This window comes from Leopardus geoffroyi, chromosome B1 (assembly GCF_018350155.1).
Source record: "Leopardus geoffroyi isolate Oge1 chromosome B1, O.geoffroyi_Oge1_pat1.0, whole genome shotgun sequence".
In the NCBI taxonomy this organism is placed as follows: domain Eukaryota; kingdom Metazoa; phylum Chordata; class Mammalia; order Carnivora; family Felidae; genus Leopardus; species Leopardus geoffroyi.
The window spans coordinates 54,776,394-54,848,482 of NC_059327.1; the positions used below are offsets into that span (position 1 = coordinate 54,776,394).

The 72,089-nt window shown below is 42.6% G+C and overlaps 1 long non-coding RNA gene across 10 annotated transcripts; it reads left to right on the plus strand.

The window, feature by feature from the left end:
* Window positions 1–1,728: 1,728 nt before the first annotated feature.
* On the plus strand, window positions 1,729–26,163 carry LOC123590058. Of its 10 annotated transcripts, none has more exons than XR_006708590.1 (7): window positions 1,729–1,994; window positions 2,380–3,224; window positions 3,375–3,525; window positions 4,532–13,780; window positions 18,919–19,491; window positions 20,519–20,675; window positions 26,077–26,163. It is a non-coding gene; the product is annotated as an uncharacterized LOC123590058 (long non-coding RNA). The 10 variants fall into 10 exon arrangements; XR_006708592.1 differs by lacking the exon at window positions 1,729–1,994 and adding an exon at window positions 25,851–25,963 and having other exon boundaries at window positions 2,001–3,224; XR_006708587.1 differs by lacking the exon at window positions 1,729–1,994 and having other exon boundaries at window positions 2,001–3,224; window positions 4,532–12,196; window positions 12,575–13,780.
* The last annotated feature ends 45,926 nt before the right edge of the window (window positions 26,164–72,089 follow it).

Sequence of the window (72,089 nt, forward strand, 5' to 3'; positions counted from 1 at the left end):
TTTGGGCATCAAGGGATTCGGAGACAGCAGAGCCAGGGGCTCCCCACGTTCGTTCCTCCTCTAGCAGCCACTTGGCAGCCCTGAGAATCCCATGCTGCTCTGTAAATCTGGGTAAGGGGTGGGCGCTGGGTAGGGGGAATTAGAGCCCAGCGCCCGGTTGGGGCATAATGAGTGTGCCTGCTCTGGAGGAGAGGACAAGGCAGCAAGGCTGGCCTGGGGAAGCCACCGCTCTCTGTACCAAGAGTTGCTTGCCCTTTGGCTGTCAAATGAACTCAGAGTTACTCACGTCCAACCTATGGCAGGAGCTTTTCAGAGTCTGATTACTGCAGACTGGGCCCCCTTTTGGTGCAGGAGGCCCTCCCCTAGGCTTGGGCCTGGGCTCCTAGTTGCTATGGGGATGGTGGGGGGGGGCGGGGGGGGAGGAGCTGAGAGTCCACCACCACAGCAGAACTCAGGCCGGTGGCCAAGGGGCTCAATCTAAGTCAGGGAAGTTATGGGTGGTCCTCTGCTGCTCTTCCAGGACCTGGCCTGGGTTCTTCCATCAAGAAAACAGGAGTAGGGGTGCCCGACCGGTTCAGTCCATAGAGCAAGCAACTCTTGATCTCAACGTGGGGAGTTTGATCCGCACCTTGGGTGTACAGCTTACTTAATTAAAAAAAAAAAAAAAAAGTTTTTTTTTTTAAAGAGAAGTAATAAAATCTGCCTGCCCCTACTTCCAGAACATGAGAGAAAGAACTACTATTAGTGAGAGTCTATTAAGGGTCCAGCATTGTATAGGCGGTACATTGCTTGATCTTGACAAACCGTAAGAGGAGTATTTCCAAACCTTGTGTACCTGCAAGGACACTGAGGTGCAGAGAGGAGGGACGTGATCAGAGCCATAGGTCTGTGCATCCAAACAAATTTTAGGGATCCTTACTACCATCCTCTTGCTTCTAGCAACGTCCTGAGAGTTGATGACACACTGATAGGTCCTGCAGCCTGGGCTAGGTCTCTGGTTGACCTTGAAGAGAGAGATGAGCTGCTTTCCATGTGTCTCTAATATATATTCCTGGAGAGTGATGTAAGTGGTGGGAAATTGGTTCTAAGGACTTGAAGCCTTGGACACCATTTTAAGCTGTAGCACCTTTGTACCTATTCCCCCAAAATATTCATGAGAAAGTCAGTTACCAGGAATCTCCTACTCAGCCAGAAGGGTCCAAAGTCTACCCCACACTTCTCTTTCCCCATCACACCACGGTTGAGAAGATTTAAACTCAGATTCACTGGACCTGAGTTTCTGTTCATGCCACAAGCATCTGAACTGAGCCCAAATACTCCCCTTCAGCCTGGGGCTTTGAAGCCCAGGGAGACCTAGGAAGGAATTAACATGGTCCTAAACTTCCAAGTGCCACCTCGGACCTTTCTCCACCTGTCAGGGCCAGGCTTTGTCCAGCGAGCAGAGACCACTTGCCCCTAAATTGGGGGGAGGACTGAGTGTGGGCTCTGGAAACCCATGGTTCAACTCCTAGCAGTGAAACCCTGAGGGTTCCCACCACCCAAACATTCTTATTGGCACCCCTACTTCCCAGAACTTGTTCAGTAGTTGCTTCTTGGCGTAATGGACTTCCTTTTCATCCACAGAGAGGCTGTCTGGTGACTGCTCGCCTACACTCGAGAAAATGCCTTAGAGTTTGAATTTGAGGCATTTGCAGAAGGAAAGAGGGGACAGACAGAACAGGCAAAGCCAAAAAGCAAGGAGGGAGGGTGTAGAGGTCTGTGTGTGGCCGGGGGCAGGGGGAACAATTGTGATTTGAGACTCGCTTAGGGAAATTTTTGTTTCCTCTCCTACACAGGCACAGTCCTAGCCCAGATGCTCTCCATTGTCTTTTTACTTCCCTATTTTCTTTTTCCTTTAGTCTCCTGTGGCTGGGCCTGGGTGAGGAGAATTAGGGAGCCAGATGCCCACATTCTTCTCTTTTGGTCAGTACAGCTGCATGGGGCACAGACTCCAGGTGGGCGTTCAGGATGAATTGTTTTAAAGAGTCCCTAAAGCTATACTCACCCTTGTGGAGCCCCCTGTTCCCCTTGGGCATGGATGGGAAATTCAGGGGTATCAGGTGCATTTCCTCATTTTCTGGTTATTCTAAGACCTCTGGGCCCTAACTGCCCCTGGAGCACTGTTCCAAACCTGGAGGCGGCTAAATGAATGATCATTTAATAGAATAAAAAAAAAAAAAAAAACCCTATCAGGGTATATTAACTCACTTTATAGTCCTTGTGGTGGGAGAGGGAGAGACTATGGTGATTTCCTAAATGCCAGCTAGTTAAGTCCCTCTACCTCCTCCCTCTGGAGTTAAGAAAGCCTCCCTGCATCCATGTATTTCTCCTCTATCATAGTTTGCTACATTTTTTGCTGCTGCTCATGGCTGGCGGCACCACACTTGACCTTAGGAACGCCAAGTGGAAGAGCCTGACGATGAGACTGAGACTAGGTCGCCAATTTGAACTGAACTTGGTTTTTCCTCCTCCAACCAGAATGGCATGACTCAGGTATAAAATCTCCTCTCCTCTCAGAGACTCTGGCGGTCTGGAAACTATAAAAAGAAAAAACAAAATCAGTAAATTCAAGAGAGAAAATGAAAAGAGCAAGAAAACTGTAGGAAGAGAGGGAAAGAAAAAGGAAAATACTTGTACACAAAATTGGAAGGGTGTTTGGAACCCCGCCTCAATTTCTAACAACTGAAGCTAAGGCTTGTTGGTCTCCACTGGGTTCCTCCACTGGTCTCTCCAACCCAATTCCCTTGTTCAGGATCTGTGGGGTTCTTTGCCTGGGAAAGGCACATTCACGTGGTCTGGTCTATGGCAGGGCTTTACCTACTGGCGGTGGGTAGGGAAAGGTGGTGGTGGCAGCAGAGAGGGAGGTGAGAAAAGCCCTGGGAGGTGTGGCCGCCTCAGGTGGAGGCCCCTCCCCCACCCATACGGAGGGGCCCAGCATCCACCACTCCAGGGGAGCCTCTGGGCTCCAGGCCATCCTGGGTGACTTAAGCCAGAGTGATCTTATTACAGCCAGTAGTGACCAGAATGATTTCTTATGCCAAGAGCAGAAAGAAATGGGTCCAAATGAGAAAACCGGGACAGCTTGGGTTCTGCGAGATGGCTGCGAACTGGGGATTGCACCGATGATAAAGCCCATAGCTGCTTCTTTGGCATCCACTCCATGTCAGGCAAAGTCAAGCACACAGGTAGGCTCTGAGCTTCAGAGTTTGTAGTTGTGCAGGGCTGGAAGGCACTTATGGGTAACAATTAGACTATAATGCGCTTATGGGTTGGCAGAAAATGGGAGACATTCCTGGCGTACTTAAGAAGACTTACTACTCCCACTTCCTTCCCAGCGGTAGGTTTAAGGTAAGTCTCTCCTTTGCTGATGATGACCAACCCTGCCCCCAGAATCCATCAGGAGTTTGGACGCATCCACAGCTCCCAGAGAAGATCCCGCTTGACCTCCCTGTCAGAGGCAAGTGCTTAGTGCATTTCTGAGACCAGGTATACCTGGGTTGGGTCTTAGCTTCTAGACTGGAGCTGGCATCTTGGCCTCAGAGTTTATTTCTGCCTTTGCAAAACTGGGACATTTGCCCAATAAGGGGTTTGGAAGTGCCATTCCTAGCCCTGATGATCCTCATCATAGTGCATTTGTTTATTCGTCTTTAGAGAAAAGACGCAGTTTCTTTCTAGAAGCTCTAGAAATGTGACAAAACTTCCATCTCCCCTTCCCACGGCGAGGTATGGTTGCTGGGTTGATCACCTCCCTCCCCCCACTGGTTACTAGCAGCTCTGCAAAATTCCAAACCCTGACCTCTGCATCTCACCAGTGCAAGTTTGAGAACTTGCCCCCATGTACGTTCTCTGACCCTAGTTGGCAAGGTTTGATTTCTGCATTCTCGCTATTGCTCTTCACTTACTTCTATTACCCCCTCCAGCTGCACTTCAGGGAAGCCCACATTCTACGGACCCAAAGGATGGTCCCTCAAACAGGCCAGAACCTGTGCAAATATCCAGACCTGTGATGCCCATGGAGCACGGCCTCCTACTCACCTGTCTGTGGGCCAGTCCGCACATGCATGACTAGGCGTTCTGGGAGTGGGAGGATGTGAGGGCTAGCTGGCCACAGGGACTGAGAAGTAACACCTGCTTGATCCTTTGCTAGGATCTGGGACTCTCTCAATGCACAATGCTTTCCAGGGAGTCTTGAAGAGCTAGCCGGGCTCCCTTTGCATTTTTTTTTTTTTTTTCCACTAAAGAAAGTAAACATCTTGCATGTGTTTCCATAGTGGTTAGGCACTGATTATGGGAGACCGCCTTGCAGAAACTTGGCTGTTGTGGCCTGAGGACACTGGGACTGAGTAAGGCACTTGGGACTTTACGTAGGGAACAAAAAAAAGTTTAGTTTGCACCATCTGGGTAGGGTCTGGAACAAACAATTTGGGTGCCAGAAATGGGGGACACCTGGATTCCCCATCGCAAAAAGGGGAGCCTCTATGTCACCTTGCAGGTGAAAACTGAGGAGGCCACGGATCAGTGAGACCTGGACTGCTCCTGTCCAACCTGAGCAGCTGCCATCTGTCAGGACCCCTTCGAGGGCATGCAGTCAGCCAGCACCGCCATTCAACGCGGACCCAGAAAAATCTCTCAAACTCACAGACTTGGAGAGAGAGGAAGGTAGCCAGGCAACAGAATTGCGGAAAACATCCTCTAGGTCACATGAACTTTACTGTAGATCAGGAAGTTATCTAACAGCTGCCAAAACTCTTTCTGACTCCAAATGTTGACTGTTTCTCACACCTCACCATTGGGTATGGAGTCTGCTGCCTTGGGGGTTATTCAGATTTCCCATTCCTTCTCAGACTCCATCTACCCCCACCTGCCTGGTTGCATTTGGAGATGATTTCCTTTTTTCCATTCATGAGACCATGTGGCTTCCATACTTACCTAGGCTGGCAGTTTCTCCACTCACCCTGCAAATCTCTTGAGGAGGAAAAGCCCGGTTGAGGAAGGGTCAGAAAAAGGAAGCCAAGCCTGGAAGTGCAAGCATACATTATCATATTCTTCTCAGGGTGCCTTTAGTTCATTCCAGAAAAAAAGTGCAGCACAATAAGTAATTTTAATGGGCGACCTCCCTTTCTTCCACTAATTCCCAGTCCTGAGCAAGGTTCATGAGCAAGAACCTAGTCTTCTGTGGCCTTGAATGCCCCAAAGGGTCTGGTGGCGATATTGAGCACACAGTGGGAGCTGAGACAATAGATCCTGGTTGACAAAACGGACGCTTCAAAGGAAAAGGGGCAATTATTTGAGAGCAAACGTAAGCAAACGCGCGCACACACACACACGTGCGTGTATTCCGTGCCTTTTCAATTAATTCCAGGCTCATATATGAGACTACCTCGAGGATCTGCTCCCATTTCTCAGCCCAGCGTCCCAACACAAGCTGATTCCTCCTGGATAACAAGCACCTTGGCGTCGAGGGAGGCCGCTCCAGCTGACATTTGCAGACATGCGTTACTTCTGCCTCGTAGTGCTCCTTTCTTCACCCTCGACGGTCCAGAGCTGAGCTCACAAGACTGAGGCAGGCCCAGTCCAGATGACCAGGAGCAGAGACCTTCCTGGGCCAAAGCACAGAAAGGTCATCTCAGCGAATTTACTCGGGGTAAAGGGGCCACTTGGGCCGTGTCCGAGTACCTGCGATCATGGGTGGGACCAGGATGCTGAAGCTGTGCTCTTGTGCCCCCCCCCCCGCCCCACCCTTCTCGAATCTCTGGGTCAGCGGGGTGTAGATGTTGACATGCTTGAGCCCTGGGGCCTGACTACGGCTACTTAGAGGGGCCCTACTGTCACCCACCCAAGCGTAGTCATAGACCACGGTCATCGCCGTGCTCCGTTGGCGCTAATCTCCTCGGCTATTTGTGATGATCTGTAAGCGCAGAAACCAGCCGCGTGGTGCGCACCCCGGAAGCGCTTGCCGAGACCCGGAAGCAGCGGGGCCTCGCCCGCCGCTCCTCTGGCTCGAGAGCTCTCCACGACCCGCCCACCTTGGAGGTACCCCAGTTCGGGAAGCATCGCTCGCGCGAGAGCGGGCCCGGGTTCGCGCCACGATCGTGCCCCGTGGTAGAGTTTCCGGTCTATGGGTCTGTCGCTTACGGCGGGCCCAGGCCTCCCCGTTCCCCGAGTGGATTTAGGTCCCCCGTTAAGGTACCCGTTGTGTCCGGCCGTGGGTCGAGGGAGGCACAGAGAAGGAGGAATTTACAATCAGCCCGTGAGTGACTGATCAGCTCCCCAGAGATCGGAATGTAAATTTACTAGGGATCTTCGGTTGTGATTCACAATTCTGCAAGTAATAAAATGCCCACCCCTCCAATTTCCCGCCCTGTTGGCCTCTCCCCAGCGAGCCACCGTGGGCGCGAACCCGGGGAGTGCGGGAGGCCCCCGGCGCACCCCGCAGCTCGCGGAGGAGCCGGGCTCGCGGGCGCCGGGCGGGCCCCGTGACCCGCCGTCGTAAGAATGCTTCAGATCCAACCTGGGCTCGTTTCCGTGACGCAGGAAACATCTGGGGAGTTTGCGCCGGGCGTTTGGGAAAGTACTTACTTCCGAACTTGGCGCGAAGGTGTTCTAGGATACAGACAAACGCGGGCCTGAACGGGGGATGGGGCCCGGGACGGGTTGGCAACCCGGGCGGCAGTCGGGGTGCACACGGGGGAGCTAACTGGTGGCGAGCACTTGGGTGAAGGACGAATTAAACACTTAGAGCCGGGTCCGCTCGTTTGGGCCTCATTGTTTTAATGTCTGTAGTACTTAGGCACAGTTTGAGAAAGAATAATGTCTTTACTTTCAGAAAAAACATCAAAGACCAGGGCCTGCTCAATATGGAGCACATATGGTAGTCTCCGAAGGCCTTGCCTGCCAAAACATGTTTCTCAGTATTTTTCGCCTTTCCTTTTTCGATTCCACCCCCCCCCCCCACATCCTTTTTTTTTTTTTTTCTCCCCAAATGGGAGGGAGCCACGGGCTCGGGTTACTTGGGACGTCTAGCGTTCACAGGAGCAGTTGGCCGCTGCCCGAGGCGATCAATGAGGCCTTTCAGGAACTGAATGTAGCCCAGGACGGGAACCTTGAAGATGGGCCGGCTGAAGAAGCCAGGCTGGGGAGGCCGTGACTTGCCCAGGACCCAGAGCCAGCTGTAGCAGAGTGATGCATTGTCAGATTCAGAGGCTATAGGTCACTTTTGGCATTATACCTGAAAAGCACGTTTTCCTGTTACTGCTTCCTTAATTGGTCAGGTTACACTGGTTGAATCCCCAGGCCTTAGTACATGGGGCACTTAAATATTTACCGAATGAATATTGAATGAACTAAGTGAAGACAGTAGCCTGCAAACCACTCTCAGACCCTAGCCTAGACAAGACTTAGGTGCAAAGTTTCTCTGCATTAACTGCTACTATTATTGTGTAGACCACTATCCCTGGTTTTAAAATTATTTAGCAGAGAGAGGCAGGGGGCAGTGGCTAAAAGTTGGGGCAGTTTGCTTCGGGAACTTCTCCAGATGACATCTCAGAATGTCAGCGTTCATTAAAATGATCTAACTCAACTTCTGAATTTCTCTGAAGATGAACGGAGACCCAGAAAGGTAAAGTTATTTGCTCAGGGCACACAGCTGGGATGGAACAGGGGAAGTGCCCTCTTTCCCATGCCTAGTGCCCACGGGGCTCACTACCCCCACATTACCCTCAGTGGAAGGACAAGCTGGATAATTTCCTCTTTTAGCCTCTCCCATTAAATGGATCCCTATCATCACCTCTGAAAAATGATATTCTCCTTCAGCGAATTTACATGTAGCGTTAATATTAAAAGGAGGGGTAAATTCTTAGAGCCCCCATTTAAAAGAAGAAGCATGCTGTCGCCAGAACTTGCAGCTTTTTCTAATACAGTATTAATGATGGTGGGGGAAGGAAACACACTACACATGGACCTGATTACACATGAATCTTATCACATCATCCGGTGTTCTGATGACTTACATGACTCATACAGAGACCAGTAGGCAAATTACCTGACATGTAGTTCGAAAATCTGTACTTTGGACCTGGCTTTGTCATCAACCTGCTGCATATCTTGACCGATTTCGCTGGATCTATTTCTCTCCCTCATGTATATACAACGTACACACACACACACACACACACACACACACATGCATATATATGTGTATATGTACACACATGTGTGTATTATGTGTAGACAATATATAACAATATACACACATCTATTGATTTTTAATCTAGGTGGTCTGTTCATAAATCCAATTTCTGTTCTTACATTCTCTGATGCTATCATGTGTCAACATACAGTGAACCCCTTACCCGTACCAGATGGAAAAGCAACAGAGGATAGAACGCTGTTTATTCTTGTGTCAGGACTGAGTGAATGCTAACCTTGCAGAATGCTTTAGAGATGCGCCTGCCCCTTCCTTCATCCTGGAGCCCAGAGTGCTGATTTCCCCAGATTGCACAGCTGGAGAGCCCGGGGTAGCTTCTTAGTCGGGGCGCCTTACTCCCTGAAGAGAGTTAACTTCAAATATGGGGGTCCACCAGTTTCCATGACCGGTTTAGCTGAGTATGGATCAACTCTCTAGGATACTTCCTTCTACCACTCCATCATCCACATTCCTCACCCCACGTTCTCATTCAAACCAAGAATAATTTAGCCAAAATATAATAGTCTTGGGTTCAGAAGGGCAAATTTAAAGCAAAACTGGAAGTCAGTATGATTTTACTTGGGCAGTGCTCCTTTAAATATATCAGCTCTGTTGCATGGGACTTTGAGCCTTCAAGGGCCATTGGGACAAGGTGATGGTTCCTCTAATGAGAAGTATAGCAGCTAGTCTTACTTGTGTTTAGAGTTTGAATCCAACATAAGACAAAAACTCGAGTCAACTTTAATAACGAGGCAAAATAATAATTAGAGTAAAGCCAGTGTTCAGAATTCTATGCAACCGATCCTTTCCTGTCACACAACAAACTCCCAAATTATCAATGTTGGGTGTGCGTGGAGAGGCTAACAAATTACCCACCATTAAGTATAAGACAAAGCTGCTCTCGCTTGCTTTCGGGGAGCACCTTCTCAATGTGAGACAATGACTTGGGCAACTGTCTGCCACACTGAAAATGAAGTCTAGGGCACTTTCTCCCTCCTGCCTGCCTGGCCCTGGTTGACCTGGACTAGGCTGATGCTGCCTAGTTGGAATCCAAAGTGTCTCAAGGAACAGTTGTGATCTGTTTTCCCTGGGTGTGGAGAGGAACAGGCAGTTTTCAAGGCACTGAAACAGCCTTTTCTTCTATCACCTTCATGCTGGGGGGACCTTGATGACTTAGGGGCTAAAAGAACCCCACAGGGCACCATGTTTGAGGAATCTCCCTTTGCAAAGGCTTAAGCAGGTGGGAATAGGCTGTTCAACCCAGACAGCCAATCCAGGATGTTGTCCTAGGCATGCAGAGAAAGGATGGAACTGAAAATTCCGCCAACTGGAGGTAGATCTGTTGCCTCTTGTGTATAGTAGAAAGTGGTCTCCTGCCATTCCTCTTAAACATCAGCCTCAGGATCCTCTTTCGGACCTTTCCGTATATGAAAGCCACTCCCTAAGCACTACTTAATCGTCATACTTCCTTCGGTTGTTATGAGGATTAAATGAGAAAATCTGCTGAAAGTGCTTTTCACAGTGCCAGATACATAGCAAGTACTCAGTGCATGGTCGCAATTATTATTAACCGTTCTATGATTTCCTTTGAGGTTAATGACATATTTCTCTACAATTCAGACCTTTTCTTGGAACACTAGACCTGAATAGCCAGCTCCCTACTGGAGGTCACTCACGTGCAGGTGGACCTAGATTCGTAGAACCCACTCTGCTCAAAACAGATTGGATTTCTAGTCCCTGTTGTACACTACGAGTGGCTCTACCACCAATGAGGCCAGCCCTTGGCTATTACCAGTTCCTCCTAAATATCTCTCAGATCCACCCGCAACAACCTCCTGCCTTAGTAATGACAAATATTAAATTTTGTCTGCATCATTACATCATTTCTCCTCTGCCAGGGCATTCTCCAGTCTGTCCTCACAGCAGCTGGAGTGATCTTTATGTAATGCAATTTGATCGTGTCGTTTCCCTACTTTAAATCTTTTCTTCATTCCCTAGAGACATCAGGAAAATCCAAATGCCGAGTATAGGGCGCTCTTTATCCTCTCCTTTCTTCCCCCCCCCCGCCCCCCGCCCCCACTTTCCCATCACACATGCTAAGCCCTAGCTCTCTTGAACTACACCGAGTTTCTTTTGCCTTTGTGTCTTTGCACACATTGTCTTTCTGGCTGGTACACAGCTCCCTCCTTCATTAGATTCCTGCAGCTTGTCCTTCAAGATTCCGCCTGGCTGTTCTCTTCTTGGAAGCCTTCACCAAGCCTCAGGCTGATTACAGAGTTTTTATCCTACAAGATTGCAATTTCTCTTCTCCACTAGGTGTGAATTCCTTGAGGGCAGTGGAATAAATCTTGAATCTTTGTGGCCATAAGAACACAGTAGGTGTTTGCCACATATTTGCCGAATATAGGAAGGGCCCAGAATTAGAATAAATGACTGGTTCTATAGCCTCATATCATCATCAAATTTTGGGGAAAGTTATCTTTCGGAGCCTCAGTTTTCTTGTCCGTAAGGTGAGGACTAACGGTACCCCCTAATATTGTCAAGATTCAATGAAAAGTGAATGCAAGTCTTCTGTAAACTGTGTAGCACTGTACCTGAGGCATTGTTATAGTAAGTACAGACCCACACTTCCCATACATGTACACATTTTCATACATGCACTTAATATGTACCTATTATATGCATCCATGTGTCTGTGTTTGTGCACCTGCATGGTTACGTGGAAAAGCAGTTTCCCGACATACCTTTCTCTAGATCCCACCCTTTAAATTCATGATGAATAATAGGTAGATCAATACTTTTGGTAACTAGTCTAGGTTCTAGATAAAACATTTTGTAGCAGTATCCTCGAAATAGCAGTCATTCTGTGATTTCGTTATATCCAAACACACAAATACAAACTTAGTGCATATTTATAGAGCACTGAATGGGTAATAACAGCCAATTACTATTTTCACTATGACTATTATTGTACCTTCCTACTAAAATAACACTGAAGCACTTTCCCTCCAAAGGGAAAGGTTTTCTTTTCCTTTTCTTTTTTCTTTCCTTCTTTCTTTCTTTTTCTTTCTTTCTTTCTTTCTTTTTCTTTTTTTCTCTTCCTTCCTTCCTTCCTTCTTCCTTTTTCTTTTTTACATGGGTCACTTGGAGCAGTTATTGAAGGCATTGTTTCCCCCATTTTGCATGTGAACAAACCGAGGCACAGATTTGTTTCACAAAATGCCTCCTTTCCAATGTTGCAACCGAGTGGAGATCAGAACCCGAGGATGCCCTCTCTCCCGTCTTCTTTCTTTTTCCACGGGCCAGTGTAGGAAGTTTGCACAGAGTGATTGATACAAACGAGCCAGAGCTGACCAATGTGTAAACTGATCGGTGCTTATGTGTAACGCTTTGAATTGCCACAATTATTTCCGCACATTGGGCCTGCCTTAAATGTGGAATCCGCTATTCCAACATCAGTTCCCGGTTTTTTTTTTTGTTTTTTTTTTTTTAGTTCCCGGCAGGGTAATTGCCTCTCCTTCCGTAGCGCGCAGTTGCCAGCTGCCCGGCTGCCCTGGGAGCTTTGAAGTGGAAGGCGCACCACGGCTTTTCTAAACGCCGCTCATGCGCGCGCTGGAAAGGAGGGCGCTGGGTCATCCTCAACCTCATCCACCTCCCGATCCCGTTCTTCTTTAAAAAGCCAGGTGGCGCCAACTCTCAACCCCTGCTAGAGCTGGAGGATCTTCCTGCCGCGCGCAGGGGGGGAGGAGAGTTGGAAGAAGGGCACCACCTCAGGCCCGCTCTTTCGCTCTGCTCCCTCCGCTCTGCGCCCTCGGCTCTGCGGAAAGGGACACGTGCTTTTCTCTTCTTCCGCACCCCTCGCAGGATGACGGCAAGCCTAAAGGGAAACGAGGTGTCCTGTGTGCCACATGGAGCTCGGGGAACGGAAATAATTAAAGCCATGAGGTTTCCTGGCTCTACGCGGTGTTTACGGTGGGTTTTGATTTGGGGAAGGAGAGCGAGGAGAGGTTAAGGCCGGTTCCAATCTGCCAGCATCCTGTATCGGTCTGTGCAGCAGATGACGCGTGCGTCCGGGAGGGCTCGCGCCCCTCGGTGTGCGCGTAGCGGGGGGTGCAAGATCGTGTCTCTGGGTGTCGTGTGGGGTGGCCTACCTACTCCAAAGTAACAGAGTAGGTGCATGTTAATTTTTTAAAAAGTCGAAATCCTCCCAGCTGGGAAAGGAGGGCTCTAAGATTCCCTCGTATGACAGCGGAGGGTCTGAAGCTATTAAGGAAGGCACCCGTTTTAGTTTTCAAACCCCATTTTTATTCTTGCAATGTTTCCAGTCTTTGAACTACTGTCGTTTAACAGGAAGAAGGAAGAGACTCCATTATACAAGCATATCGACTTGATCTAAACCAAACATCGCTGAACAAAAATGTTGGTTGAAGCCTAGCAAGTAACTACTAATCTGGTAACGAGAATTTAGCCATACGCAAGTGCTGCTGTTGCAAATCATCACCAAATTCGAAGTTAAGATGAACTCAATAAAAGGTTTTTTTTTTTTTTTCCTCCTTTTCAATTCGCAGGAATACTAAAAGTAGAGTTGGTATCATGGCCTATAGCAATTTTAAGATTTTAATTGAAATGACAGTAACATACATACAAACACACAGAACACTCAACAACATTAGTAATGATGACAGTGTGCTATTAATGCTGCTTTTTATATGGTGCTGGTGGTGTTTATTACAGTGTGCGCTTCAGAGCAGCGTTTCTCATACTGCAGGTTGCCAACCATTAGTGACTCATGAAATCAGCAGTGTGGGATTTTGATCAGTATTTTTTTTTAATTTTTTTTTAACGTTTATTTATTATTGAGAGACAGAGAGAGCCTGAGCAATGGAAGAGCCAAGAGACCGGAGACACAGAATCCGAAGCAGGCTCCAGGCTCTGAGCTGTCAGTGCAGAGCCCAACGCGGGGCTCAAAGCCGCAAACCGAGAGATCATGACCTGAGCCAAAGTCAGACGCTTAACCGACTGAGCCACCCAGGCGCCCCTGGTCGGTACTGTTTTTTTTTTTTTTTTTTAAAGGAAATGGGAAAGACTAAAAAATATCAGAAGCATGTAAGAATAAATATTCGCTCATAAATCTTTTTCCCCCCATTTATGTGTTGTATGTATGTATTGGGTCACAATGTAAAATGTATTTCTTATCATGGACTACATTAAAAAGGAGCTTGAAAGCTGTGGTTTTAGAAAAATCCTTGTTATTCTAGGCAGGTTCCCATCAGTACTATGCTTTTTGACTGGGGGAGGCAAAGCTAAAGCCCCTGCTGCCCTCTGATGCTCTACACTGAGCTAGAGTGGGTATTTATCACCCTTGCAGATTCCACACTGAGCATGACCCACAATGCAAATAAGATTGGGAAGTGGGTGCTCAGTTTTTTTTTTTTTTTAATTAAGACAATTTTTTAAAATTTTATTTTATAAGTAATCTCTAAGCCCAACCGGTCTGGGACAACCGGCAGATCAAGAGTCACATGCTCTACTGACTAAGCCAGCGAGGCACCCCAGGTATCCAATTTTAAAATCTCAACGTGGTTCTTTCCTGATTGTGAAGACTATACCAGATAAGAGGTGGAGGCAGGCTTCAGGCCCCAGGGAGAAGATAGGCAGGAAAGGATCACGTGGAGCCCCAGGCCTCAGAGAGGAATGGTAGCAGGAGGAAGGTTACCATAGGGATCTTGAAGCAAAGACCTAAGCACAAGCCTGCTTATTCAAACTAGGTGTGGGAGGACAGTCCCTCTCTCCCAAAGGGTGGGAGGAGGGGTGGCTGGAGTTGTGTGTTTTGGAAAAGAGACTCATCTTTTTTCCTTTAATTTTTTAAATGTTTTTATTTATTTTTGAGACAGAGAGAGACAGAGCATGAGCAGGGGAGGGGCAGAGAGAGAGGGAGCCACAGAATCTGAAACAGGCTCCAGGCTCCGAGCCATCAGCACAGAGCCCGACGCGGGGCTCGAACTCACAGACCGTGAGATCATGACCTGAGCTGAGGTCAGACACCCAACCGACTGAGCCATCCAGGGTCCCCAAAGAGACTCATTATCTTAACAAGAGCAGGTAGAATAACCTTGAACCCTGAGAAGCAAGTTAGGAGCTCAGTGATTGATGTTGGGGGTAAGGAATGCTTTTGTCCCTCCTCCTCTCAGTCCCAGCGTTGCAGAGGAGCAGATACTACTATTACTGTTTTAGGGCCCTGATTAAACCATATTTACTAGAGGCCAGGTCATTTTGTGTTTAAAGGTAATGGCTCCCTTTGGCTCTTTCTCCTATTTCCTGGTAAGTGGACCTATTGGGTACAGCCTGCCCTAAGGGATGGCAACCCTTAATTGGTTTAAGCCATTAAACCATTAAGCCCTTAATGTCAACCATTTAAGGGTTGACATCCCTGTCTCACTTCAAATGCTAGGACTAGTTAGCTGAGCTGAGACTCTGCTTGGGTGTGGCCTTCCCTTTCTCTCTTCATCTGGTCATGGCTTTGGGTTCCTCCATCATGTGGTCAGCCACAGGGAGAAGAGATGTTGTTTTGGACTTTGGGAGAGATGGACCTACCACAGGCCCCATTTAGCTTGACTACAGCTCTGCGCTGAGATGTATGCTGTTTTCGCCCCTAGTAATCCTCCGGGCACTGTTTTCCATGTCTTGTTGTTCCAGAAACATCTAATTCCCTGTAGCAGTTGTTCTCAAACTTTAGCGTGCATCAAGTCGCCCGGGGAGCTTTTTAAACCACAGTTTGCAGGGTTCCACACCTAGTTTGGACTTACCAGGTGTGGGGTGGGGCTTGAGGATTTGCCTAACAAGTTCCCAAGCGATCCTGCTGCTGCTGTCCCAGGACCAACCTTGAGAACCGGTTTGCTCCATAAAGTTCTGAGAAGGCTATGGAATAGGAAGGTGACTTACAGGGAAAGATAAAAGCACTCCAGTCATCTTTGCAGTGAGGATTCAGGGTACGATCTAGGTTCTGAGAATGAAATGCGGTCACATAGGATCGAAAGGCAAAAAAGAGCACACTCCCTTCCTTTAGCTTTGTGGGTGCCTAAGAGGGCTCTGGAAGGCACGAGTATGGGCAGTGGCTGCATTCCAAGGTTCACCGTCTAGTCACCGGCTTTGTGGTGAGGGGGGCTCTGACGGCAGCCCTCGACTCTACTCCTCCAACCCTTCCACTTGATTAACTTCTTTATCCCTCTGAGTTTGAAAGATCTAAAGTGTCTTCTGTTTCCTGTGTTAAACCCTGACTGACCCAGGGAACAAAGCTATGTGGGTGCTTTGTACCTGAGGTCTGGATTAGTGTGGGCAGACGGTGGCAGAGACCCTGTGGGTGGTGAGATGACTGTCCCCAGCTGGGGGAAATTGGGGAGTGGTGAGCCTGATCCCAGGGAACCTGCCTGCTATCAAGAGGGGAGTGTGCTGAACGGCTCTCATCGTGTTCTGCCTGTCTCACGACATAGCCTCACTTCTGCTGGTTCCTGTTCTGATTTTCACAGCAAAGCAGGAAAGACAGGAATTTTGGGAGAGTTCAGGCGAAAAATTTATACTAGGGCCCAGTGACTCTGTCCGGTCAATTTTGATGCTTGATTGTGTACTGTCCTGCACTGTGCTCTAACTTCTGGGCATTCACTCCATGATGAGGTTATAACCTGTTGAAGGCAAGGTAATGAGTTTTCAGTTTCTGACCTGAGAGTAAATGCTGAGTTACTTGGGCAAATCTGCTTCACCCGGTGTGATCTGGGAGCTGAGTGGACATTGCAAATTTCTGCTGCAGCACAGAGAATGGGCCCGTCCCCTCTGTCCACCTTGCTGCCTAAAACCCCACCTTAGGGCCCTGAACCTGCAGATATTATTCAGGTGCTGATTCTGTGACTCATCAGTTCTTCCTGAGCAGAGACAAGAGCGAATATATATCACTTAACTAATTTCTATCCAGAAGAAGTTGATTGCTCTGGTAACTGTGTCATTGTTCACAAATGCATGGTACCTCTCTCTGCAGGAGGCACACACATCCCCACTCTGGGGCACACAGCTGTGGTCATGAGACTGGCCCTGGTCAATGAAGTAGGCGTGGAAATGACTGTCTTTGGTCCTTAGTCCCTCTAACCACATTCAGCAATGATGCAGATAGATACATCTATCTAGTGGCTCCAGATAGAGGCGGGGGCCCCAGAAGTGTGGAGCAGGGCTATAGGAATCCAGAATGGACATGTTGCTAAAACTTCTGTTTTTATATTAATTCTGTACTGGTTAATTTACTTTCGTGAAGTGGTTGAGATTCAAGAGGCCTAATGAATCACGCCTCTCATCCTAGCCTGAGTTTGGTCCCAAAGGGCTGGACTGGGCATGCCCAGGTCCTTCTTCCAAATGTACCAATCAAATTGCCCCTCCACCTTCACAGGGGCGAGAGGGGGGCAGGGCATTACTCCAAAGGAGGTCCTACCCTCAGAAAACTTTAGGCAAAGGAAATAGAGGTTTTTGAAGAGACTTTGTAGAATTATATTGCTCTATGCATCTAAAAGATTTTGTCAGAAATAGAAATATTAGGAGAGGCCATAAATATGTTAACTTTTGTCTCATTTTTATTCTTGCATCTATGAAGGCCTGGGGGAGACATTCATGTGACAGATCAAGGCATTGAAATAAAAGTTTAGGCAATGGTAATCTTAATGGTTATTAAATAAAGGTAACGCATTAGCACATAGCTGCAATCGGGAAGCTACTCTATAGTAAATGAGACCCAAGGCCTGAACGTTAATATGGCGGACTTTCTGCCAAGACGTGCCTCGCTCCAAGGGCCTGGCCCACTGTTAATTGATGGCCTGTGGCTCCCAGCACAGTGCCCTGCTCTGGCTGCTGGGCCTGAGGGACAAGGGGTTGTTTTGAAACCCAGTTTCTTAATGAAGCAGATCCCAACCCTGAAATGTGCAAGAAAATAATCTGAAAGTGTGATGAAAAACTGGTCTATTGAAAAGTCAGTGACCTTTCCAGTGTTGATTTTAAGATAATAGATTTGTTTTATTTGACACTTTGGTAAATGATACAATAAAACATAAAAAGGTCAAAGAAATTACCCATTGTGTTTCATGTCCTGCAGCCTGGCATATCTACACTATATGCTTGCAAATAACAATTCTTATTAGCGAAATTTTGTTGCAAATTTTGGCTTGGACTGTTTTGGAGTGCCAGACTTTTAGGCGCAATCACAGAATTGGCAAGATTTGAGGGATTTTTTTTTTTTTTTTTTTTACTGATTTAATAGCATTTTTTTTTTATTGTCTCCATAATCACCTGCTTTATGAACTGTGGCAAGAGCTGATGTTGCAACTGGTTAATTTTCTTAGAACCCAAATGCATTTATATTTTTCCATCTTTTGATTTCCATCATTTCTGGGAATTGTTAGTCGATGGAATAAAAAGAGAATACATTATAAACAATTCAAAACACCAAAAACAAAATTCCTTGGACCTTTTACAGATACCACACATGCAAATAAATGTGGCTTTGCATTCCAATGGCATTCGAGTGGGGATTACATTTTCCTCATTAACCTCTTTGTTAACCAAACAGTATTGCTTTTCAAGCCTGTTTTATAGAAATCAAGTTTGACATTTTAAATTGATTCACACTGACTCCGTTCAAGTGAAGAGGTAGAATGTCTTCTTTTGATCCTGGTCATTTGGGCAATCCTGGTTGGATTGTACCAAAGTAGCCTACTGGTTTAGGATGAAACCGGGAGATTGGATTGCTTGCAAAACCAAAACATGAGAGGTACTAAGTGTGCTTTGTGCTGCATTTCCAAGGAAAGAGGGAGAGGAAGCTGATGTGCACCTGAGATCTGAACGTGCCCGCTTTCCTATGGCAAACGGTTTCTAAAAAGAACGTACTTGTTTTTAGTCGAAAGAATACTCGATCTGTTTTCCATCAGTCATAACCAGTAATTCCTCTGCTAATATGTGGACCTTAATGTGAAGCAGTGGGAATCTTCTCTTTTCTCGAGGAGAGCCGACAGAGTTGCTCAGAACGATTGCACAATTTTTGTAGGAGCAGGAATGTAACTTGAGTATTTTTTAAAGCTTCTGTAAACACTCCTGCACGAAGCTGCAGTTTTTGCAGTGTGTATTGTTTTCGGTGTTGGTATTTGGCAGTGGATGATGAAATATTTGTGTGTTTATAGGTCTGTCTAGCTAAGTAAGATGAAAAGAGACCTTAAAGTAACTCTCAGCCTGAGTTAAACCTACCAATTTTGGGGAAATCCCGTATCGGTTGTGTTCGCTGTGCCCTTCGCTCCGTCTTGTTTTGGCAGGCGTTCTCTTTCATTCCGCCATCGTCTCATGCATTGTTTTTAAACTCCCGTCATCCCAGCGCAAGATGGCATGAGTTAGAGTCGGGGAGAGGACCAACACTAGTTTTCTAAGTGTCCACGGTTTCAAAGCACGCCCTTTCGTGTCACTCGACACCATTTTCTGCATGTGCTTTCTTTAGAACATGGAGAAACACGTTATCGAGAGTTTGTCCGATGAAAGCGAATTGCCAGACATTTGCAAAACTGAATTATTGACAGAATGCGTGTGATTCCGCGAGGGCCTGCTTGATTGAAAGCAGCCGCAGTGTTTCAACATGAGAATGTTGCGTATCCTTTCTGTTGTCTCTCTGTTTCTAGATTGCTATAGAGCACACCTCTGGACCTCCGCCGTCCCCAGATAGCAGTTTCTACACAGCTAACTTAGAACAGACCAGAGCTAGCGCTTTGGGACACTGGATGCCTCTCATGCCCCAAGCGAACATACGGGACAGTCGCATCCTCGCGTTCTGCCAGGGGCGTCTCTAATTCCCAGGAGGCTGAATGCTTGCAGTGCCGGACATGGCCTACCCACCAAGCCGCACAAGCACGCCCGTCGGCTCCCAGCTTGGGCTGTGGTTGCTGAGACACAGCCCTGCCCTCAGTAGGCCCTTTGAAGAGATGCTTATTCAAGTCCTTCAGCTTCGGGGTTGATGTGTCGCTCACCCTCAGAGGCCCCACTTTGGCTGACATTCAGCCTACCTCTGAGAACGACCCCTAAAATAGGCTCTGCCACTAACCAGAAGCAAGGCCGTTTCTATGGTGAAAGAACCATCGCCTCACGGAAAATTGCCTTTGCAATTTTGCAAAATTGCATTTTGCATTGATAATAACTACCAATGAGAGTTTAAGATTTTTTTCAGAAGCCCAAATGTGTGGTGCGTGTGATGTGTGGTAAGAGTTTCGAAGATCGAATATATTTGACATCTCAATTGCCTTTTGACGAGTGGAGAATGGGCATCCTGAAAACTGACCAAAGAAGGAGAAACCATTTGGCTTCATTTTCTCATTTTAAATATACTTCCTTTGTCAAATGACTCCCTTAAACTAATAAGGGAAACCATCGAGGGCAATGTAGTTCATCTTTATTTGGAATTTCAGAAAAGCTAATGTCCCTAATGTCTTCTGAACTTTTCAAAGGACCTTTTGCTGTCTAGTTTCGTCTTTTTTTTTTTTTTAATTTTTTTTTTTTTTTTACTACACTTGATCTTAGCCAAAAGGCCGAGAAGTGATTAATTTTAATTTTTATTCATTTTATGTGTTTTTTTTAAGACAGCATGTGTGCAAGATGGGGGGAGGGGCAGAGGGACAGAAATTGAGAGAGAGAGAGAGAGAGAGAGAATCCCAAGCAAGGTCCTCACACAGTGCAGGGTCCCAGCTTGGGGCTGGATCGCACTACTGTAAGATCATGACCTGAGCTGAAATCAAGAGTCAGGCGCTCAACCAACTGAGCCACCCAGGCGCCCGTGGCCTCATCTTGTTTAAAGATGTTAGAGCTGTGTTGAGGTTGATATCAACAATCAGAAAGTAATATCATGGTTCTGGTTGTCATTATCCTGTTTAGACACGCTAGAACTAGATTGCCTGTGTTAAAACTTAATGGACTAGAGAAGCATCCAGAATCTTAATGATGGGGGCTTCCACTCTCCAGGCATCTGCCAGATGTCTCAATTTCTAAACTCACAACATCTGATAAATCCATGATTTGCCTCACTTAGTGTTCTCAGCCCTGGATGCACATTAGAATAATCCCAGAATTAAAATTGTTTTTTTTTGATAGGGAGGCTCCACCCATTCTAATTTAGTTAAAGCAGAATTTCTCAGGGTAGGTCCCCAGACTTCTTTTTTAAGTATCCCCAAATGATTTGAATGTGCAGCCAGGTTGAGAATCACTAACCCGCACGATAATTTCATCTTTCAGAAGGCGGAGGAAGTGATGAGGATTAACACCCTGCTTCTAATTCTGGCCGACTCAGAGGCCCTGTGTGGAAAATCAGAAGTGACAGGAATCCTGGAAGAGGGCCACCTGGCCATCAGAAAATTCCAGAGGGATGTGGTCACTGCCCGACACACACTTGGTTAGTGGGAGTTTTAAAATATCTCAGGAAATTATAAAAGCGGGACTTTGATCCCCACGCCCCACCACCCTCCCATCTGAGATTCCAAAAAGAACAGGGGAGAGTCCTCAAAATAAAATTCGGATGCTACTATTGTAAATGGTCATAGATGGTGGGAGGGGTTGGGGGAGGGGGAGGAAGAAGAAGAAAAGAAAAAGGAAAAGGAAGGAGGGAGCCAGAAAGATTTAGTGTGTTCCTGCAGGAAGATGTCTGCTGAAAGCGGATGTATTTTTAGACGGTATATGTAAAATGTGAAAGATGATCTAGAAAAACAAGCATGGGTATAAAAACTCTGTCACGAATATGTGAGAAAGGAAAAGAGTCGGAAAGATTAAATCCAGAAGGAGGCTAACATTCTAGATGACGAAGAGGGCTGTTTGAAACAAAGGCAGGGACGTGGAATCCCTGCAGGGCTGTGATCGCTTCAGGTGGAGGTTGTGTCAATGGTGAAAATACAAGGTGGCCACACCCTCAGACGCCATGTTATTCTTTAATTTTTTTTTTTTTTTCAACGTTTATTTATTTTTGGGACAGAAAGAGACAGAGCACGAACGGGGGAGGGGCAGAGAGAGAGGGAGACACAGAATCAGAAACAGGCTCCAGGCTCTGAGCCATCAGCCCAGAGCCCGACGCGGGGCTCGAACTCACGGACCGCGAGATCGTGACCTGGCTGAAGTCGGACGCTCAACCGACTGCGCCACCCAGGCGCCCCACGCCATGTTATTCTTTAGACGAGAAAGTGTGGGAGGAAGCTTGGTAAGAAGGAATTGAAAAATAAGATCACTGAGCAAATGCTAGCTGTCCTAAATAAGCTCAAGCACTGGAAATAACAGACCAGAACATTAATAGAATTTTCAAATGAAATTGCTTTAATCTTTAAAAACTAGGGAGAATGAAAGAGGAACCGTGAACTATAGACTCAAAGACCTGCTGGTTCTTCAGTTCAAAAGTTCTAGAATTTACTTTTAAATGCAGTTTGAATGTAAGACTTGCCAAGTTAAATCCTACCTGTGACATAGTTCATGAAGAGACTGGAGACAGGAAACATAAAAATGTATTTGTTTGTTCAGTCATTTTTACACCCATTGTGGGGCTCGAACTCACGACCCCAAGAATAAGAGTCCCGTGTTTTTCCAACTGACCCAGCCAGGTGCCCCAGGAATCATAAAATTTTACATAATGCAAATTCAGAAGTTTACAACCTTTGAGAATTAGATAAATGCATTTTAGAAATGGTTAGATAGTATAGTATAACACACTATCCCAAAACTTAATGGCTTAAAACAGCTACTGTTCATTTGTTCAGACACAATTCGTTTCTGTGTCCATCTGGGTGGTTCTCCTGCTGGTTTTGTCTGGGATCACTCAGGTAGCTTCGGTCACGTATAGCTTAACTCAGGATAGACGTCCCAGATTGCCTTAGTCACACGTTTGGCGGTTGTTGCTGGCTGTCAGCTGAACCACGTGTCTCCAGCAGGAGAGCAGGCTCTGATTTACATAGTAAGGGCAGCATTGCAAGACAACCCAAGCAGAAGCTGCAAGATCAAGGCTCGGAAGTCACATAACATCACCTCTGTCTGGTTCTAATCGGTCAGAGCGAGTCACGGGGCCACCTAAGATCAGTGGTCAGGGAAATAGAAAATACCTTTGAGTGAGAGGTGCCGAAACTCATATACCCAGTCTACCATACCCCTCCTCAGAAAAATGCTTCTATACTAATGCTTCTCCATGCTTCTATACATCAATATTTTAGTTTCAGGGGATCCATGGATCCTTCCAATCCAAGTTAAGAGCCTTTATTCTAACCATGGCATATTTAAATGAGGAAATTAAAGCCCAAGAAGATTAAAGATTTGCACAAAATCAAACAGATATTTATGTAGTATACAAGCGTTTGAGTGTGCCTACCGTGGATGTCTTATAACTACCAGTCCTGTGCCATTTTCATTATGCCCAATCGACAATCACTTTATTATTACAGGAAATGGATTTTAGCAATTTTATAAATCACCATTTCATTACCAGATCAGGATAATTTAAGTCAAATGTATGTAGGAAAATATAAGTATTTAATTGAATTAGCATACTCTATACATACATCCAGATAGGAAAGTGGGCTAGTGAAAATATTCGTGAGGACCAAATTATGTAATTAATGTACAAGCAGGCACAATTATTTACAAATTATGGGCATTTCCTGAAGTCTGACTCTCTTTTTACTGATAGGTAGTCTATGTCTATGCTTCAACTAACTCATACTGAAAAGTTGATTACAACAGATACTTTGTGATGAGCAAGATTGTTTTCACTTTCAAACCATCTACTTAAAAGTCATTCATTAAGAAGAACAGCAAATAATCAATTATATTGATTGTAACTTACATAAAAACCAGGCACTATTGCCATTTCAAGTTTTTGGGTTTTTTCCTCATGAGATAAAGATAATTAAAGGGAAGGTGATGTGGTTTAGTTTAAATTGTTGCCTTTTTGTTATTGTTCTTGCCAGTAGATGACTTTTCATGTGAGGGCCACAGGTTCTAGTTATTTTTTTTTTTAAATGATTAATATGTATATATTCATTTACTTTATTTTATTTTTATTTTATTTTTTGTTTGTTCCTTTTTTATTTATTTTTTTAAGTAGGCTCCTTGCCCAACATGGGGCTTTAACTCATGACCCTGAGATCAAGAATAGCATGTTCTATCAACTGAGCCAGCTGGGCACCCCCACTTCATTATTATTATTATTATTGGTAGATTTGGCAGGTGTATCTGATCCACAGATGGGGAGAAACTAGTTTGAAACATCCAATTTTCAGATTAATAAAAGTAAGCTTTTTCTTTTTATCATAAGAATGTTCAAACATGCAGAGAAATAGGGGTGCCTGGGTGGCTCAGTCAATTAAGCGTCTGAATTCGGCCCAGGTCATGATCTCACAGTTCGTGAGTTCGAGCCCCGCGTCAGGCTCTGTGCCTACAGCTTGGAGCCTGGAGCCTACTTCGGATTCTGTGTCTCCCTCTCTCTCTCTGCACCTCCCCAGCTCATGCTCACACTCTGTCAAAAACAAATAAACTTAAAAAAAAAATTTTTTAAAAACATGCAGAGAAATAGAAAAAAAATAGTACAATAGATACCCATGACCCAATATAATCAATAGTTATCATTTTGCTATCTTTGCCTCGTATGTTTTGTTGTTGTTGGACCATTTTAAAGTTAACCACCCCCAAGAACTTAGGTATACATCTGCGAAAAAATGAGCACATCCTTTTACATAACCAAATTATAATATATCCCACTTAAAAAGTTAATACTAATTCCCTAGTACCATGTAATACCCAGTCCATATTTAAATTATAAGATTGACTGGAGTTAGAATTAAAAAAAATTATAATGTTGGTTTTATAGATTTTTTTCCCAATTTAGAATCCAGTTGAATAGCACATACAAAAATTATGTCTTCAGTCTTTTTATTTTTATTTATTTTTTTAATTTTTATTTGAGAGAGAGAGAGAGAGAGAGCTCAAGTGGGGAGAGGGGCAGAGGGAGAGAAGGAAAGAATCACAAGCAGGCTCCACACTTAGTGTGGAGCCTGGCACAGGGCTCGATCCCACAACCCTGGGATCATGACCTGAGCCTAAATCAAGAGTTGGAGGTTTAAACTGACTGAGCCGCCCAGGTGCCCCTTTAGTCTTTTAAAATCTAGAATGTCATACATACACAGTTTCCATATGCCATGTTGGCTTTTTGAAGAGTTGAGGCCAATTGTCTTCTAGAACATCCAGTTCTGGACTTTTGATTCTTTTTTTCTTTTCCTTTTTTTTTTTTTTTCTTTTTCTTTCTTTCTTTTTTTTCTTTTCTTTTCTTTTTTTTTTTTTACAGTTTAGTTATTTATTTTTGTTTTTTTAAATTTTTTAAATGTTTTATTTATTTTTTTAATGTTCATTTATTTTTGAGACAGAGAGAGACAGAGCATGAACGGGGGAAGATCAGAGAGAGAGGGAGACACAGAATCTGAAGCAGGCTCCAGGCTCTGAGCTGTCAGCACAGAGCCCGACAAGGGGCTCGAACTCACAGACCGTGAGATCATGACCTGAGCCAAAGTCAGAAACTCAACCGACTGAGCCACCCAGACGCCCCACGTTTTATTTATTTTTGAGAGAGACAGAGACAGAGTGCGAGTGGGGGAGGGGCAGAGAGAACGGAAGTCACAGAATCCGAAGCAGGCTCCAGGTTCCAAGCTGTCAGCACAGATCCCCATGTGGGGCTCGAACTCACGAACCGTGAGATCATGACATGAACCGAAGTCGGACGCTTAACCGATGGAGCCACCCAGGGGCCCTAGTTATTTATTTTGAGAGAGAGTGCAAAGGGAGAAGGGCAGAGAGAGGGAGCGAGAGAATCCCAGGCAGGCTCCACACCGTCAGCACAGAGCCCCACACAGGGCTCGAACTGACAAACTGTGAGATCATGACCTGAGCTGAAATCAAGAGTCAGATTCTTAACTGACTGAGCCACCCAGGGCCCCCAATTCTTTTTTCATGGAGCTTAAACCTACTCCTCTATCTTCTGTCTGTCCCTTGGGTCTAGTCTTGATGAGATTTAGGGTATACATTTTGAAGAAGAAGTGAGATTATCTGCTTCATATTGTGTGAGATCAGCAGCACATTAAAGCTTGCTGCCCCACTGCTGTTGACACCCAGTTTGATCCTTGAGTTAATGTGATGGCAAACATGGCTCTTTTCACTAATAAGATGCATTTTCCCTTTGTCAGCTAGTAGATCAATCAGTGGGGTGGTGTTTTGGCACCATGAAAAAATCAGTTCCCTAAAGTCAGGTGTTTTTTCAAAAACAACTCATTGTGCTTTTGGTTTTATAAAGTATTAGATTCAGCTTTTCAAAGCTTTCATCTAGCTGGGTCTCTTCAACCTAAAATTATGAAAACAGACCAATGTCTGTATTAATCAGTTAGGTAATAATTCATTCTCTGCTCACATCTTTGTCATTTGGGGTACCATTTTGGTCTACAAGAGTCATGCACATCTGGGCTAGTAAATTGGGCATCGGAGGCTTCCCAGAGCCATGTGTCGGTAGTTCTTTTATTCACTCATTTTATTGTACGATTACTACATGCCCCAGTTCAGAAATGGAGCTATGTAGAGGGTTATGGAAGTGAATGTCGTATTGCAATGAATGATGAAATGCAATCCCAGCAGCACCCACTGTACGAAGAATCCAAGCACTGACAGGAGGTATGATGGCCGCTAGACCTACCATGAACTAACTGTGCCACACGTTGAAATTGAAACGTGGGTCCCTCGGAGTAACTCCTTTGAGTAACTCCTTTGTTTCTTTTTTCCAAAAGGTCAGAAGACACAAGTGAAAAAATACCAGCAACCGAACATGGTGGTATCAAGCCTAATTAGGAATAAAAAAAAACACATTTCTAAAATCTGTGTCTGTTTGTTTTCTTTATTTCATTAGTTTCGTTTCACCCTCATCTGTGATTCATTTGCCTTTCATCATCTTCCACAATGGCTTCCGTAAGAATATCGGTCTTGAAACCTACAACGTGGCTCGCACCCACTTCAAACATTGCTTAAAATCTCATTGATTATTTTGTGCTGTGGCCTCACTAAAAGCCAACGTTACCGAGACTGCAGAGCACATACTTCAATTCCCAGGGTAAGATGGGAAAGAGAGAGCAAGAGCAAGCCAGAGGGAGGGTTAAAACCATGAGATGCTCCACGGCAGACACGTGAGGAAAATAAGAAAATTCAGAAGCCTTACAGCCAGCTATTCTCTAGACACAAGAAAACTGGAAACTGCCCAAACCTGGGCTCAGTAGAGAACAGAAGTGTGTTGAAGGCCAGGAGTGGTATTTTTTCCAGCAAGAGGTTACTTACTTAAGGACCTCATTCCCAGGATTACAAAGATTTGCCTGAGGAGCCCAGGGAGCACTTATCTGCAGGAGAATTAGTAAAATAGAGAGATGGGACTCTGTGTGAGCCACCTATTACCTGGGACTCTATTTAGAACTTGAAATGAACACTGGGAATACATATTATATATTACATGCACATACATACATATTATGTATTACATAATACATATTACATTGGTATCAGCAGATGAAAACTATATTAAGTAGGAATTACATTTTTCTAATTAGCTTCACTTTTCAGATACTAAAATCCAGGTGTTTGGGGGAGCCAAACCTAATCACTAGGGTTGAGTGTCATTCCTTTACAGAAAAACAAAAACAAAACCATGTGCTGAATATCTCAGGCCGGGAACTCAATCATATGAATTCAATTCACCTTCCTTCCTCCACCGGGGAAGAATAGTCACCTCCAGGGGCACTTGGGTGGCTCAATTGGTTGGGCACCCAGCTATTGATTTTGGCTCAGGTCATGATCTCCCAGTTCATGGGATCAATTTGGGATTCTCTATTTGGGATTCTCTCCCTCCCTTCTCTCTCTGCCCCTTCCCCACTCCCTGTCTCTTTCTCTCTCAAAATAAAAAAAAAGGAAAAGAAAAGGTCACCTTCAATGGACGACTGCTTCTACGTGGGCTGCTCTGGTCTTGGAAGGGGACGGTGTTCCAGCTGTCCATAGATTTGTGCTCTATTTTTTTTTGTTGTTTATTTATTTTGAGAGAGAGAGAGAGAGAGTGACAGTGGGGAGGGGGGAGAATCCCAAGTGGGCTCCACTTGGAGAGCCCAACGGTGCAGAGCCCAACAAGGGGCTCGATCCCACAACCATGAGATCATGACCTGAGCTGAAATCAAGAGTCAGATGCTTAACCAACTGAGCCACCCAGGCACCCTAGGTGTGTGCCATATTGATATATCCCCACTTCAACACCTTGGGGAGACGTACTTTGAAGGACAGAATAAGAGTATTTACCTAAGAGGGAAGAGAAGATGGAAAGGAAACTTTCCTGTTTCTGGTGCAGTGAATATTTTTTTACCCTTTTTCTGAAAAAGTTCGAAGTCACACCTTTATACAGAGCTCAACTTCCAGACCACACATATGTTTTAGGCAATTATTTACTCAGCAGCTCACCGCAGCAGGGTGTCCTTATGCGGAAGCAGCAATAGGTATGCACATAAGAGTGTAACGGGCATTGAATTACAATTTTCATTCCTCTTGCTGAAGAGGCTTTGGCTGGAAGAGCCTCCCCAAGCCCCCACCTTTACCTACCGTTCGTTTCAATAAACTTACTTGTGGGCAGCGCGACCATTTTCAACTTCAAATTCCGATAGACGGGCAGACAATTTCTTCCCTCTGTTCCCAGTAAGATAAAGAATCCATAGACAAGGCATCACACAAAAATGCGCATCGAAGTCACAAATAATGGAAAGTCTCATACAAGTGAAAACTTAGCATGGGCTGTTATTGTGAAGGCCCCAAGTGACTGGATAGCCTTTAGAGAGCTGGAAGGAATGCAAGGATTGATGTGGGAAACAAAAGCAGAAGAAAAAAGTTACATTTCCTTACTACTCACAGCCCATTGGCAAGTCCTTGAGACAGGCAGTGACCTTCCCCTAGGAACTCAGCTGCCTGAATGTTAATACTCTGCTAAGGGCAAAAGGCAATCTTAGCATAACATTATCCCGATCTCAAGGATCCTGTAAGTCTCCTTTAACGTATACAAATTCCTTTGGAGGGGTGCCTGGGTGGCTCAGTTGGTTAAGCATCTGAGTCTTGATTTCAGCTCAGGTCATGATCTCAGGTCCAATAGATTGAGCCCCACCCCCCACCCCAAGTTGGGCTCTGCACTGACAGTGCAGAGCCTTCTTGGGATTCTCTCTCTCCCTCTCTCCCTCTCTCTCTCTCTCTGCCCATCCTCACCCACCCTGTCTCTCAAAATAAATAAATAAACATTTTTTAAAAATTTCTTTGGAAATGCATTCCAGAGGCTCATGTAGTTCTCCATGTTGTCCATCCACTCAGAGACACTGAGTTGCCCACCAACCTGGGTTGTCTCTGGTTACAAATTCAATCTCTTCAACTCTGTCTGCCTTATGATGGGGGCTGGTTGCCAAGGAAAACTTCAGTCCCGGCCCTCGACCTCTGGGGAAGGAATTGGGGCTGGAAGTTGAATCAATCACCAGTGGCTGGTCGATGATTGAGTCAACTACGCTTGTGTGGTGGAGCCTCCATAAAAACCAAAAGGAGGGGGTTTGGAGAGCTGCTGAGTTGGACATAGGGAGGTGTGGGGAGAGTGGTTTGTTCTGAGAGGGCAAGGAAACTCTGCTCACTTTCCCCACACCTTGCCTTATGCATCTCTTCCATCTGGAAGTTCCTGAGTTCTATTCTTTTATAATGAACTGGTAGTCTCATAAATAAACTTTCTCTGAGTTCTGTGAGCCACTCCAGCAAATTAATCAAACCCAAGGAGGGGATGGGCATGGGCACCACCAATTTACAGCCAGCTGGTCAGAAGCACAGGCAACAACCCGGACTTGCGACAGGCATCGGAACTGGATGGAGCAGTTTTGTGGGACTGAGCCCTTAACCTGCGGGATTTGATGCTGTCTCCAGCTAGACACCCAGATGGTGTCACGACATTGCTTGATACGTGGAAAGCCCACCCAGCTGGGGTCAGAAGTGAAAGGGTGTGAGGGTCAAACAGAGACACACAGGAGTGTGCTTTTCCTTTAGAGACAGGAGTGATATTCGTCACTGCGTTCATTTTGTTAATATAGTTCATATGCTTTTTTGAAGGATGTGTTGTACGCAAGTCTAGGCCTGTTTCGAAAATCTAAATTTGTCTGACACAAAAATAAAAATGACAAAGTAACTCATAGTTACTCAAGAGAAGAAAGGAAACAAGATGAGTTCATATTTTGAAACATTAGCGTGGACTATTATTGACTGGGCCCCAAGTGACTGGATAGCCTCCCGTCCCTCCCTTTCCCCTTCCTGTCCCCTCCATTCAGTGAAACTAGGCCTTTCTTTGCTTATTGAATCAAGGAAGTGATGTGACAGCAAGACAAAGGAATAAGAGCCTCTTTCAGGACTTCGAATTTCCAGAGACAAGACCTTAAGGCATCAGAAAACATTCAAGGCATAGATGAGGGGTTTCCAGGGGACAGCTTCCTTCCATCCCTTAGGGTACCTGTGAAAGTGTAGTGAGGGGTAGGAGTAGGTGTTTGTCACAACAACTGGGAAACATTATCCCACTCTGTGCAAATAGTGGGTGGGGCCAGGGATGCTAAACTTTCTGCAAAGAGTGGGACAATCCTGCTGACCCAAGTGCCAAGAGCACCCTGTTTAAAAACTCACTGGTAGGCAAGAATACTGAGAAGCTGGAGCTCTTGGTATTGCTAGTGGGAAGGTAAAATGATGCAGCCACTGTGGAAATACTATAGCAGTTCCTCAAAAATTGAACACAGAATTACCATGTGACCCAGTAACTACATGAGCCTCTGGAACGCGTTGGCTCTGTGTAAACCACCCCAGAGTTCACATGTGACGAGGGACAAAGAAAGTTCCTGAGCTGACTGGATGATGGCTTGAAATAGAATTGTAGCTGCACCATTAAGCTATTATTTCTTGTACCTAGAATCTCCAGTCTAATAGAAAAAGCCATCCTTGATGTGGGCTTTGGAGCAAACGGTCAAGAAAGAATTCTTGAGGCTTCTTTGGCGCAAAGAGGTGGTTTTATTAAAGCACGGGGGCAGGACCCGTGGGCAGAAAGAGCTGCATTGGGGTTGTGACAGGTGACTGATATATGCCTTCAAGTTGGGAGCAGGTTGGGGAGAGAGTAAGTCTCTAAGAAATTTTGGAAGCAAGGTTTCTAGGACCTTAAGTGGGCTAGCTGTTGTAAGGAAAAGGCCATTTATTACTGTTTAATAAAACCGTCGTTATGAGACCCTTCAAATGTGTATCAGTGGGCCATATGCTTGAAGGATGATTGCTAACATATAACTTGGGGGATAGTGATAAAGGAAGTTTCCAAAGAAATTTTAAAAAAATGTTTATTTTGAGAGACAGGGTGGGTGAGGATGGGCAGAGAGAGAGAATCCCAAGAAGGCTCTGCACTGTCAGTGCAGAGCCCAACTTGGGGTGGGGGGTGGGGCTCAATCTATTGGACCTGAGATCATGACCTGAGCTGAAATCAAGAGTCAGATGCTTAACCAACTGAGCCACCCAGGCACCCCTCCAAAGGGATTTGTATACGTTAAAGGAGACTTACAGGATCCTTGAGGTCGGGATAATGTTATGCTAAGATTGCCTTTTGCCCTTAGCAGAGTATTAACATTCAGGCAGCTGAGTTCCTAGGGGAAGGTCACTGCCTGTCTCAAGGACTTGTCAATGGGCTGTGAGTAGTAAGGAAATGTAACTTTTTTCTTCTGCTTTTGTTTCCCACATCAATCCTTGCATTCCTTCCAGCTCTCTAAAGGCTATCCAGTCACTTGGGGGCCTTCACCATAACAGCCCATGCTAAGTTTTCACTTGTATGAGAATTTCCATCATTTGTGACTTCGATGCGCATTTTTGTGTGATGTATATGGATTCTTTATCTTACTGGGAACAGAGGGAAGAAATTGTCTGCCCGTCTATCGGAATTTGAAGTTGAAAATGGTCGTGCTGCCCACAAGTAAGTTTATTGAAACGAACGGTAGGTAAAAGGTGGGGGCTTGGGGAGGCTCTTCCAGCCAAAGCCTCTTCAGCAAGAGGAATGAAAATTGTAATTCAATGCCTGTTCCTCTCCTCTGTTTGCAGGAGGACTACCTCCATTTCCACTGCAATCTGGACTTCCTAATTAAGTTCTTTCCAGCTTATCTCTTAATTGGGGCAAAGACCCTGCGGGCCAAGCACCAGGTGATGGGAAGGAAAACTACCCCCTCGAGCAATAGGGACTGTCCTGGGGCCAGCTGGAACCAGTGTGACTAAAAGCCCAAGGCCGTGATCAACCTGACCTTTCCTGCCCACTACAAGTAGCCACATTTTCCTTATATAAACCTACAAGTATTTTCAGCACTTTGGGGACAGTCTTTGTGGCGCCAGTCCACCATTTTCCAAGTGTTGGCCTCGCTGAAATACTTTCTTGTTTTGTCACACCTTTCTCTCTGCCTTTGGATTCTGTCAGCAGCGAGTGGCTGAACCTAGTCTGTGCGGGGCCCCCCACCCGGAGCCAGGTAGGTACAGGTCCGGGTTCCGTGTCCATACCTTTTGCAACTTCAGGTGTGAGAACAGCCTGGTGCGGCGAGCTGCTGAGTAAATAATTGCCTGAAACTCCTGTGTGGTCTGGAAGTCGGGCTCTTTATAAAGGTGTGAATTAGAGCTTTCTCAGCTAAAGGGTAAAAAAAATATTCACTGAACCAGAAACAGGAAAGTTTCCTTCCCATCTTCTCGTTCCTCCGTGGGATCTTGAATTATTAAATGGCATTTCCTATCCGTGGTTTCATCTAAAATTAAAAAAACATAGGGCGCCTGGGTGGCGCAGCCGGTTAAGCGTCCGACTTCAGCCAGGTCACGGTCTCGCGGTCCGTGAGTTCGAGCCCCGCGTCAGGCTCTGGGCTGATGGCTCAGAGCCTGGAGCCTGTTTCCGATTCTGTGTCTCCCTCTCTCTCTGCCCCTCCCCCGTTCATGCTCTGTCTCTCTCTGTCCCAAAAATAAATAAACGTTGAAAAAAAAAATTAAAAAAAAAATAAAATAAAATAAAATAAAATTAAAAAAACATAGGGGCACCTGGGTGGCTCACTCTTGATTTCGTCTCAGGGCATGACCTCCCCGTTCATGAGTTTGAGCCCTGCATCAGGCTCTGCACTGATGAGCGGCGACTGCTTGACATTCTCTGCCTCTCTTCTCTCTCTCTCTGCCCCTCCCCCATGCTCATGCATGCACACACTCGCTCCGTCTCTGAAAAATAAACTTTTAAAAATAAATAGATAAATAGATAGATAATACATACATACATACATAAATACATAATAAAATTTTAAAAATACCCTGAAGAAGCATATGAGTTCAGGGAACAAAGAATATCATAATGTCGGTGACAATGGTCAAGTGATAACTGAGAAAGGCCTGACATGAAGCGAAGAAAAGTCTTGTTTCTTCTAGTTTCTCTGGACCCCTGTGGCGCTTCTTAATAATCAGTGAGAAAATGAAAGCTTTTCTGTAAACGTTATTAAATGTGCTAACCTGAAATAACAGCTTCTATATGTTTTTTTGAGAGGGAGAGAGAGAGAGAGACCGTGCAAGGGGGCAGAGGGAGAGGAAGGCCGAAGGTTGGAAGCAGGTTCCATGCTGGCAGCAGAGAGCCCAACGCGGGGCTCGAACTCATGAGCCCCGAGATCATGACTTGAGCCGAAGTCAGTCGTTCAACCAACTGAGCCACCCAGGCACCCCGTGGCTTCCGTCGTCCTAAAGGGTGAGCATTTCTTCGTGATTTCCCCCTGGGGAAAGCTCACAAGTGTGGGGAAGGGGATCTAACACGTCCCTCAAAAGGCTATTGTAAGGATTAACTGAGGCAACATGTGTAACCTGTTTAGCCTAATGCCTAGACCTTAATAATCATCTCATAAAAAAGCTCTAAAATTGTGACGGTGAAAATAATAACGCCATTAATTCCAATATTTACCTAAGTTTTCAAAAGTTGGCTCAATTTAATAAATACTCAAAGTCAACTTTACACAGACATGTTTATTTTTCTAAATCGCAAATGTACCCTAAACCATTATTGCCACGACCCCGCCAGCGTGTCATCATCACCAACAGGATGTGTTCAGACTCCGCAGCGTAATACAGAGAACCTTCAGGGTTGAGCTACCGTGAACCCCCGCAGCCTTACTACCTCCTCCTAACCCCTGGCTCCTGCTGCCCCAGAGACGTCAGAATAGTTACCCTGCACCGGCTACTGGTCCCTGCCTCCTGACCCTTATGCACAGTGCTTTCTTTCATTTACTCCCTCTGTCCTGTAAACACCCAGCCTCGTTTCTCAGGATCAATCTCAGGCTCTGTGGGGAGCTCTCCTTCCCCTCCCTCCAATAGGTAGCTCAGCCTCTCCCTTGCGGGCATGCCTACTGTATTCCATAGAAGCTTCTTTCATACCACCTATAGCTGGGTGGCTGCACCCTTTATTGCCCAAACAAGGACACCTTTGCAAATAACGGGGCTGTTAATGAAGTCTATCACAACAGATGTAAGGGGGGGCTGCTCTAGGCTAGTCGAATGTGTGGTCATCCTACCATTCATACTTCGTTTCACACATACATCGAATCGTTATGAATCATTTCACACGTGGAATCATTATATCGTATACCTGAAACCTAATGTTATACGTCAGTTATGTGTCAACCTAAAAAATAAATCACTCACTTTATTTCCTAATTTATTTATTTGGCTCTCTCACTTACCAGTGAGTTCCTAGCTGGCAGGAACCAGGCTTCTTTCCTTTGGTGTCCGAATGCCTCGCCTGGCATGGTGTGGGGCGCATAGTAGATACTCAGATGAAGTTTGATTGATAGATGAATACATATGCATGATTGATAGATGAATAAATTAAATAGTGGCTAATATTCCATTTTTATTCCAATAATAGTTTTGTAGATAACACTGTGAAGGCTGATTTCTCCTTAATGTCCTATAGCCAAACATTTGAACTTATAATAAAAGCATAATTACATACATATAAATCTACCAGCAATCATTTAATCATACAATTGAACCTCACTGGGTGTGGTGGTTAATTTTATGTGTCAACCTGACTGGGCCACAGGCAGCCCAGACATTTGGTCAACATTCTGAGTGTGTCTGTGGATGAGAATCCGATTTCTTTTAATGCTTTTTATTTATTTTTGAGAGAGAGAGAGAGACAGAGTGCAAGTGAGGGAGGGGCAGAGAGAGAGGGAGGCACAGAATCTGAAGCAGGCTCCAGGCTCTGAGCTGTCAGTACAGAGCCCAATGCGGGACTCGAACCCATGAACCGTGAGATCATGACCTGAGCTGAAGTCGGATGCTTAACCCACTAGCCACCCAGGTGCCCTGATGCGATTCCCATTTTAATCAGTAGACTGAGTGAAGCAAACTGTCCCCCGCCCCACAATCTGTGTGGGTCTCATCTCCTCAACTGAAGAGCAATAGAAATGAAAAGGCTGATCCCACCAGTAAGAGGGAATGCTTCCTTGCCTGACTGCCTTCCAGCTGGAACACCAATTTTCTCCTGCCTTTGGCCTCCAATGGAAACACTGGTTTATCTCGGGTCTCGCGCATCATTCTCCCAGGTCCTTAGCTTGCCGGCTACAGATCTTGCGAGTTCTCAGTCTCTATACTCATGTCGGCCAATTCTTAATCACAAATATCTTTATATGTATATAAGATATATATGTATATAAAATAAAAAAGCAAAAGAAATCTAATGTCAAGTTTGGCCGTGAAGTATCACAAAGGTTCCCGTAAAAATAATACTTCTAAAGTTAACATACTGGAGATGCAACCGATAAAGGACATCATATACAATCAAGATAAAATATAGGTGATATTTGCATATTTGCAAATATATGCATATTTGCATATTATTAGCTACTCCATAGCCGTGTGTTAGACACTGAATTTTATTTTTCTTTGTTTCCCTTTTTATTTTATTTTTTAAATCAATTATTATTATTATTGTTTTTATCTTAGAGCGCATTTGAGTAGGGGAGAGAGAGAGACTCCCAAGCCGAATCCATGCTCAGCACGGAGCCCAATGCGGGCCTCGATCTCGCAACCCTGGGATCATGACCTGAGCGAAAATCAAGAGTGGGGCGCTCCACTGACCGAGCCACCCCGGCAACCCCTTGTTTTCCTTTTGAAAAGAAAGTTTCTCCCGTGAGAAATAACAGCTTCCATGATACATAATCAAATAATAGGTGGAAGCTTTGTGCCACAATCAAGGGGGCAACAGGGTAAGGAAAGGAAGAAGCAGAGGCGGTAAGAGGTCGGTATGATTCTTCCTTTCAGAACTCATTTCCCACCCCCTTCGTAGGAGTGAGTGCCGTCTCATGGGCTGGGCCTGCAAAAGGCTACCAGAGTGACCAATTCAATCTAAAAACTAGTTTACCTGGTTTGTTTGTTTGTTGTTTACTCTAAAATGGTTGTTTTAAATTTTTAGTATTTTATAATTGAATTAAATACTCATTTGAATGTGTGTGTGTGTGTGTGTGTGTGTGTTGGGGGAAGTATTGGTAGAAGTTTAAAGAGGGAACTGTTCCAATTTCTACAACTGAGCTGCCTCAGAGATGGGGGCAGAATCTTTTCCAGAATGTCGTTCACGTGTGAAGCCCTGTGGAGGCTTAACCACAATGAAGAAGCTACAAAGAGTCTAGAAGACTGTTAATCCTCCAAGCCCAAAATGCATTATTTTCTACCAGATGACTTCGGTATCCATTAACAACTTACTCTGTGCTTGCCATTATACGGGTGACTTTAATTCTTTGCCTTCAAACAAATGTGACATGTATTGTCATAAATCTGTCAGGTGATTTCTTTTTTCTGACTCAGTCAATACTGCATTTCTAAGCTCGGTATCTAAGAATAATGGACTTTATACACTCTTTGCGCATAGCCAATATTATTTCATCAGGAAGCCCAGTGCAATGTTTCTTTTAATTTTCAAAAATATATATAACATTTTCAGCTTTTATTTCTTCATAAATACTAACCTTCAAAGGTAAAAATACTCAGACGTTTCAAACTTCTTAATTCTAACCCTTTGTTCTTTGGAGAAAAAATGTGTTTAAAGGCTATTGCTCACAGGGAGTTTTTTTTTTAAATATCTTATTTCCTATAGTCCACTGATATTTCATGAGATTTGTTCATTTTATTCAACTTTTGGTACTAGACTATGAATATGTCTTTTAAAAACTATTGAATAAAACTTATATTCCATTGCTTTTAGTTAGGATGACTGTGTTTCTGAAAGTTCTCACAATGCTAAAAAATAACAAATCAAGGCACTGAATACAGATAATTTCATTGAGCTGTATTGAAAATAAATAAAGAGGGTTGCTTGGGTGGCCCAGTCGGTTGAGTGCCTGACTTCAGCTCAGGTCATGATCTCATAGTCCGTGAGTTCAAGCCCCACGTTGGGCTCTGTGCTGACAGCTCAGAGCCTGGAGCCTGCTTCTGATTCTGTGTCTCCCTCTTTCTCTGCCCCTCCCCCACCCATGTTCTGTCTCTCTCTCTCTCAAAAATAAATAAGCGTTAAAATCTTTTTTAAATAAAAAGAAAGAAAAGAAATAAAGAAGAAAAATATAAAAAGAAATAAAGGAAAAAGTCATAAGGCTTCTTTAATTTTGTATAAAAAAATGTTCATCTAAGTAGGCAAATGTTCATGTGAAGTACATTTAAAACAGAAAATGGTAACTGATACAATTTGAGTCTTCATTATTTAATTTGCTTTGGGGGAAGGGTGATTTTATTTCCCTCTATAGTCTTTACGACCACTTCTCAGCAACCAAAGACTACTGGACAAATCAATATAACAGAAACACCAAATCACCTGTGAGCTGATCTCAGTCATTTAGACTGTAAACTCCCAGGAGGGAGGGATTATGCCTCATTCACCTTGAATTTCCCTTATGACTTGCATGGTGGAATGCTTATAAGAGATGCCCAATATAGGTTTCCATACAAGTGAAAAGTCTTATTACGAGGGCGCCTGGGTGGCTCAGTTGGTTAAGCATCCAACTCCGAATTTTGGCTCAGGTCATGATATCACTGTTTGTGAGTGAGAGCCCCGGATGCGGCTCTGTGCTGACAGTGCGGAGCCTGCTTGGGATTCTCTCTCTCCCCTTCTCTCTCTCTCTGCCCCTCCCCTGCTCATGCTCTCTCTCTGCCTCTCTCAAAATAAATAAACTTGTAAAAAAAGTCTTATTACCTTCTGTTCTTATAATAGCTTATAACACCTGGTAAACATATATTACCAATGATAAGTGAAAAAAAAAAAAGAGGGAGAGAGAGAAGAGGGGGGAAAAACATAGGGAGGAGACAGATCACTAATATGAACTATACCCCTTGTTCCTAACTCTGAGTTCTCTACCTGGGGTGGGTCACAGGCTCAGCCTCCCAACAGAAAGTAAGACCCCGGGAAGGCTATCATTCATTTACTGGGGAGATGTGTGCACATGCACAGAGCCTGGGTAGCAACAAAACGGTGGTATGTGACATAATATGCTTCTGATAGAATCAGTGGACATGTGTAAACAATCAAGCCAGCAGTAACAGGCTCCCCTGATGCAGCCACGAACTTGGAAGGAGTTGGAGAAAGTTCTTCCTCTTGGTGTATCTAAATCCTCTGAAGGAGAGAATCTGTGATGGGCAGAGATGGTTTCTTCTTCCTCCCTGCAGGTTGACATGGGTATCTTATGCCAGGAGAAGAATTCAGCAGATGAGAATTTACTATTCACTCATTTATACAGCATTTTCCCTCCTGTGAGAAGAAAACTGCTAGTCAGGTCCAAAAATATCTCATTCCAGTAGGGAGTTTATAGCATTTGCTTCCCACCAAAGCAAAACCCTCAATACATGAAATCTGAGATCTTGCCAATTTAATGGATCCCTAATAATTTTTAAATAGCATATATTATTTTAATGCTTTACACAGTTGGAAGGTTATTGAGGGATAAATTGGCAGAGTCTCTATTTTCTTTTGAAAAACAAATTCATAAAAATGAAGTAGTCTACAGCATTTTATATCATTATTCTGGCAGTTTTATTTTTATGACCAAGTTCTGAGTCTATTATATTGTCTGAAGTCTAAAAAGATTCAATTGATTACAAGACAAAATTTATTTAAAAACTTGCTTTGCCATTTTTTTTCTCTGGATAATTCCTGAGTTGTGTTATATTTACTATTTAAAGGACTTAATTTATTTTTCATGGCCCATCACCAATATCCAAGATAGTATCCAGTTTCTTAATTCTGAACTCTGCCTTGAGTGACTTCCAAAAGAAATGAAATGAAAATACCTCAGGCAATCTTTGTTTATACACGGTGGCAAAATTAAGTTACATGGATCACTGCACTGGGGATACTTCTGAACCTCTACGTATGCTGTCGTGTAGAGGACTTCTAACTACCTTCTCTTTAGATACTAGAAAACAAGATGTTTTGAGCACCTACCCTGAGCAAAATACAGTGCTGAAAGTGGAAAAGTGGTCAGGCTCAGTCCCTGAATGGACAGTCTTTGCTGGAAAAGGTTCTTGAACTGTGATGTCACTGTACATTGGGTCTGTAGAGGCCAAACATTTGTTTTTATCACTGGGTTTCAAAATATGGAAGGTTCACTTACAAGCCATGCTTGGTGCCATTAGTGTGCTTGTATCCATGGTCAAGCTTTCTTTCTTTGTTTTTAAGTTTTTAAAAATTTGTATTTTATTTCATTTCATTTCATTTCATTTCATTTCATTTCATTTTTATTTGAGAGAGAGAGAGAATCTTAAGCAGGCCAGATGCCAGGCTCCATCCCACGATCCTGGGATCATGACCTGAGACGTAACTGAGAGCCTGATGCTCAACTGACTGAGCCACCCAGGCGCCCGAGGGTTTCTTTCCGGTGCCTGTCAAGGGCAACACGAATAAAATCACAATCTCCTCCTTTTGGATTGTGAGAAAATGTGGTAGAGAGACTAGATGACATCCAGTCAGTTGTCCTTGTCTAGGTGGAGCCGTCCCTGAGAACAGCACTCCTAGCAGAGCCAGGGGGTGCTTTTTGTTCATCTCCCTTATACACCAAGTGTTGTCTAACACTCAGCCATGGGCTTGGCACATAGTGAACATTCAGCAGAGGCTGTTCTCAGTGAATGGACAAATGGGTGGATCTTGTGGGCCTCTGTGGGCCAAAATATCTAGGAAGCCACTGTTTGACTTAACACCTAGACATCTTTGTCAATTACTTGTCAATGATTCCATTTTTGCAAAGCCTTGTTGCCATTTGGGTTCAATTGCTTGGGGACACATCTCCTCACTTCCCACCTTCTTATAATTAAAATGCACATCCTGTTAAGATTCTTTCAAAATGTTTTCCACTGCCAACTTCCATAACTTGCTGGCTTGGCTGACTTGATGCGACTCAACCTCAGTGGAATCTAAGAACATGTGTAGCTTTTAGAATTCAGGTGAAAACGGGGCGCCTGGGTGGCGCAGTCGGTTAAGCGTCCGACTTCAGCCAGGTCGCGATCTCGCGGTCCGTGAGTTCGAGCCCCGCGTCGGGCTCTGGGCTGATGGCTCAGAGCCTGGAGCCTGCTTCCGATTCTGTGTCTCCCTCTCTCTCTGCCCCTCCCCCGTTCATGCTCTGTCTCTCTCTGTCTCAAAAATAAATAAAAACATTAAAAAAAAAAAAAAGAATTCAGGTGAAATGGAATGGGGAGCAGATTAAGTCCTCCTTGAGATACTAACCCTCAGAGGACCATTTTAACACGACTGTTTTAATGCTAATAGTCAGCCCCAGCTGGGAGGGGTTATAAGAATGACAGGAAAATGCTCAAGTTACCATCTTTCCTAATTGTCAGCCAAGTTCTCCCAAAACCATCCAAGGCAAAATATCTGGCCTTGGGTAACCAGCAATTTTTGTCAACAAATGCAATCTCTTCCACTCTCCCCACATTCACATGAACCCAAAAGACAATAGTTAGCATGTCAAGAGTCGACTGTTCTGTGCATATGCTTGTTTGTCTCCTGGGTTCATTCACTTTTGACCTTGTGCGCCAAGTAGTCACTTAGGTTAAACTGGTGACTCTATTTACATAATATAGAAGGTGTCTAGATTCTAGACCAATGCCAAAAAAACCTAGGTGATGTGAGGTTTTTAGTACCATAAGAAAATACTTTTTGTCAGTATTCACTAACATTCAAATCAAGGAGAATAGAGGAAATTAACTCGATAATTATAGTTATAATTAAGAAAAATATTTTCTTTAAAAATATTGCTTTAGGGGCGCCTGGGTGGCGCAGTCGGTTAAGCGTCCGACTTCAGCCAGGTCACGATCTCGCGGTCCGTGAGTTTGAGCCCCGCGTCAGGCTCTGGGCTGATGGCTCGGAGCCTGGAGCCTGTTTCCGATTCTGTGTCTCCCTCTCTCTCTGCCCCTCCCCCGTTCATGCTCTGTCTCTCTCTGTCCCAAAAATAAATAAACGTTGAAAAAAAAATTTATATAAAAAAAAAATATTGCTTTAATTCATTGTATATTCCCTGAGAAATTATTTGTTAATCCAAATGATCTGGAAAATTCCAAGCTTCCTGGGGCATCTGTGTGGCTCAGTCGGTTAAGCATCTGACTCTTGGTTTCGGCTCAGGTCACGATCTCAGGGTAGTGGGATTGAGCCCCACGTTGGGCTCCACGTTGAGCGTGGAGCCTGCTTGGGATTCTCTCTCTCCCTCTCTCTCTGCTCCTCCCCTTCTCGTTCTCTCTCCCTCTCTCTCTCTAAAAAATAAAATTTAAATTGAAAAAAATTTTTTAAAAAGAAAATTCCTAGCTTCCTACTTTTCATGTGCAGATACACACGTCCCCTGTTGTACTAATGGTAGGCCAAAATTTGGAAGAGGGGGAGAAGAACTCATAGCTGAATATCCAGAAACTAGGGAAACTAGTTTACAGCCAAGTTTATTTTTTTTTCCTGTGGATATTCATAGGTAAGGTGGCTATATCAAATTTTTGTGAGGCAAATGGGATATTGGCATATTTTTCTTCAAATGAATAAATGAACATAACATTTCAGAATTATGAAATTTTACATTTAATATCTATTGTAGTCTTCTAGTTGGTATTCACCTGTCTAATTAATTACATTTTTGCAGTTTGGGATATTAATTCCATTTTGCCAAATATTACATAGCTGAATGCTAAAATTTCATTATTAGACCATCTACCTGTTTCAGGTACTTGAAACAAGGACTGAATTAAGCAGTTGGACTCTAAGATTATGTCAAATATTTATCAGGCCTGAATTATTATATTTTCCATTCTTCCTAAGTGAAAATCTCATACCAAACCCAGCACTGTCTTCTGATTAGAATCTCAGTCTCCCCTAACACCAACACTGTGTTGGTTCCAAAACTCTGTATAAGGTTCCAGCCCTCGTTTTCCCATTTGTATCTCCCCACCTGGAAGATCATGGAAAAATGTGGTCAGCACTGATGAAAGGACTTGGAGATTTTCACTCTCCGTAGACCGAACAATTGTTTGTTGGGAATTGTTCACTTGGATTCCTACGCCAGGATGGAATGTAACATGTTCCAGCTGACGCTATTCAAGGCAAGAAAATATATCATGATTAACTTGACAAATGACTCCAAACCCAGCACTGCTGCTTGGGAATTTTCCCTTCAAGTACATTGCTTAGGACAAGTTTACGCACCAAATAAAAAAGAAACTTGTTCCATTTGTCCCCAAGTAAAAGCAGTCTGAAGTTTCGCAAGATTTTTCTTTACCTTCTTCTTCCTTTTCTTTTGTAAGCCTGTAACCCCCATCTTTTTTTTTTTTTAAAGAAAACCTTCAGATTAGCCATTTCATCCAAAAATGTTTAAGCCAAGGGGAAGTGGGCTTGACTCTAAGCTAGTGACAAGTTTCCCTTATTGTTACTTTTCCTCCCTGTTCAAAAGCAGGCTTGAGGAAAAGAAAGCGGCACCTTCTGTCACACGTGGGAAGACAGACCACTTGCCTCACACACAAAAAGGTAAGGTCAAGGCGTTGTGTGTATCGTCTGTGTATATACACACACACACACGCACGCGCGCACTCATGCACGCACACACCCCACATATAAAATATGGTAGAGTATACATTGCATAACATTTCTACTTTTTTAAAAGTTTATTTAAGTAATCTCTACACCCATTGTGGGGCTCAAACTCATGGCCCCGAGACCAAGAGTCTCACACTGTTCTGACTGAGCCAGCCAGGTGCCCCTCATTGGCACTGTTCTTAAGTACGCAGTTCAGGGACATTAAGTACATTCACACTGATGTGCAGCCATCACCACCACCCATCTCCAGAACCTTCCCTCCTTACCAAACTGAAGCTCTGTACCCATTCAGTAATAATTGCCCATTCTCCTCTCCCTCCAGCTCCTGGTAACCACTATTCTACTTTCTGTCTCTATGAATTTCACTACTTAGGTACTTCCTATAAATGGAATTGTGCAATATTCGTTGTTATCTCTGGCATATTTCACTTAGCATAATGTTTTCTAGGTTCACCCCTATTGTAACATTTACCTGAATTTCATTCCTTTTTACGACTGAATAATATCCCAATGTATGTGTATACCATATTTTGCTAGGCCACTCCTCTGTTGGTGGACAATAGGACACAGGTACAGGATGAACAGAACCTATGAATCAAACTCCCTGGGTCTCATAGGAACAACTTTCACGCGCCTCTTAGATACCGCAAGATGATGATTACTTTTTTAGCAAGCAATGTAATACTGCAAATGGCAAGGTCTCGTAATATAAAACCTGTGTGACAAGTGGAGTCATGAAAGAATATCGGGTAACAGTTGTCAAGGAGATGTCAGAGCCCTGAGTGCAAGGCCTGCTGGCCCACACTGGGAGGGTAGACACCTCACTGGGAGGTGAGTGGGGAGACTGTCTACAGGCCACGCCCCAGCATCAATCATGCTTTTAATGAGTAAGGATGGTTACCCAATATTTTGTCTGTGAAAAACAGACAAATTCAACTCAAAAGTAAAATACATACACACATATATGTGTATCTATATGTACATATGTTTCTTCTCATAACAACAAAGAAACATAAGGAATTGGCTCACTCCCCCGGAGTCTTCTTTAAAAAAAGTTTTTTAAATTTATTTTGAAAGAGAGAGAGAGAGAGAGAGAGATCATGCATGCATGTGAGTGGGGGGAGGGACAGAGTGAGAGACAGAGAGAGAGAATCTCAAGCAGGCTCTGCCCTGCTGGCATGTAGCCCAAACCCACAAACCATGAGATCATGACCTGAGCAGAAATCAAGAGTCAGAAGCTTAATCAACCGAGTCACCCAGGCACCCCTCCCCTGAGTCTTTTAAAATACGAGAAAACTCTTTTTCTTTAAGTGTCATTATCAGCATCCTAACAAAACACTATTTGTGTGTCTGTCTTTGGAATTTGCTGCATTTTTCTTCAAGCGTTCTCTCCTTTATTCCTCTGTAGGTGTACAGGTCGTGGCCTGGGCTTACTGGTGAGCCCTCTCTGCCCTCTACCCCTTCCCCTGTGGGAGCCTTTTCTAAACAACACAGGTAATGGCAGAGTTCAGGCTGTCCTGGCCTTCGGCACATTTAATGATAGTTTTGGTGAGAAGGAAACAAATATATTGGCTTCTAGTTCTCTTCTCTGTCTCCCTGGCTTCTGTAGAGATGGAGAAAAGAGCCTCCTTGAGCCCCCTTTCTGGCTCCTCTGAGATTCAGGGTTAACTGTTGGCCATAAAGCAAGGAAGGCCAATGTCAGCGCTAAGAGCCAGAAGGCTGAGAGCCCCTGGGAGACAGGGATTTTGACACCTGCTCCGCCCCTCACCTCCACCCTGATGAAGCACAGGTAAGGGGACGGAAGTGATCTTCCAGGACATTACCAAAAAATCCCTCACTTCTCTCTGGAGCAGGTGAAACCTTCCTTACTTTTGTGACTTTTCCCTTAGCCCTTATAATTAGTTTCTCTAACTCCTACCTAACTTTGTACATATTCGTAGCTATGCAACAAACATACTTGTTGAGCTGCCAGTGCTGGGAATACTTTGCAGCTGTGTTTCCACCTGTGAACACCTGTGATCTCTGTAGCTTTCAGTAAGAATTCACAAATGGGTGAACATTACACAACACAAAAAGTTTGTTTTTTAATATAAAGAAGCAACACACAATGTTAATCAGAGCAATATTTGTATGTGTAGGTATCCACATGTGTGGGTTCTAGGTAATGGCAGGCCACCAACAGAAATCCTGCAACTAGGAAAGGTAACTTCCCAGGAGAAAGCTTGAAGTGTGGTATAATATTTTTGAGACCAAATTAGACCTTCAGATTCATTAGACCAAATCAGCTCACATAATGATCTACAACCAAATGTAAATATACACTTTAGGATGTTTCCTACTCACTCATGTGAATTTCATTACCGTGTAGTTTTTAATTCAGCATATATTGTGAGTCAAAGTTGTGAACTTTTCACAAGGATACTCTACTTCAGATTCAAGTACCTTATACATAGAACCACAGAATCCTGGGGGTGAAAATGACTTAAAGTTACTTTGTTCAATGATCAGAAACTTGAGTCTCTCAGCAATAGTCTTCCAATATGATTATGTAGCCAAGACTTGAATGTCTCAAAAGACAGATGACTCCATACTTCCCAAACCATCCAGTCCATTTTGGAAGAGCTCTATCAGAAAACACTCCCCCTGGGGCACCTGGGTGGCTCGCTTGGTGGGGCGGCCAACTTCAGCCCAGGTCATGATCCCACGCTTTATGGGTTTGAGCCCCGCGTCGGGCTCTGTGCTGACAGCTTGGAGCCTGGAGCCTGCTTCAGATTCTGTGTCTTTCTCTCTGGCCCTCTCCCACTCACTCTCTGTTTTTCTCTGTCTCTCTCAAAAATAAATAAGCATTAAGAAAGAAAGAAAGAAAGAAAGAAAGAAAGAAAGAAAGAAAGAAAGAAAAGAAGGAAGGAAGGAAGGAAGGAAGGAAGGAAGGAAGGAAGAAAGGACTCAACCCTTAGCTCCCATTTTTTTTTTTTTTTTTTTAATTTTTTTTTTCAACGTTTATTTATTTTTGGGACAGAGAGAGACAGAGCATGAACGGGGGAGGGGCAGAGAGAGAGGGAGACACAGAATCGGAAACAGGCTCCAGGCTCTGAGCCATCAGCCCAGAGCCCGACGCGGGGCTCGAACTCACGGACCGCGAGATCGTGACCTGGCTGAAGTCGGACGCCCAACCGACTGCGCCACCCAGGCGCCCCTTAGCTCCCATTTTTTTAAAGCTTACATCTGTTTTAATGGTCTTCCCCCTTAATCACTGGTGTCAACCTCTCTTGCCCCTGAGAGAACCTTCTTCTTGATAACCTTCAGAGTATTTGAGTATTGAGCTAGTATGTCCTCTTAAGTCTTCTGTCCACATGTATCCTGTTTCTTCGACTATTCCTAATGTGGGATGGTTTTGTGTCCCTATACAACCTGGTTGAATGTATCTTCTCTGATTTATCACATTTTTTTTTTTTTTGGCTTATAATCCTCCCAAGTGTGATGTCAGACATAATCAGACACAGTGCCTTGGGTTTGGTAATTTTCCGTCAATAATTTGGCACTTTGATGGCTTTTTTTCACTTATGACAGCTTGCCTTTCTTGACATGAGCCCTCAGCACACACTCCAGTTTTCTGTGAAGGCTTACATTGGTCACTGGCAGTGAAAACCTCCAAGCGCGCTTTCAGGGAACCGTTTAATGATGGGTCTGAGTAAGGCCATAGGGATCATTGATCCTTTGCCAAGTTCAGTGGTTCCCAACTGGTGGCCCACACGCCACAGGTGGCCAATGGTCAGGGGACTTCTATTAAAAGATTGCCAATCATGATACTGTTTCAGTGCTAGAACCTTGGTGCATTTGACATCTGCCTTCTCATTAGGTAAGTGTTATTTATTCCCCTCTGGAAAGCCTACAGCAAGTATATGTTCTGTGACAAGTGTAATGTGTTTATGAGCATACGCACAATAAATTATTGGAAATGCTGTGTTTTTAATATGCCCTTATTATATAAAGTTTGACTCCTGTCAGCCATGGGTCTTGTTAAAAATATTCAGGAGTTTGCCTACAGGGTGGTCTGCCAAAGCCTTCGCAGATATTCTAGTGGTCTCGCTACGGGACTGCTGAGGACCCAGGACTGTGGGAGGCTCCCGGAGGATGATGTGAGCCCGGGGAACATTTAAGGTGGCACTTCATTCATCTGTGGAGAGGCAGGTGTGAGGCTTGCTCATGTTTCTTGCAACATGTTCAAGGAGCCAAGACTATTACACAAGAATAATAAGAAACCAGTACAGGACACATAGAATTTCAATCCCCAACATGAGGGTTAAAGACTTGGATGTTTAGCACTTACTTTATCAAAGGGTCTCCACTGTTCAGGACATTTGCCTGTCAGTGCCCTCAATTCAGAGAGAAAATGGCCTTTACATTAGTCTTCTCACTCTGAGGGTTGATATTGTAACGGGTCGCCCATGTACAACGGATGTCACTTCTGTCAATCTGTCTGGAGCCCTCCTTTATGCTGGCCAGGAAGGATCCCCTGAACTCTAGACCTGACTTTTGACACCAGGGAATGGCCTGATCCCAAAACGCATGAGAGAATCCAGCACAAAATACACCTGGATGACACCCTCTTGAATGAGAAAGTCTATGAAAGTGCACTTAAGGTAATAGATTTATGAATGATGTCATAAATCAAGCCTTACACAAAGTTACCTAGAAAGTTTGCCTTGCTGCTCTATGGTAAGGGAAACAAGACTGAATAAAATACATGTGTGTACTCCTGCCAGGTGGCAAACATTGAAATATTCAGTATTTCATGCCTCGGCCATTGCAATAACCTCCTAGCAGTCTCTTTGCCTTGTCTCTAATTGCCTCCATTCTGCCCATCCTAGGCCACATGGCCAGTTAACAGTGCCACTGTCCCTCCTCATTGCTGTAGAAAAGTTTCTGGGGCATTCTAGGCCCTCCAGAGACCAATTTCAACCTCTCACATCTTTCCTAAATAAACTTGCCCTTCAACCAAGCTGGTCTTATGTAGGTTTGCAAACACATTGTCACATTCCTGTCTCCACACCCAAATGCATACGTGGAAGCTCTCTCCTCTCGGTCCAGGTTCTCCCTTTCTTTCAAAACCTAGCTGCTTTGCCAGATTTCTCAGCCCCTAGTGCTCGCTTCTCACTCATAAGGGGAGCACCAATAATATTTAGTGTTTTGGGAAGTTGGGAGGCACTTGGCATGGATGCACTGCCTCATATCTGTTGGGAGATGGTTCTCCATGGGTCTATGTCTCTAAACATCTTTTAAGCACAGACACTCCCCACCTTTGTTCTGGACTGTGTTTATAAGGATGTTTATATAGCAAATAACCTTGAAATAGAGAGGCAGTGCTTCCCTCTGGAGAAAAAGGGCAGGCATGCTTACTGCCCATTATAAAAGACTCCAATTCCTTAAGCTCAGGGTTCCCCTCTTGTAATGCAACCCACTGCATGTGCAGCTATCACACGGCCCTTTGTGTCACCCTATGGAAACTAGGGCCTGGAGACCTTGCGTAAGTAAAGGGTGATGCTCTGACTAAAGCCATTTATTTCTGACCCAGGAGTCTTGCATTCTGTGCCAGCACCCAGGACCATGTCCTTTTTCTCAAGAGGGAAGTGCTGCCTCTATATTTCAAGTCTGACTCAGATTCAACCCATACTCATTTTTTCTACCCTGTAAGGCCCTGGCTTTCTAGCAGCAGGGTCTTTTTTTGAACGCATGTGTGCAAAAGGGGGTAGGGAAGAAGGGGGGATGCGTAGTGAATAAGATGGAAATATGTTCAAGAAGCAAGCTATCGCAGAGACTCTTAACTGGCTCTAAACGTTACCTGTCCCTTTTTTCCTTTGTAAAAAAAAGTCCAATTTTTTTTAGCTGAGAACATTATGGCTAAATAAAATAATACCCTTCTCAGCCTGCCTTCCAGCCAAATGTTAACAGATCACTGAGTTCTAGCCAATGAGATCTAAGTAGGAGTAGAAAGGAGAGCACTCCCTTCTTCTTGTCCCTTTTTCCTTCCTACTGTCTGGATTGCAGATATAATTGGTGCAGTTCTAGCAGCCATGTCGGACCACGAAATGAATTTGGAAATAGAATCCATACATAGTGGAATAGCAAGATAGGTGGAACATGAGCCCCTGATGCCATGAAGCCGCTATACCATTTCTGAACAATCTATTGACCTCTTCACATGAGAGAAAAATAAATACCTATTTTCTTTAACCACCGTTAGTTTGGATTTTCTGGGAACTGAATCCTAACTAACACACAAATCCAAGTTTTACTGAGTGTGGAGTGTCATGTAAACCACATTTCCTAAGAACGGTGCAGTCCTCTATCTTTTTTGACACTCAAAATCACTGCAAAGTGACAGCTCTGATTAAACTACATACATGTGACCAAGCAGTCCAAAAGAAAACCCATTACAAACAATTGAATCAATTCTATTTTACAAAGAATTTAGTCTAACTTACTCGCGTTCATGGCGTGTCTTGGGCATAGGTGCGTAAACATAATGAGGAATGGCTTGTCTCAAATATTTTCTGACAATTGAATGCAAAGATTTTATCATTTCAAAAATAGTTTAGAGTTACTTTGAAAATACTTCATAACACTGAGTGCCACCAGCCATGTCCGAGGTCAGGTTGGCCTCACTTCCCTCCTTGGCATCCCTCCTCTTACACCCTAGTCATATGTTCGGCCATGATTTAAATCCTGAGGGCCAATCTCAAGCTAAGGCAGGAGCTGCTCCAGTGCCATCCTCTCCACAGTCTGAGACCTCAGCTGTAAATGAGCATTGCTGCTCACGGACTGCTTTCTGTAAGTGCGTGAGCCCTAATAAACACTGTGCAAGTAGACACGGGAGCATTGTGGGGGCAATGGTAAGAACACTAGGGTTCTAAGTGCTAATTCCAGCTGTTTCATTTACTAGTTCTAATACCTTCAGTAGAGTATGGATGTTCTGGTCTCAGATAGAGTAGAGTACTCAGTAGAGTAGAGTACTCAGAGTAGAGTATGGATGTTCTGGTCTCAGTGTCCTCACTTGATAAAAAAGGAATGATAACTAGAGTTTGACTGTCTCCCTGGGTATCCCTGAGGTTTCATGAAACAAGTCATGAGAAAGAGAGCTTTGTAAACTAGAAGCTTTGTAAACCCATCATGTCTCATGACATGAAGATAGGAACTCCCGACATTTATTTTTTTAATCTAAATTTTATTAACATACAGTGCAGGAGTAGGATTCAGTGATTCATCCCTTATATACAACACCCATAGCTCATCACAAGTGCCCTCCTTAGTACCCATCACCCATCTAGCCCATCTCCCACCCATCTCCTCCCACCAACCCTCAGTTTGTTCTCTATCATTAAAAGTCTCTTGTGGTTTGTTTCTCTCTCTTCTCTTTTTTTCCCCCTTTCCTGCACGTTTATCTGTTTTATTTCTTAAATTCCACATATAAGTGAAATAATATGGTGTTTGTCTTTCTCTGACTGGCTTATTTCACTTAACATAATACATTCTAGCTCCATCCACGTCATTGCAAATGGCGAGATTTTATTCTTTTTGATATCTGAGTAATATTCCCTTGTATATATATGCTACATCTTCTTTATCCATTCATCAGTCGATGGACATTTGGGCTCTTTCCATAGTTTGGTTATTGTTGATAATGCTGCTATGAACATCAGAGTGCATGTACCCCTTCGAATCTGTATTTTTATGTCCTTTAGGAATCCCTGACATTTAGAAATCCAGTGAAAAAGGAAGGAAACCATATGGGATAAACTTATTGGACAAACATTAATTTTAGAGGGATGTCAGTCCTTATAATCAGTAACTTCTTGGATGTCTATCAATCCAAACCTATTAGGATCTTGCACGAGTTATCTCAGAGTAACAACAGCTGACTCATGAACTGCACAACTGAAAATCCACATATAACTTTGGACCACCCCAAAACTTAACTAATCTAACAGCTTATTGTTGACCAGAAGCCTTACCAATAACATACACAGATGGATAACACATACTTTTGTGTGTTTTATGTATATATTGTATTCTTACAAAAAAGAATTTATTCCTGTGATAGTTCTTACAATAATAAACATATTAACACTAGACATCAAAAATGAAAAGAAAACGTGAAAAAAGAAATGTGTGCTTATTTTCAGGTATAAGAATTCATACACTGATAATGAAGAAGCAGCAATATGATTACCTTAAAGTACCCTAGTGTAATCAATACCATTGCTTTGCTGTAGTCTCACTTATATGCTAATCAATGAACTGCTATAAAGTTTTTATGGTATACGGTATTAGAGTCCTATTCATAATATAGTTTTGGTAACTTTGTTACACTAAAAAAAACACTTACCTGTCCTGACAGGCTGCTCTGCAGTTTCTCTAATTATGAAAGAGAGGAGCATACTGTACGGTAATGAAATTCTTAGAAAGCATAGTTACAAGACTGAGAGAACTAACACATTATCAATTTTATATTAATATCACTCACCTTATGCCTATGAAAGGAGAGGCCATCAATTTCCATACAAGTCTTGCACACAACGTTCTACATGATGAATACTTAGGTGATATTGATGACATTAAAATGTCTCATGCAGTTCTTGCTGTATAGTTACTAGATTTTCATACAAATTCACTCATACACCTACGCCACAGATGAGTCTGTTAACTATATGGCATGATGATTATTTACTATCCATTAAGTGGAAATGGATCATCATAAAGTCCTTCATCCTCATCATTTTCACACTGAAGAGGAGGAGGAAAGGTGGAGGAGAAGGGAGAGGGAGAGGAGGGGTTGGTCTTGCTGTTCTGGGGGCGGCACAGGCAGAAGAGACGGAGGAGGTAGAGGGGAGGCAGGAGAGGCAGACATACTTGGTATAACTTTACAGAAATACATCATCATTTCTGTCTGACTTTTTTGCCTTACATTCCTCTAAAAATGTCTTTATATGGTACCAATCCTTCTTCCACAATTTGCTTTAGTTTCTACATCAGTGTCTGTATCAAAGAAAGGTCCATATTGTAAAAGAAGTCAAAAGCAGTCTTGAATCATCAGAACACTTCTGCCAGACTGTCTGCTGTCAGTTTGCTGACTCTGCTTCTTCGACATCTTCTTCCTCATCATCTGGAACTGGTTCAGAAGCACCCATCTCCATCAGGTTGTCTTCTGTTAATTCCTCTGGTGTGGTGTCTATTAGCTTTTGAATTTCTCCAAGACCCATACCTTGAAAGCCTTCACACCCCACCTTTTTTGCTACATCCACAATCTTTTTCATGATTTCCTTGATCGACTCTCATAAATCCTGTGAAGTCATGCACAACATGTGGACATAGTTTACTTCAGCAGGAATTTATTGTTTCGGGCTTGATGAGTTTCATGACTTTTCCTACAAGAATGATGGCATCTTCAGTAGTGTAATCCTCCCAGACTTTCCTGATGTTCTCTCTGTTGGGGTCCTCTTCCATTGCATTGGCAATCCTTTACACAGAGTGTCATGTGTAATGAACCTTAAAGGTCCTTATAACTCCTTGATCCAGAGACTGAATTAGGGACATTATGTTTGAGGGTAAGTAGGCCAGTTCAATAGCTTCAGTGTCACACTCATGGGGCTTTGGGTGGCCAGGAGCATTTCTAGTATCAAAAGAACTTTAAAAGGTAGTCCCTTACTGGCAAGGTACTTCCTGACTTTATTGACAAAGTATCATTGGACCCAATCCAGAGAAATGGTTCTCATTGTCCAGGCCTTCTTGTGTCACCATAAGAACAGGCAGCTGATGTTTACCTTTCCCTTCACGACTCAGGGGTTAGCAGCTTTATAGATAAGGGCAGTCAGATTATAAATCCAACATTGGCATAAAACAGTAGTTAGCCTATCCCTTCCTGCTTTAAAGACGTAAATCCTGGTGCTCGCTTCCATTCCTTATTAATAAATGTCTTTAGTCGCATTTTCCCCCCAGAATAGTACACCTTGTGTTAAAAACTTGTTCAGGCAATTTTCTTTCTACTCAGTGATTTTCTTAATGGAGTCTAGGAACTCATCTGCTGCCTCTTGGTCAGCAGAAAATGCATCACCTGTTATCTTGATAATTTTTAAGCCAAACCTCTTTCGAAAATTATCAAACCGGGGCGCCTGGGTGGCGCAGTCGGTTAAGCGTCCGACTTCAGCCAGGTCACGATCTCGCGGTCCGTGAGTTCGAGCCCCGCGTCAGGCTCTGGGCTGATGGCTCAGAGCCTGGAGCCTGTTTCTGATTCTGTGTCTCCCTCTCTCTCTGCCCCTCCCCCGTTCATGCTCTGTCTCTCTCTGTCCCAAAAATAAATAAACGTTGAAAAAAAAATTTAAATAAAAATTAAAAAAAAAAAAGAAAATTATCAAACCATCCCTTTCTGGCATTAAATTCTTTAGGTTTAGATCCTTCACCTTCCTTTTGCTTTAAGTTGTCATATAATGACTTCACTTTTTCTCAAATCATATTCCAGTCTAGTGGTATGCCTTACTTATAGCAATCCTATTCCCATATAAAAGCTGAGCCCAATGTGGGGCTTGGTGTCACCAACCATGAGATTATGACCTGAGCCAAAATCAAGAGGCAGATGCTTCAATGACTGAGCCACCCAGGCGCCTCAAAAGATGCATTTTCAGTATGGGATAAAAAGGTATTTTGCAAAGAGTACAAGGGTTTCGTACCTGCTGGCACAGCTGCAGTGAAGGCGTCATGAATTTCCTTTTCTTTGTTTACAACAGTCCTTACACTAGATTCATTTATCTTGAAATGACGGGTGATCACAGCTGCAGACCTCGGTCTATGGTACATATCAAGCAATTCAACTTGTCCTTGTGACGTAATGAGGACTTTTCTCTGTTTCTTGGGAGCACTTCCAGCATCACTAGTGGCACTTCGTAGGAGTCCCATGGTGTTATTTAAGGTTTACAGTATTGCACTAAACATGATGAAAAACACTCGAGAATCTCAAGGGATCACTTTTTCCTGCAATATGCAATTTACTGGAGCAACGGACTGCTCACGTGAAGACGATTAGCATCACGCAGTGTTTTAAGTGGATACTTGCAACACTTGAGCTCACAGCAATAGCAATAGCAGGTGGCTACCAAAATTATTATAATGATAAATACAGTATGTGCTATAGTTAATTTTATGTAGTTATGATTTGATACTGCATCGTTATGTTTGTTTACATTTCCCTAGACTGAAAATGGCGCCATGTAAGGTCTATGTTTGTGTGCATAAGTTTTGATAAATTTTAACTTCTGTAATCAATTTGTGTACATTTTATGGTAGTAAATGATAAAATAGATTCGTATATGCATACATTTTATTCATTCACAATATATCTTACTTTTTCTTAATTATTTTGGTATTTATAGGCTATGTGAGTTGTGGGGTTTGTTCAAACTGTCACACATCTCCAATATTTCCAATATTGGGGAAAAAAATTCACATGTAAGTGGACCTGCACAATACAAACCTGTGTTGTTCAAGGGTCAACTATATTTCCTTCTGACCTCTTGTTCAAAATGCGTAATGGAGGTGAGGAACTTATGCTAACTCACCAAACCAAATAAGGTTTGTTAATGAAAATAATTTCGATATTGGTCTTAAACAGCAGATTTTGCATGGTACCTTCAAAATGACCAAGGGACAGACGGTGGCATTTTAAATGTTGGCCACTGTAGCAATGCTACTATTTATTTACTATTGTAACAGGCCATGAGGGATACAGTTGAGGCTCATTTTTCGATCGGTGGTTTCTCAAACGTCATGAGAACTTTCTGTCTTCTTGATGACGTTCTTGGTCAGAACTTTAGTGAAGAACCCTGTAGCTATGAGACAGAATTGGAGGAGTAGAATTCAGGGAGGTCTGTGAATTGAGCTCACTTGTGGACCTGCTCACCCCTGGTAGATAGGTCTCAATTTGGATTCCAGCTTTGCTATTTAGCTCTTATGTGATCCTGCTCCCATAACTGAACTTCGGTTTCTTCATCTATAAAATGGTAATAACAAAACTTTCTTTAACTAGATGCTTGCTAATTTTCAATCCCATTCCTCCTAGTTACTCTAAAAAAAATAGGATAACTGGAAGATAAGAGACTGTGGCTACATGCACTGGAATCTTGAGGAATCTGTACCTCACTTCTAGTGTCCGTAAAAGACTAAGAGATTAAAGCTGTCAGAGACATTTATTGGAGAAACAACTTCAAAAATTGTGTCAGGTGGCACTATATTGGATGACCTCAAACCAAAGAGAGGCCAAACTGTGAAATAGACAAACTATGTTTTCAGTACCGCCACCCTTCTAATTTCAGGCCCTTTCTCTCTCTTGATAAGATGTTCTTGCTTGGACACCGAGTATCCCTTTGTTTCTCATGGATGCTCTGGGTCAAGCCTTCCCTTCTGGGGAAGCGCAGTGATGCAGGCTGGGTCTCAGTTCTCATCCCTCTTACCAACTATCCTCATCATAACTTTCTTATGCACAAAGCTACTCTAAGACTCTTCTCAAAGAAGATCCAATAAGGCAATTCACTCTGAGGTTAAATAGCTAAAATTTTTTCTTGGTTTCCCTTTGTAAGACAATTTGCAATCCCTCCTGTAGGAGATTTTAAGGCTAAAACACCATAAAGGAACCCTTTTACTATCCTTTCTAACCCCCATCCTGAACCCACTTGTAAAAAGATTTTTATTTGCCAAAGAGGCAAAGTAATGAGCAGTCAACTTGCTTGCTATCAGCATGAGATCACCAGTGTTGTACCCTGACCCAATCTAATTACCACTGCTGCCCAAAGCTAGGTTGTCTGAATAACCAGCAAGGTGGGGGCAGGGCAGTGAGATAGTTCCAGTGGCTTGTGGACACCTGTCATTAGGCTTCAGGGATGACCTTTTAGGAATTTGTAGCCTTAAAGAAAAAAAAAAAAGATTTTGAGCCCGGGCTGTTGTGGAACCATTTTTAAGGCAACCAACTATGTAACTGTCCACTTAGTCTACCTACAGAGGATGCATATCTTATCCAAAAGCATTTCCTCTGCTGTTTCCTAAGACAGGCAACACTGTGAAAGGGGGAGAAAGTTATTTCAGCCTCTAAGATCTTTCTAGTTGAGAACATTCAATTTTCAAGTGGCAAAATAAAATCGCCAATAAAAGCTAATGAGGGGGCGCCTGGGTGGCTCGGTTGGTGAAGGGTCCAACTCTAGATTTCAGCTCAGGTCATGATCTCGCAGTTCGTGAGATGGAGCCCCCTTGGGGTTCTGTGCTGACAGTCCGGAGCCTGCTTGGGATTCTCTCCCTCCCCCTCTCTCTCTGCCCCTCCCCGCTCCTGCTTGCTCTCCCTCTCTCTCTCTCTCTCTCTCTCAAAATAAATAAACATTTAAAAGCTAATGAGGAACACAGTCCACCTCAAAGTGATTTTCTCACAAGTCACAGTAAAGGAAAGAGGCCTTGCACTAGCCTGCCTGGCTAGCTTTGGCACGAGAGACAGTAAGCAGATCAGGCAGGAGGTATAATCAACACAAGGCCCCAAGGGAAAGATGTTCAAGCAAAGGAGACATTTGTGGAAGGCTGGAGCCAAGAGGCTGTAACCAGAGCAGCTAGGACTGCCGCAGACAGAGACACGATGATTCTGTGAAAAGGGAGGCCTACAGACACAAACCAAAAAAAAAAAAAAAAAAAAAAACGTTCTCCACATACACTCTGCAGAAAGGCCTTATCATTTGTCACACTCGGGTATTTTCAGCCACACTTGCATCCAGGGATAACCACAGTGTCAACAGTGTCATCCTTGACTACAAAGGACAACAGTGACAAATCTCAGGGCCCTTGGAATTTGAAGATAGCATTGTTAACCACCATGAATGCCAGATTTTCTATTGTCAACAGAGCTTTTCAAGTTATTTATGCTGCAGTCACTTGTATTAGATCAGCCCCCTCTTTTAGCTGCTTCCCTGTGACATGTCAGGATGAAAGTGAGACTGTTGTCACCAGTAACATGTCCTACATTGCCTGAATGACCACTGAAATTGGAGTTCCCAGATGTAAGCTTGAGACCTCTCACTCTGTAACCTCTCCACTTTAGGCTGTCTCTGTGATTCCCCTGGGAGCTTATCAATGGCATAAAATGGTATCTCATTCTTCATTCTGGAAACCTTGAAAAACTTCCAGAGGAATAAATCATTCTTTAAGGCTCCTTAAATGCCCGGTCCAAACCATGCCTGCAAGGATTTTTGAAGAACCTGCACAAGGAGGCTATTGTCTGCATATACAAATAAATGACACAACCCAATGGTTTAATGCTATCTGCCAAGTTAAACTATTTCAGAGCAGCTGTGCACATTTAAAATGATGCCTGGCACGACTGGTGATCCATAAATCAGCAGCAGCATACTTTCATCCAATTAAGAGAGTTAAATAAGAAAAAAATCCACAAATTAAGATGTGTCTAAGACAGGCATGACATCATCATTCCTCTCTGTATGCAAAAATAAATAAAAATAAAAATTAGCCTTTATTTTCGCCACGCTAACTCCCAGGTTCCTTTTCCGGGGATGCAACTTTTCCAGCATGTCAAATCCTGGCATGAAATCTTGGTCTTAGGAGGTTCACTTCAGCCTCTTTAGTTTGTCTTTCTGTTAGCAGGGCAAATAGAAGTGATAACTCAACCTGAAAAGCAGTAATTCTTTCAAAGGAAGGGATGGGTAAGCCAGAACCCAAAGCTTTCCAGGGAAAATTATAACCATATTGTAAGTGTGGTGCCCTGTCTCTGTGCAGTCAGTCCCTTTGTTCCGGCTTGTTCATCTGCAGGACAAAGACATACAGCAGCAGGTCAGAAGGCTGGGCGCTACAAATGTCTCTATCCTGCTTTGGTTGGCCTTGAGTGTATACCCTTGGCTAGAGAAGCCAGGTCAAATTAAAATGAAGAGAAGTTGCATAATTATAAAGTTGGGTCACTGGAGAATAGAGTGGCCAACCATCGTGTGTTGCCCGGGTCTGAACGGTTCCCGGGATGCATGGGTTTTAGTGCTAAAACTAGAAGAATCCTAGGAAACCTAGTAGCTGTCACCCTATTAGTCACCCCGATTGAAGAGCAAGTTTTAGGATATCTAAGGATGAGATACCACCTCACACCTGGCTAAAACTAACAACACAAGAAACAACAAGTGTTGGTGAGGATGTGGAGAGAAGGGAACCCTCTTGCACTGTTGGTGGGAGTGCAAACTGGTATAGCCACCCTGGGAAATGGTACAGAGATTCCTCAAAGAGTTAAAATTAGAGCCACCTTCCAGTCCAGCAATTGTGCTACTAGGTATTTACCCAGAGGGTACAAAAATGTATGTTCCAAGGGGGACATGTACACTGATGTTTATAGCAGCATTATCAACAACAGCCAAACTATGGAGAGATCCCAAACGTCCATTGACAGATGAATGGATAAAGAAGATGTGGTGTGTATGTATATGTGTATATATATATATATATATATGATGGAATATTACTCAGCCATCAAAAGGAATGAAATCTTGCCATTTGTGATGCCATGGATGGAGCTAGAGTGTATTATGCTAAGAGAAATAGGTCAGGCAGAGAAAGACAAATTAGATATGACTTCACTCATATGTGTAATTTCAGACACAAAACAGATGAACATATGGGAAGGTGGAAAGAAAAGAGAGAGGGAAATAGACCATAAGAGACTCTTTACAATAGAAAATGAACTGAGGGTTGATGGAGGGAGGTAGATGGGGGATGGGCTGAGCATTAAAGAGGGCATTTGTTGTGTTGAGCACTGAGTGTTACAAGTAAGGATGAACTACTAAATTCTCCTTAAAGTACTATTATACTATGTGTTAGCTAACTAGAATTTAAATAAAAATTTGAAAAAAAAAAGGAAGAAAAAAGTTTTAGGCTATTTAGAAAACCTCAATTATCCATTAGTCTAAACAAGCTCAATAACAAGTCATTATTAACAATCCAGGCCCCAGCCAGAACTATGTAGAACATCACAGATGCCCCAATTAATATCAATTCATTGAGCCTTTGTTTTGTGTTCAATATTGTACTATGTACGGAGTAGGGATAAAAAAGGAAAGTGCAATTAATTCTTCACTCTCTCTTAAGTCACCTTCATAGAGTACAGCCAAGTAAACCTATGCCAGCCACGACAGGATCTCACATTACATGGATAGACTTGCTTTTATTTGGAGACGGAGGGGGCTCTCCTGGGTAACTCCTCTACATGCTGCTTTGCAGCCTTGCTTTATTGCTCTCAACACCTCTCCAGGTCAACATCAACCACCACGCACGCTGTTAGCTTGAGTTGGCAGAGGAGCGAGGTAGAGAGAGTGCCATATCTTTATGAAGATAGAAGACTAATTTCCTCTGTGGCTGACTCTCTCTACACAGAATTCTTCAATAAAGGTTCCAAAAAAACATCGTTTGAATAAGCATATAGCCTTCTAAGGGAACTCCTAGAAAGAAATACACTCATTTGACTTTGTGTAGTTTCTTTATTCAAAAACTTCATCATCTTATAGTCAGACATATTAAATCCTTATACATAACTAATAAAAGGAAAACATAATGTTCTTTTGGCAGCTGCCATTATTATAATGCAAATGTATGATCTGTGGTTAGAATTGAAATCTTATGCTTCCTGATTATAAAGTCAATTTTTTTTTCTTATGGAAAACTTAAGAAAATCCATGAAAATAGAAGAAAATTTGAGTTACTTAAATTATTATTGCTTTTTGTTGTATGTCATCCTATTCCTTTTCTGTGTGCATACATATATTTTTACTTAATTGGAATCACTGTATATCAATTTATACATTCTGATTTTCACTCCTTAACATTAAGTTTCCACTATTTTCATGTTTTATTAAGTATTCTTCTAAATCAGTGTTTGGTTCTGGGTCGCTTTACAGTCTTAAAAATTATTGAGTCCCCCAAAGAGGTTGTGTTCATGTTAGTTGATTCTACTGATATTAAACATATTGGGAATTAAAATGAAGAAATTAAAAATATATGATTTACTTTATGCTAACAATATTCCTTATGAAAAATAACTATTTTCCAAGAAAAGTAGAGAAGTATTGTTTTAACACTTTTACAAATTTTCTTAGTGACTGATTTGATACAAGACAGCTGGATTCTCATATCTTCTTCTGCAATTGATTCATTAGGATATGTTGTTTTGTGAGATATATGAAGACAATCCATCTTTAAACAGATAACGTAGTTGGAAAAGGGAGGAATATTTATTTATTTATTTATTTAAAAAAATTTTTAATGTTTATTTATTTCTGAGACAGAGAGAGACAGAGCATGAGTGGGGGAGGGGCAGAGAGAGAGGGAGACACAGAATCGGAAGCAGGCTCCAGGCTCTGAGCTGTCAGCACAGAGCCCAATGCAGGGCTTGAACTCACAAACGGTGAGATCATGACCTGAGCCGAAGTCGGTCGCTCAACCGACTGAGCCACCCAGGCGCCCCGGGAAGAATATTTAAATAGTCGTTTCAGTCAACTGTGGCTGTTCTTTGACACTACACCACAACTGGACAAGTGTTAATTTCTTAAAGTTACTTACAATGTGATATCTGAAACCATATCAATGAACTATGTGTTTCTGTTTCCTTAAAATCCATTAGTCCAGCCTGCACTTTAAATGGATCTCTTACCCATGCATGAATCATAACTTAAGGCATAGATTATTTGGAAAATCATAGTTAATTGAGTTATATATATATATATATATATATATATATATATATATATTAAATGTTTATTTATTTTTGAGAGACAGACAGAGAGAGAGAGAGAGAGAGAGAGAGAATATGAGCAGGGAAGGGGCAGGGAGAGAAGGGAACAGTGGATCCAAAGCAGGCTCTGCACACTGACAGCAGTGAGCAGGGCTCAAACTCATGAACTGTGAGATGATAACCTGAGCTGAAGTTGGATGCTCAACCGACTGAGCCACCCAGGTGCCCCTAATTGAATTATATTTCAAATAATAACATTAATTAATAAAACAACTAATCTCATCATGCCTTTAAGTATTGAGAAGCTATCCAATTTGTAGTGGCAAATACAAATTTTTCAAAATTCAAATTTCACTTTAAAACTTAAATTTTACGATTGGCAACATTCCTTCAAGTAACCAGCTCACTTGGTTCATTTAAAAAAAAATATATCTACTAGGGCACCTGGCTGGCTCAGTCAGCGGAGCATGCGACTCTTGATCTCTGGGTTGTGAGTTTGAGCCGTATGTTAAGTGTAGAGATTACTTAAAAATAAAAATCTTTTGGGGTGCCTGGTGGCTCAGTCAGTTAAGCGTCTGATTTTGGCTCAGGTTGTGATCTTGCGGTTCGTGAATTCGAGTCCCACATCAGGCCCTGCACTGATGGTGCAGAGCCTGCTTGGGATTCTCTCTCCCTCTCTCTCTCTCTCTCTCTGCCCCTGTCCCACTTGTGTGTGCTCAGTCTCTCTCTCTCTCTCTCTCTCAAAATAAATAAATAAACTTTAAAAAAAAATTTTTTTAATTTCTCATTAAAAAATGAGAAAACACTTAAAAAAATCTTTAATAAATAAATAAAAATAAGCGAAGAAACAAAGAAATAAAAATAAAAATAAATATCTGCTAAAACTTAATCTGAATCTGAATAACCATAGTCTGTCAGTCATTCTTTCAAGTCAAAGGGCATTCACTGAAAAAAGAGGCTAGTGAAGCTCATAACACAAATGTCACAAGTGCTTATTCTCCAGACATCTTTCACACGTCAGTATCAGCAGACGTGTTTTATCTGTGTGCCCCATTTTGTTTCACAGAATATTAAAAACATATATACTTAGGGTTGAGAATATACTGAGGGTTGCAGTTTTATGAAGGCAATAGTTTTTACTGATTTTTCAAGAACATTCTTATTTGTTGCTGTTCCTGTGAGTTCACGACGTTGAAGAATATAGTGACTACTCACACAGTTAGACGACACGGCCTTGTTTCATGCTAAGGCACCAGCAGTTTTACCCACCATTGCTTTTGTGCCATTGGTGCCAACTTCAACCCAGGGAAAAAGGCAAATAATGCGTTACTATTGTAAAAATGGTTTTGACCTCACAGACTTCCTAAAATAGAATGTTTATATTGGCTACAGGGTAATCATAAAGAAGGAAATAAATATTAGTATCCTCAGGTGCATAAAGGGGGAGCCATTACTATTTACTTCTGTATTGCCTGAATTAAAAAAAAAAATCATGTACGACTTTTGTTGTTAATAAAATAGAAAAATTAATGGGCCTAGAAGCATCTCCATTAAATCCTCCATTGATCCTCAACAAAATAATTCACAAACTGAATTAAATAATACAGTAAAAAGATCATATACCATAATCAAGTGGAACTTATTCCAGGGATGCAAGGATGGTTCAATATTTGCAAATCAATCAATGTGATACACCACATTAACAAAGTAAAGGCTAAAAATCATATTATCATCTCTATTGATGCAGAAAAAGCATTTGACATAATTCCACATCCATTTATGGTAAATTTCATAAATTTATTACAAATTTGATATCTACTTAAGATAAAATAATCTCAACAAAGTGAGTACAAAGGGGACATATCTCAGCATCATAAGGTCCATATATGACAAGCCCATAGGTGACATCATATTCAATGGTAAAAAGCTGAAAACTTTTCCTCTACAATCAGGAACGAGACAAGGATGCCCACTCTTACCACTTTTATTCAATATACCATTGGGAATCCTAGGCAGGCAATCAGGCAGGAAAGATAAATAAAAAGCATCCAAATTGGAAAGGAAGAAATAAAACTGTTTGCAAATGACCTAATATTATATATATATAACCTTAAAGACCACACACACACACACACACACACACACACACACGCACACACACACACACACACACAGTTAGAACTAATAAACAAATGCAATAAAGTTGTACGATACAAAATTGATACACAAGAATCTGTTGCATTTCTATACACTAATAATGAACTACCAAAAAGAGAAATTAAGAAAACAATTCCAAACAATTTGCAACTGCACCAAAAAGAATAAAATATCTAGGAATATATTTAACCAACGAGGTAAAAGACTTGTACACTGAAAACTATGAGACACTGATGAAACAAATTGAAGAAGGCACAGATAAATGGAAACATATTCCATGCTCATGGATTGAAAGAATTAATATTGTTAGAATGTTCATACCACCCAAAGCAATCTACAGATTCAGTACAATCCCTATTAAAATTTCATGGCATTTTTCACTGAAATAGAAAAACAATCCAAAGATTCATATGGAACCACAAAAGACCTTGAACAGCCAAAGTAGTCCTGAGAAAGAAGAACAAAGCCAGAGGTATCACACTTTCTGATTTGAAACTATATTACAAAGCCATTGTAGTACAAACAGTATGGCATTGGCACCAAAATAGACACACAGATCAATTGAACAGAAGGGAGCCCAGAAATAAACCCACACACATTACGGTCAATTAATTTATGACAAAGGAGGCAAGAATTTACAATGGGGAAAGGATAAATGATGTCGGGAAAACTGGACAGCCACATGCAAAAGAATGAAACTGGACCACTATCTTACATCACATCCAAAAATGAACTCAAAATGGATTAAAGACTTGAATGTGAGACCGGAAACCACAAAACTGCTAGAAAAACACATAGGCAGTAAGCTCCTTGACATTGGCCTCGGTAATGATTTCTTGGACCTGGCACCGAGTGGGAGGGCAACAAAAGCAAAAATAAACAAATGGGATTGCGTCAAGTTAAAAGCTTCTGCACAGCAAAGGAAACCATCAACAAAATGAAAAGGCTACCTATTGAATGTGAGAAAATATTTACAAATCATTTATCTGACAAGCAGTTAATATCCAAAACATATAAAGAACTCATACAACTCAATAGCAAAAACAAACAAACAAACAAACAAACCAAACCAAAATCAAAACCCAAACAATTCAATTAAAAAAATGAGCAGAGGATCTGAACAGACATTTTCCCAAAGAAGACATACAGATGGCCAAGAGGTCCATGAAAAGGTCCTCAACACCACTAATAATCAGGGAAATGTAAATCAAAACCACCAGATATTACCTCCCACTGTTAGAATGGCTATTATTGAGAAATTGTAACAGGTGTCAATAAGGACGTGCAGTATTGGTAGGAATGTAAACTGATGTAGCCACTATGGAAAACAGTATGGAGTTTCATCAAAAAATTAAAAATAGATCTATCATATGATCCAACAATTCCCTAAGAATACAGAGAAATATTCTTCAAATTTCCTATCCCATCTCTCCTATAGGACTCCTCTGAACACTAAGTTTGAAGTTAAGGTGGTGATTTTAGATTCTTCATAAATGTCAGGAGGTGAAAACGAGATGGGAAGTAGTCCTGGCAGTTTGAAGGAAAGAGAAAGATCTGCATCATCTGTCCCACCAAGGAGTCAGTGATGGGTTTGTCCTATCAGTGACCCTCAGACTATTAGCAGGTGCATCATCTGTCCCACCAAGGAGTCAGCGATAGGTTTGTCCCGTCAGTGATTCTCAGACTATTAGCAGGAAGTTCTGAGAGACACATCTGAGAAATGGTTGCTCCCAGAAAGTTATACACCTTCTTTTTAAGCCAAAAACAGGGTGAGAGTCACAATGGAAATATAACAAGGTGGCAGGGATCCCAGCAGGGTTAAGTACTAAATTTCAAAGCTGACAATGACTCAAAGCCTTGAGGAATTAAGCACACTTAAAAGATCCAAGTAGGCAAAGGCCTAGAATCCAGCTCTCAAGAAGTTTAATGTCAGGAATAATTTCTTCTGCCCCATAATGTTTAAACCTTTTTATTCACTTCGGCAAATATCTCGAGTAATTATTGGGTGCCAGAAAACATATTGTTTATGTTTTCTTTTTCCCTGTTAGACTATAGAGTTTTTGAGGACAGGACATATGCTATATTTATCTTTTTAAACATCTTCACACTTAGGACAGTGGTTTGCACACTTAACACAGTGGTGTTTTGAGTTAGTACTGAAAAAAACTTGTGGAGTGAATGATTGAATGAATGAATGAATGAATGAAGTCAGGTCTGATCCTAACGCAGTCATCTTTTACACTTTCTTATGAGTGAGAATAGTTTCAGACTCCAAATCAGAGGAAAGTGAGAGGCCTACAGGTGTTTCATGTTTACAGTTGGAATAAGGCCAGGAGGCTGGGATTACAGTGAGATTCTTGCACTAGGAAGTGTTAATGTGATATGTATTTAGCACATGGACTCTAAATATTTCACAGCTGAGAATAAAGTAGGATTGCCTGGATTAAAGCAGTGAAGGAGATATTGCTAAAAAGAAAGACAAAGTAAACGTTTGAGACGGAACCCCGTCTCAACACAATAAAATTTTCTGTTTGGAAGGCATTTTTAAAAATCTGCTTTCTGGGGTAACACACATGTTTAGGTGATAAGCCATCTTATTTCTATTTTAACTTCCATTTATCCTTCGAGATACAGCTCAGCTATCATCTCTTTCTTCCTCTAGGAAGTGACCTTTGATCATCTTTCTGACTCGCATTGAAAGCTTATACTGGATTAAACAGTGTCCCCTCAGAATTCATGTCCACCTGGAAGCGGCGAAGGTGACCTTATTTGGAAATAAGCTCTTTCAGACATAATCAAGTTAAGATGAGATCATACTGGGGCGCCTGGGTGGCGCAGTCGGTTAAGCGTCCGACTTCAGCCAGGTCACGATCTCGCGGTCCGTGAGTTCGAGCCCCGCGTCGGGCTCTGGGCTGATGGCTCAGAGCCTGGAGCCTGTTTCCGATTCTGTGTCTCCCTCTCTCTCTGCCCCTCCCCCGTTCATGCTCTGTCTCTCTCTGTCCCAAAAATAAATAAACGTTGAAAAAAAAAAAAAGATGAGATCATACTGAATTGGGGTGGGCTCTGAATCCAATTTGACTGGCGTCACTATAAGGAGTAGATGTGGACCCAGACATGGGGGAGAAGGCCATGCGAAGGGATGCGTCTATAAGCCACTGGGTGACAAGGACTAGCACCAGCCACCAGAAGCTGGAAGAATCAAGGAAGGATTCTGTCTGGGAGATTTCAGAGGGAATATGGCCCTCCCAACACCTTGATTTCACTCCTCTAGTCTCCAGACCTGTGAGAGAATAAATTTCTGTTGTTTTAAGCCACTCAGTTTGTGGTAATTTGTTACAGTAGCCCTAGATAACTAACTCAGAACTCTTTTCCTTTTATATCCACCTGCATACAAGGCCTCCACACCACTGTGGACGTGTCATTTCGTGTATATGCTCCTCTCTGAGGTTATAATTTCTTGAACACAGAGAATGTTTTACTCATTTCTGTGTCCTTAGTCCTCATATTATGTCTGGAAAAATAAATGCTATTAAAGTAAACTGATTGCGGGGAGTGCCTGGGTGGCTCAGTCAGTTAAAGTGCCTGACTTCAGCTCAGGTCATGATCTTATGGTTCATGGGTTCGAGCCCTGCATCCGGCTCTGTGCTGACAGCTCAGAGCCTGGAGCCTGCTTCGGATTCCCTCTGTGTTTCCTTCTCTCTCTGCTCCTCCCCCATTCATGCTCTGTCTCTCTCTGTCTCTCAAAAATAAATAAAAGTTAAAAAAAAAAAAAAAAGTAAACTGATTGGGATATGATTGGCAATTCTAAATGTCCACCAAATTCTCATTTCTGATGTCTACCAAAATTCAAAACTTGTACTAGCCCCTGTCAAAGCCTTAGAAAGGCCCTACCTTATCCTGCCACTTATTCCAAAGTGAGAAGTAGGAGAGAAGTAACAAAATATTAAACTCAAATTTATTACCACTTAATAAAAGTCTTTAGTGATTTAAGATCCTTCAATATACATAGATTTTGTAGAGGGCAAAAGCTAGAAAATGAATTCTTTATGGTAAACATGCTGAATACCACTGGCCCAACCCATAGAGTATTCACAAAAACACAAAACCTGTAGGGTTTACCAGTTGCCAGACAGGAAAAATAGGGAGAGAATATGATGTTCATTCAAGCACATTCTAAAACATAAACCACCTAATTTTGACAGTAATATCACAATATTCTTTGCAGAAATACAGCTAACATCTCAGAAGGATTTCTCTGAGTCTTAACCTAGAGATGAATTTCTCTGAATCTAATTCACTTGTTCATTAGTTGAATTAAGAGCCATAAAGGAAGTTATCCATATTAGAACCTAAAAGAAAAAATAAGTTTGGTGGAGACAGTGTCATATGTCCTTGTTCAAAACAAGGAAATAATAAGTAACCATATCATTCTGTGTCAAAGGCCCCAGCAGGAGCATCTAATTGCTGGGGTGAGGGCCATATACCATATTCTTCCTGTCAGGGAGAAGAGCCCTAACATTAGCTATAGTGGTAGGAGGTGAGGACCTGTCTCTATATATTTGCCCCAAATAGAAGACTTTTATGTGCTAGAGAATTTCCCATGTTTTATAGTAACATATATATCCAAAAAATTTTTAACACACAAAAAGCTTTATTCTTTGACCATATAAATGGATATTCTTTTTTTTTTTTTTTTAATTTTTTTTTTCAACGTTTATTTATTTTTGGGACAGAGAGAGACAGAGCATGAACGGGGGAGGGGCAGAGAGAGAGGGAGACACAGAATCGGAAACAGGCTCCAGGCTCTGAGCCATCAGCCCAGAGCCTGACGCGGGGCTCGAACTCACGGACCGCGAGATCGTGACCTGGCTGAACTCGGACGCTTAACCGACTGCGCCACCCAGGCGCCCCTGGATATTCTTGACCAATGGGAAGTGTTTTTTCAATCAGTAATTTTTGGTACCCAACGTCCTTCTATCTTGTGACTCTGCTATTTTCAGTACATGGTTTTCAAGGGCCCTGCAGTTGTTTGCATTTAATTTGGCTGAAGAGGAAAGAAAGAGCATCAAGAAGTGGTCATGAGACGCTCTCAGGGCGAGAGTCCCTGAAGTGTCCACATCACTTCTGCACACGTCCCATTGGCTCAGGACCTAGACTCAGGGCCACGTCTGAGAGCAACAAGGGCCTTGGAAACCATGTGCGCTCAGGAAGAAGAGGAATCTGGTTTAGTGAATAACCAACAATCTATGTCTTACTATCTATTATTACTATCCACTATAACATTTCAAAAAAGTTTAAGTCTTAAATCAGAAGAAGCAAAATTATAATGATGCAGTCTTACAAGAAAAATTAAATTAAACAATGAAAGCTTTATTGAAAAATGTGAACTCTGACAAAAACAAGGTATGTAGACATTTAGAATCCATCAAAGATCTGGATGATATTTTCATAACTTTTCTTGTAGATGTTTGATTTTTTTATTTTTTTGAAGTTTATTTATTTTTGAGAGAGACAGAGACAGCATGAGCAGGGAGGGGCAGAGAGAGAAGGAGAGAGAGAATCCTAAGCAGTCTCTGCACGGTCAGCACGGGGCCCAACGCAGGGCTTGGACTCACGAAATCACAAGATCATGACCCGAGCTGAAATCAAGAATTGGACGCTTAACTGACTGAGCCACCCAGATGCCCCTCTTGTAGATGTTTTACTAAGAAGCTCATGATTGGGATGTCTGGCTGGCTCAGTTGGAGTAGCATGATCTTGTGGTCATGAGATTGAGCCCCATATTGGATGTAGAGATTACTTAAATAAACTTAAAAAAAAAAAAAAGTTTGTGATTAATCTGTTAGTCACTGACTAATCAATATATTTCTCAGATTCCAATATATATATATACATTGGATAGTACATAATTTATATGTGTGTATGTGTGCACGTGCACATGTGTATGTTTCTTTATCATCTCCAATCGAAGTTTAGAATCTAGGGAGTGATGTCAAAAGATGGCGACATAGGTTGTTCCTGACTTCACTCCTTCTCACAAGAAGAACTAATAACTATTCAAGAACAAGACAACACTGAGAGAATCCTAGCATATGGGGGTAAGGCTGAAGCACCTCCCTGTACCACAGAGACTAAGGCACAATGCATTAAATGGATAAGAGAAGTGGCTACACATTGACCAAACTGCCCTTCCCCCAGGCCAGTGCAGCACCACATGAAGAGATCTCCCTTGAACCTTTAGTTCTCCCAGTGGGAAAAGGGAACCCAGGGGAAATAACCAGCCATGCCTTGTATTGTGGGTGACTTTGTAGGAGTTCTTACTCTGATCTCACACCATAGGAATTGCAGGTGTATCTGCAGGGCTCAACCACTGAAAATCTAACTCTGACAGAGATGGGTATGGGGCTTGAAATAAGCAGCACATGCATCCTGGCAGACCAAGTTCATACCTGAAGTTCCCAAGTAGTAATTCCAACCAGCAGTTTTGCTCATCTGCAGAACCATGTCAGGGGCACACTCTAACCAGGAAACTTGGTTCCCTATCCAAATAAGGCTGCAGGAAGGGCTCCACAATTGCCTGGATTACCTGGTCATACTTACTAGATGGGACTGGGCATTACATTCAGTAACAGGTGGGACTATGAATGAGCTTCCCTTCCCTGGCAGGGTAGCAGCACAGCACCCAGGGCCTGTACAGCTCATAGTTTGGGGATCTAAATCAGGCCAGAGTGTGCACTTAATTCCCTGGTTAGGTAAGGCCACCAGTTTTGCTCTGCAGTCAGGGGAGGCCACTGGCTGTGCCTTCTGTTTAAGTGCCACTGTATGTGGGGCTATTGAATGGGTTATACAGCTTCCATATGCTCTGGTTACATTCCCTGGTAGGACAGGCTGACAGCTGTATTCAGCATACAAACAAACAAACAGAAATCCGAGAAAGTATCAGTAACCTGAAGGATAGGACATTCGAAATTACCCATAAGAACTAAATAGAAATTTTTAAAAGAGTGAAGAAAGCCTCTGAGAATTATAGGACACCAAGAAAAGAAACAATATTTGCCTTATGGGAATTCCTGAAGGAAAAGAGTAAAAGAAAGGGATGGAAAGTAGAAGTAAAAGAATGCTAATTAACATCATAAAAACATAAAAAGGTAGTATAAATCTTACCGGTAATGATAAATATATAGTCATAGTTAGAGTCTGCAATATGGTAATAGTGGTACATAATTTATTTATAACCATAGTTTAAAAGTTTAAAAATATAATACAAATAACCATAACTACAATAATCTGTTATTAGTTTCATATGATAAAAAATATGTAAATTGTAACAGCAATAACCTAAAATGTGAGGGAGAGGGGAAATAAAAGTGTAAAATTTACAAGTTCTATTGAAGTTACAAATGTAAACTTAAAGTAAGTTGAAGATATTTTATGTAAGTCTCATGGTAATCACAACAGAAAATCCTGTAGTAATTACACAAAAGAACACAATAAAGAAGTCAAAGTATACTGATACCAAAAGACATCCAAACAAAACAAAAAGACAGCAGAATAAGAAACAAAGAACAGTGAATCTACAAAACAACCAGAAAACAGTGAACAAAATGACAACTGTTAAGTCCTTACCTATCAATAATTACTTTAAAAGTAAATGGATTAAATTCTCCAATTAAAACACACAGAGTTGGTGAATGGATAAAAAAACAAGATCCAAAAAATATGCCGCATATAAGAGACTCACATTAGCTTTATTTTTAAAAAAAATTTTTTTTTTCAACGTTTATTTATTTTTGGGACAGAGAGAGACAGAGCATGAACGGGGGAGGTGCAGAGAGAGAGGGAGACACAGAATCGGAAACAGGCTCCAGGCTCCGAGCCATCAGCCCAGAGCCCGACGCGGGGCTCGAACTCACGGACCGCGAGATCGCGACCTGGCTGAAGTCGGACGCTCAACCGACTGCGCCACCCAGGCGCCCCTCACATTAGCTTTAAAGACACACATTAGGGGCGCCTGGGTGGCGCAGTCGGTTGAGCCTCTGACCTTGGCTCAGGTCATGATCTCATAGTTCATGGGTTTGAGCCCTGCATTGGGCTCTGCTGACAGCTTGGAGCCTGGAGACTACTTTGGATTCTGTTTCCCTCTCTCTCTGACCCTCACTGACTTGTGCTCTGTCTTTCTCTCTCTCTCTTTCAACAATGAATAAACATTAAAAAAATTTTAGAGACACACATTGAGAGTGAAGGGATGAGAAAAAAAATTCAAGCAAATGGTAACAATAACAACAACAACAACAACAACAACAACAACAACAACAGAAAACAGGGGTTGCTATATGTATAGCAGACAAAAAAGACTTCAAACTAAAAATGGTAGGGGCACCTGGGTGGCTCAGTTGGTTAAGCATCTGACTCTTGATTCTAGCTCAGGTCATGATCTCATGGTTCGTGGGATGGAACCCCACATTGAGTTCTGTGCTGACAGTGTGGCGTCTACTTGGGATTCTCTCTCTCCCTCCCTCTCTATCCCTCCCCTGATCATGTAATCGCTCTCTCTCTTTCAAAGTAAACATTTAAAAAAACAATAATTGTATAAACTAAAAATAGTAAAAAAAAGACAAGGAAAGTCATTATATAATGATAAAATATTCAGTACATCAAGAAGATATAACATTTAAAATATTTATGCACCCAGCATTGGAGCACCTAAATATATAAAACAAAAGGAATATATATAAAACATATATATATATATATATATATATATATATATATATATAATATATAAAACATATATATATGTTTATAATATATAAAACATATATATATGTAATAAAATATATAAAACAAATATATAACTGAGCTAGAAGGAGAAATAAGCAGTAATATGATTAGTTGTGGACTTTAATACCCTACTCTCAACAACAGATAAATCAGACAGAGAAATAATACAGAAACAGTATATTTGAAAAACACTATACACCAAATGAACCTAAGAGACATATCCAGAACATTTTATCCCAAACAACACAATACATATTTCTCTTAATAAGAGACTGGAAAATTTACAAATACATAGAAATTAAATACTCTCCTGATCAACCAATGGATCAACCAATTTCTTCAAAAAGAAATTAAAGGATAAATAGAAAGTTTCTTAAGACAAAGAAAAATGAGAACACAACATACCAGAACTTACAGGATGCAGCAAAAGCAGTTCTAAGAAGGAAGTTCATAGTAATAAAACACCTGTATTAAGAAGTAAGAAAGATTCCAAATAAATGATCTAACTCTATGCCTTAAGGAACTAGAAAAAGAATAAACTAAGCTGCAAGTTAGCAGAAGAAAGGAAATAATAAATATTAGAGCAGAAATAAATGAAATAGAAAATGGAAAAACAATAGAAAAGATTAACCAAATTAAGAGTTGTTTCCTTGAAAAGATAAATAAAACTGACAGACCCTTAGCTACACTAACCTGGGAAAAAGGACAACGGACCCAAACAACAAAATTATAAATGAAAAGGAGATATTACAACTGACACTGCAGAAATTCAAAGGATCATAATAGGTTTTTATGAACAACTGTAAGCCAAAAAACCAAACAACCTAGAAGAAATGGAAAAATTCTTAGAAACATACAACTTACTAAGACTGAATCAGGAAGAAATAGAAAAACTGAAT